Source organism: Ctenopharyngodon idella, chromosome 6 (assembly GCF_019924925.1).
Source record: "Ctenopharyngodon idella isolate HZGC_01 chromosome 6, HZGC01, whole genome shotgun sequence".
Lineage (NCBI taxonomy): Eukaryota > Metazoa > Chordata > Actinopteri > Cypriniformes > Xenocyprididae > Ctenopharyngodon > Ctenopharyngodon idella.
In genome coordinates this window covers 996,649-1,068,737 of record NC_067225.1, presented here as the reverse complement: position 1 = coordinate 1,068,737, position 72,089 = coordinate 996,649, and the positions used below count along the sequence as shown (strand labels likewise).

The window sequence follows — 72,089 nt, the reverse complement described above, 5'->3', positions numbered from 1 at the left end:
TGTTTTGGATGAGACTAGCTTATTAAACTCGTACATTGTTCGGTTCTGGCTGTAGAGCCCATGCAGCAGGGCAACTGGGTGACTGTGAGATTAGAACTTCAAACAGGTTATCCCCACTCAGTGATGCACCCACTGAGAATCCTGTTGAAAGTACCCTAGTTATTGGCGATTCTATTACACGGAATGTGAAAATAGAGACACCAACCACCATAGTCACATGTTTGCCGGAAACCAGAGCACCTGACATCATCAGTCGGAGATCACTAAAATTAATATTAAAGAGGTGTGTGAACTTGCAAGTACGATGCTAGACACTTGCTCTGGCCCTCCTGTTCATGGAAGTGATGAGATACTTAGCAGACTGTCCTCACTCAATGGCTGGCTGTCCACATAATAATATAGGGTTCATAGACAATTGGAAATGTTTTTTGGGCAGACCTGACATGTTGAAAAGAGATGGTATCCATCCCTCCTGGGATGGTGCCACTCTTCTCTCTAGTAATATGGCATATAGTCTTAGAGCTGAAACATGACAAACTCGAACCCAGGTCAAGAAGCAGACAGACTGGCTAAACCGACCATCTGCTAGCTGTCTTACATCACAGAAGTCAGATAAATCCCGACACATAGAGACTCTTTCATCTAGATATCATCACATAGAGACTGTGTCTGTTCCCCGATTTAGTAAATACAAAAAACTCCCAAGCTTATTTATGGGTAAAAATTTATTTGATGTTCAAAAAATTTAAATACAGATATAATACAGATGAACAAATGATAAAGCTTGGGTTGCTGAATATTAGATCCTTTTCTTCAAAAGCACTTATTGTAAATTATATGGTCACAGATTATAAACTAGATGTGCTGTGTTTGACAGAAACCTGGCAAAAACCAGATGATTACATTACTTTAAATGAGTCCACCCCTCAAGAGTACTGTTATAAACACGAGCCTAGTCTGAAAGGCAATGGGTGTTGCTGTAATTTATAGTAATATCTTCAGTATTGCTAAGAATTCTTTCAAATATAATTCCTTCGAATTGATGGTGCTTTATGTAATGTTATGTAGTGTACGTGATAAATCCCATTTGACATTTGTGCTGGCTACTGTATACAGGCCACCAGGGCACCAAACAGACTTTATCAAAGAATTTGCTGATTTTCTATCGGAGTTAGTACTGGCTGCAGATAAAGTTCTAATTGTTGGTGATTTTAATATCCATGTAGATAATGAAAAAGACGCATTAGGATTGGCATTTACAGACATTTTAAACTCTATTGAGTTACACAACATGTGTCAGGACCCACTCATTGTCGAAATAATACTTTCTATCTAATATTGTCACATGGAATTGATATTGATGCCGTTGAAATTCTGCAGCAGAGTGATGACATCTCAGATCATTATCTAGTCTTGTGTATACTACATTTAGCCATGGCTGCAAAACCACCTCCCTATAACAAATATGGTAGAACTATCACTTCTACCACTAAAAATTGCTTTTTAAATAATCTTCTGGATCAGTTTCATCTGATTACCATTACAGATAGCTTGAAAGAACTTGATTTTGCAAAAGAAAGTATTGACTCTCTTTTCTCCAGCATATTAGACACAGTTGATCCTTTGTGCTTAAAGAAGATTAAGGAAAATAGTCCAACGTCTTGGTACAATGAGCACACTTGGGCCCTTAAGAGAGCAGCCAGAAAAATGGAGTGCAGCTGGAAGAAAACAAAACTAGACTTTTTTTCTCATTTTGTGGAAGGAAAGCATTTTTGTGTACAGAAAGGCCTTACAAATTGTGAGATCTGCTTATTTTAGAAGAAAACCAACACAACCCTAGGTATTTATTTGATACAGTGGCAAAATTAACGAGAAATAAAGCTTCAACTTTTGCACAGCAGTAATGACTTTATTAACTTCTTTACTTGCAAAATTGATAATATTAGAGAGAAAATTATAACCATGCAGCCATCTACTACAGTATCGCATCAGTATTTTAGGTCTATAATAGTGTCCCTAAGGGAAAAATTGTAGTGTCCCTGAGGAAAAATTTCATTCATTCATTGCTATAGGAAAGGAAGAATTTTCTAAACTCGTTAAATCATCAAAATCAACAACATGTATTTTAGACATTATACCGACTAAGTTTGAAAGAGATGCTTACAGAGGTCATAGATCTTCTTCTTAATATCATTAATTCATCTTTGTCACTAGGATACGTGTCAAAAACTTTAAGCTGGCTATTATTAAACCTCTTATTAAAAAACCATAACTTGATTCTTGTCATGTAATGATATGTATAGCAAGTGCGACTTATGGACAAGAGAAAATTCCAAAAACACAGTATTTAGTATTTAATAAATCCACAGGAGGTAACACAGGAGAAAGGCAAAACCAGACACAAACATATATGTTACACATCGACGAGATCCGACCAAGAACTGAAAGACACAGGGAGAATATATACTAGAACAAATGAGGAGTGATTAACAGGGCACAGGTGAATGACATTACTAATTAGACAGAATGGGGAGAAACTAGGTCACCAGGACAGAACCAAAAACACACAAGACAGAGGATACATGTGACAATTCTAGAGAATTAGTCAATTAAAGGCCGATCTCGAATCTATCTTTTCTGTCAAAAACTATGTTCCTTTTTAGAAAGAAATGGTATCTGCAAGGATTTCCAGTCTGGATTTAGATCGTACCATAGTACTGAGACTGCTCTCATTAGAGTTACAAATTATTTGCTCTTATCATCAGTTCGTGGTTGTATCTCCCTTAGTGTCACTGGATCTTAGTGCTGCATTTGACACTATCGACCACAACATTCTTTTGAATAGACTGGAAAATTATGTTGGCATTAGTGGAACTGCATCGGCAATGGTTCAAATCATACTTATCTGACTGTTATCAGTTTGTAGCAGTGAATGAAGAGATGTCATACCAATCACAAGCTCAGTGTGGAGTACCGCAAGGCTCAGTACTAGGACAATTGCTTTTCATCCTGCACATGCTACCATTGGGAGATATCATTAGGAAGCATGCCGTTAGTTCCCTTTCGAGGGAACTCGCACTGCGTCCCAAAGGGGGCGCTATGGGAACGCCGCCAGCGTGAATGCATCTGATGCACATGTGTCAACTAGTCCAATGGCGAGAGTGAACATCACCGGTGGGTGACGTCACGACCAGGAAAGGATAAATACACATCCAGAAAGACCGGCTTCAGCTTTTGTGCCTCAGCAAAGTGCTTTGTGTGTATCTCGCTTTTGCCGAGGTGACGAGTAGATTTCGAGTCTGCAAATAGCAATAAAGATTCTAGAGGCTCTGATCTCGTGTTTGCTGAGGCAACGCGCAGATTAGGGTGTGCAGACGGCAGTTATAAATATTCAACCTATCATTCAGACCGTGTACACTTGTCTGGTGGTTCATGGATGCATTTAATTTGAGGAATTAAATGTTAATATTGCCTGGTTTTTAAAAGCTATATGTCTGCACTAATAACTCTTTATTTTAGCCTTTCATCCAGACCGTTTTTACCTATCTGGTTGATATGTGGCTGCATTTAATTTTGAGAGATTAAATGAAATTTGATGTGTGTATGGCCTATATGCCTATATATATATATATATATATACATGCTATATTTACCATTTCTTTCAGACCGTATTAACTTGTCTGATAGATCTTTTGCTGCATTTCATTTTGAGGAATTAAATGGACAGTTGGCTGTAATTTAATTTTGAGAAATTAAAATAATACAGATTTATCTGACTTTAAGTAGTTAGATTCATGTATTAGTTCAGCCTTTCATGTAGATCCTGATACCAGTGGTGTTAGGCTTCTTAATGCAGCCCCCTGCGGGGTGGAGCGGTATACACCTCAGTATATGGTGCCCGTGCCACTTCGTTGCCCTCAGGGGACCGTTCTGCCAACCCCATCAGTCTCGGTGCTTTGGGGCGCAGCGGTTTCCAGCAAGCTTCTGATTCAGCGCTCACACAACGTTGTGTCAGGCTCGCACACTCTGAATGAAATCTAAAGGCAGCCCCACACGAGATAGAGCGGTGTACACCTCAGTATATGGTGCCCGCCCCACTTCATTGTCCTTAGGGGGCCGTTCTGCCAACCCTAGCAAGCTTGGTGCTTCAGGGCGCAGCGGTTTCCAGCAAGCTAGGATTCAGCGTTCACATGACGCTGCATCAGGTTCGCACCCTCTGAGGAGGGTTGAAAAACAGTCAAATGGGTTGTTTCCTGCCAGTGTGTTTCAGGTCACCAAAGTGGCTGCTCTAAGTATACCAGAGACCAGCCTTGAGAGGCTGATTCCCTTTGGTGGATTTTCTGGCAGAGTTGGGGCTTCTGCCAAATTTATCTCAATGGGCAGGCTCTGGTAATGGAACAGAAAGTAAACTCTTTTGCGAAAGGAGCTATAAAACGGGTTCCTCCTCCCAGCAGAGAGTTAGGGTTTTTACGGCCGCTACTATTTTGTTCCAAAAGAGGATGGAGGGTTGGGTCCTATATTAGATCTTAATCATTTGAATCATTCAGTCAGGAGACTTAGGTTCAAAATGTTGATGCTAAACCAGATCCGAGGACTGGTTTATCATGATAGTTCTAAAGGAAGCATACTTCCATATTTCCATCCTTCCACAGCATAGGAAGTTCCTCAGGTTTGCTTTCAGGGGCAAAGTATACCAATATTAGGTTCTTCCATTCAGTCTAGCTCTATCACCTCACACGTTCATGAAATGCGTAGATGCAGCTCTGGCCTCGCTCAGGGTGCAGGGCATTCTGAACTGATTAGATGACTGGCTAATATTAGCGCAGTTGGAACAGATGTTCAGTTTGACATCGAGATGTCGTTCTTGCTCATAAAAAATTGGGATTGTGGCTGAACGCAAAGAAGAGTGTGCTTTCTCCATTACAGAGTACCACCTTCCTGGGTGTGGTATTGATTCAGTGACGCCGCGGGCCGTTCTGTCGCCCACTCGTATTGCTGCAATCTTTTCAGTCACACAGGAGATATAACTAGGCCAGTCACTCACTGTAAAACAGTTTTCTAAAAAACACTTCGTATGATCAAGATCACACGGCGGTGTCTCCGTGCCTTGGTTATATGGAAGAAAAGTTGGTTCCTGTCCCAGGGCCCTGTGTTAGGAGCTCAGTGTCATTGAGTCACTCTCATGATAGACGTTTCTCTCACAGGCTGGGGAGTGGTAATAGAAGGCCGCTCAGCTCAAGGGCTGTGGAGGAGTCATCATCTTTCGTGGCACATAAATTGCCTGGAGATGATGGCAGTCTTCAATGCGTTGAAGTTCTTCCTCCCAGACCTGAGAGGTCATCGTGCTGTCTGGACAGACAATACATCGATGGTCTCTTATATAAATCGACAGGGGGGTCGGCGTTCACGCCCACTATGCAAACTGCCGCACCAGATCCTCCTGTGGTCCCTGGGGAAGATGCTCTCCTCGAGAACAATCTTATTCCAGGGACCTAGAATATAGGAGCAGACATCCTGTCAAGACAGGGGCTGAGGCCAGGGGAATGGAGACTTCACCCCAAAGTGGTGAAGCTCATATGGGAGATTTATAGCCACGAGGAAGTGGATCTTTCGCGTCTCAGGATACGACGCACTGTCCACTGTGGTTATCCCTCATGCATCCAGCTCCTCTTGGACTGGATGCCATGGTACAGACATGGCCGAGGCTACGTCTGTACATTTTTCCCCCAATTGTTCTGCTCCCAGGAGTTCTGGACAAAATTCACTGGGAAGGGATAAGTCTACTGCTAGTAGCACCTTACTGGCCAAGTCGGATATGGTTCTTGGACCTTGTGTGTCTCCTCGATGGCTCTCCCTCGGAGATTCCAATCAGGAGAGACCTTCTATCTCAGGCGAAGGGCTTGATTTTTCACCCCGCCCAGAAGTATTGAACCTGTGGGTTTAGCCCCTGAGGGGGCCCAACTCATAGTATCTGGTCTCTCAACCGAGGTTGTGGAGACCATACTTTACTCCAGAACTCCAGCCACAAGGAAACTATAGGCCCTGAAGTGGAAACTTTTCACTTCTCGGTGTGATGTGCTACAGCTAGATCCAGTTAACTGCCCAATTGGTACAGTACTAGAGTTCTTGCAAAGTCATTTTTCATCAGGGCTATCCTCATCCACCCTAAAGGTCTAAGTATCAACTATTTCTGCATACCATGTCCCTGTGGATGGTACAACTGTGGGGTATAACCCTTTGAGGTATCGTTTCCTTCGTGGCACTCTGTGGCTGAGGCCTGCAACATGCACTAGGGTTCCTGCTTGGGAGTTGGCCTTTGTGTTGGAAGGCTTATCTGCAGCTCCATTTGAGCCGCTTGATTCTGTCTCAGAAAAATTTCTGACATTGAAAACTGTTTTCCTCCTTGCCATTTCTTCCCTAAAAAGAGTGGGAGACCTTCAGGTCAAAGTGTTCCTTTACCCTACCGGGTTATATACCTAAGGTTCTGACCAATATTCCACGGCCTATAGTGCTGCAAGCTTTCTGTCCTCTGTTCTCAAATCCAGACAAGGAAAAGTTGAATCTTGTGTGTCCAGTGTGAGCACTGGACACCTAATATCCACAGAGCCGCCCTGTGTAGAACGTCAGATCAACTATTTGTTTGTTTTGGACCGCACAATTAGGGGTCTCCCTGCGTCCATACAAATGGTTAGCAAGTGGATAGTGGAGACTATATCACTTGCTTATGAGGTCTCTGGTCAGCAGTATCCACTGTCTGTCAGAGCTCATTCTACTAGGAGTATGGCGACCTCCAAGGCCTTGTTGTTGGGGGTTTCCTCAAGGAGGTCTGTGATGCGGCGGGCTGATCCTCGCCACTCATGTTGTGAGATGATATATCTCGACCTGGATGCAGCTCCAGGCTCATCAGTGCTCTCGTCTTAGTGTAGCTGACGCTATGATAGGTCAGCTGTGGGTTACGTATGACATTACTGATTTTCAAAAGGTTAATGTTTATTTTTCATGATCTTATAATTTAAATATGTATTTCTATGTATGTGAGTTAATTTCATAATTTTGTTGGTATTGTACATTTATTATTGTTGAACTCTCAGTTGTCTACCAGCTGAATGTCATGTGACTCTTCCTGATTTACTTAACGTGGAAGTATTAGCGCCAACGGTATGGCGATACATGAATTCAGACACACATGTTAGTGCTGACCATTCTACTGCTGGTTACCAGGCAAACATGGTAAAAATGTTAATATTTTGTGTGTTGGCCCTCTTTATTATGTTTTTTAGGGGCCTCCGCTCCTTGAGCTTCGGGTTGTTTCTCCCTCATGCGTTGGCCCTTTGGCCATCTTGGGGTTTTGTATTTTTATCAGCCTCCTCTTGTTAGAATCGCTAGGTTCAAACCACTGCCCCGCTGAGTGCTAGTGTTTTTCTGTAATAAGAATTTTTCTCCTGTGAAAGCCTCAGTGATATCATGTGCAGAGGTCGGCCCTGCTCTGGGGCCGCCTCTGTCCCGACCTAGGCAGACGTTGTCAGCCTGTTCTGACTATTTCAGCAGTAGGTGTTGGCTGCTGTTTGTTAGCCTCCCTTGCTAGTCACTCAGTTCATGTTTGCCTCCCCTCTCATCAGGGTTGCTTCTTGTCGGGGGCCCGCCTTCTGCATTAGGCTAACAATGCGAGTAGTAGGCCCTGCGGCCTCCTCTTCTTTATTTCTTACTCCATTGCTACTGTATTTTAGCAATGTTTGTGTATGTGGTTACCATGGTGTTTAGCATTAGCTCAGTGACAAGCAGTGAGCATTTGTTATTAGCCTCCCTGTGGTCGCTGTATGCATTGCAGGCTTCCTCTCACTTTCGAGAGTGCTTTTTGCTGAATTTTCTGCTTTCTGAGCTTGGTAGTCTCATTGCGAGTGGCCCTTTGATTGTTTCAAGTGTTTATTTAAAGCCGGCCTCCTTTGGTTCTTTTCTGTGGAGGCCGCTATTTATATGGAGCTAGCACCTTTGAGTCTCTTTGGATCCTTTGGATCTTTCTTTCTATTTCAAGCTCTATGCCCCATGCATGCTTTACACCTACATTGCTTGGGTTGAATGCATTTTCTCCCTCACTGATTCTGGAAATTCGCTCCCCTAGAGCTTTAGCATTGGCAACTCTGGCCCGTGGCTGTGTTCCTGGGAGTAGTAGGCCCTGCTTGAGGCCTCCTCGCCATTCTGGTAGCGTTATGTTGTGCTCCCCTCATTGGGCAATATGCTGAGCACATGGCTCGTATTTGCTATGCAAACAAGTGTCCCAAGCCTGCAATTCTATTCTCACGTCTAAGTGGTTGGCTCCGCGGAGAACAGAGTTCCCTTTCGAAAGGGAATGTCTCAGGTTACGCATGTAACCATGGTTCCCTGAGAACAGGGAACGAGACACTGCGTCTCCCTGCCATGCTTCTGGGCTACCTGCTACAGTCACTTCAGACAATTAGCGGATGTTATTTTCCTAGGTGCCCTTTATGTACTGTCTGGTCACACTAGTATGACGTCATAGGCTGCCACCGGCCAATAGGATTGGCGTGATTCCACTTTCACTTCAGACACCTGTCACGCGAGGGCGTTTCCCCATACGCGTTCTAGGACGCAGTGTCTCATTCCCTGTTCTCAGGGAAGCATGGTTACATGCGTAACCTGAGATGTTTTGACTAAACAGCCCTTTTTAATAATACAAATGATATATAATTTTTCTTTCCGTTTACTTCTCATCTATATGTTTATGCTGTGTTTTGTGGAATATGAAGTACTTTTTTACCTATTTACTGCAAAATTTCTCAACTATACCATTAGCATGCACATGAAATATTACATTTTTATGAAAAAAACAAACAAACAAACAAACAAACACATTTTAATGATGATTAAAATTAAATATTAGTTGTTTCTGGATATTGATCTAGGTGTTACAGGCAGAATTCTGCCATGTGCTGATTAGAGAAAAATCTGTAGGAAATACAGTTTTAGAAAAAAAAAAAAAAATTACCATATACATCCAGCAGAGGCCCATAGAGATGCATTTGTCTTGAATTTCTTCCATTTGTACACAGTCTTTCTGGCTGTGGATTTGTGGAGTCCAAGCTCTTTAGAGATCGTTTTATAGCCTTTTCCAGTCTGATGAGCAAGCAACGACTCTTTTACTGAGGTCCTCAGAAATCTCCTTTGTCTGTGCCATGATACACGTCCACAAACACGTGTTGTGAAGTTCAGATTCTGCTAGATCCCTGTTCTTTAAATATAATGGCACAAACTGACACCTGATTGTCATTCCATTTGAAAACATCTCAGAACAGGTGGTGCCTAATTTCCCCTTCAAATTAAATGTTAATCCTAGAGCTTCATATACTTTTGCCACTCATAGATATGTAATATTGGATAATTTTTCTGAATAAATAAATGTCCAAGTGTAATATTGTCTCATTTGTTTGATGTGTTTCTTTATTTGTCTATATTTAGGACTTGTGTGAATATCTGATGAATGTTTTGGGTCATATTTATGCAGAAATATAGAAAAAATTCTAAAAGTTTCACAAACTTCCAAGCACCATATATCAGTGATGAACAGTGGTATTTTAAAATGAGGAGACAAAGTCCTCAAATTTATTTTATATGCTGTATATCAAATGTAAATTTATGTCCATTATTCTTATTCCATTATTTTCCTGGTTAAATAAATAATACATAAAAAAGAGAGACCAAATACAATTCTATTTTGCATTTTTTGCAATAACTAGGCCTATGTAATGTTCTATTTATTAAAGCCAAGTATAAATTTAATCAAGTTAGTGTTTTTATGTATTTTTACATTTATTCCAAAATGATAACTAAAAAACAGTAACAATTTAAACTATATATCTGCTAGCAGCGATTCAGGGCCAAGCCTCTGAAGGGGCTGCAGTGCAATGCAAAGCATGAAAGTGCAAAAAGAGCAGAAATCATATGAACATGAAAAACAACCGGTTAAAACTAAACTCAGAATGAACAAAAACACATTTATTTCTAAACAAGGAGGAAGAAAGTTAAGTACAATGCTTACCCAGATAATAAAAGAATCAAACTGACACAACATAACACAATTTCAAAATGTTGACCTAGACTGGACTTAAACCTGTGACCTCTGGGGATTATCACTCATCTTGTTGAGCTACTGGAAAGTTATTATTGCTTGCAGATTCTGAATTTGTACACAAATGCACTGTTTTGTATTGAAAATAAGATCTTTCTTAAAAAGGTTCAATGTCTGAAACACAAGATAATCTTACACCATTCAAGGACACAATATCTCTTGCAGTCTTGGTGTTGTCCACACAGGATTCGAACCCACAACCTGAAAAGTTTGGGACATGTCACTTTACATGTTGTGCCACTCAATTGACACAAAATACCTAGTTTGCCAAAGAGAGAGCTTTAAGAGTGAAAATGAACACACAAAAGCATAACTTAGCATGTTACTGAGATTAGCATGCTAAGCTAACTTAACGCTAATGTCGTTTATGGTTAATCTGATAGCTGAGAGACACATTTGAAGGAATGGCAACCGATTATAATTTTTTGACAAATTGTTCAAAAGTTATGAGCAAAAATAGCCATTTTTCAGACCTCATGTCCTGTAAGTGGCGCTGTTCCCAAATTTGTCATGGACCTTTAGATCATGGATCCACTGAAGTGTAACAATTTTAGTTTCGATTGCTCAAGGTTTGGCCAAGATACAGCCTCTGAAAAAATTTTGGGTCGACCTTGTTAAGTTAACATCACTTTTGAACAATGAGGAATAAAAAATATCTGTTCAGTCATTTCCGTGCGGCTCAGTCCAAAGATGATCTGAGCTAATTTTCGTAAGAATTGGGCAAAATTTGAAGGTGGAGTAGTGAAAAAAAAAAAAAACTGTACTTTTCAAAATGGCCACTACTGTACTGGGTGGAGTCTTAATGTAGGATGTTTAATGTGATCAACATAAAGAGAGGAATCGGGTGAACTAAATTAAATTTTTCTAGAACAAAGGGTTCAAAAGTTAAAACCTTTAGAAAAGTGAATTTTTTAACTGGTGGTGATGCTATAGAGTTGGTCCTAGAGACTCCAAAATTGGTCAAATCACTATTCATTATCATTTCTATGATTGTGCCAAATTTAATAATTTTCTCATATTCCGGTCATAGGGCAGCCATAGACTCCCATTCGGGAAGAAAAATAAGAGTGCGGAAAACGTCTTGGTTACGTATGTAACCCTCGTTCCATGAAGGAGGGAACAGAGACGTCTCATCGGAGAGACAGCATCTCTCAGCTGCGCTGTCCCGCACCGTGGGTATAAATTAGCAGCAGGTGCAAGCACATATCAGGTTTTCGCTGAGGAGCCACTTATGCAGAGAAATGAACACTGCCCACTTCAATAAATTTAGATAACACTGGGAAACGTACCCTTCCATAGGAAAGGGACACTGTGGAAGCCACATCCTGCAAGAGGTCTAGTGGAGTATACACATATTGACTAACCCAGTAGGGCAATCTACATACGGAGGTCTCTGAGTGTCTCTCACCCAGTTTGGGAGGATGCGCACAGCAGAGATGGCAGAGCAGACTCTGCTAAGGGAAAGACACGGGGCTTCCGTTCAGGAGATTACCGTGGACAATACACATATGGGATCCCCTCAGGGTCGCACACATATGGACAACCAGCCTAGAACTGGTTCTCAAGGATACATCAGACGTAGGCCTGGCGCGAGACTCTCCGCCACGTCCGGCTGTTGAAGGGCGATCAGAGGACTCAACAGGGTCTAGCTCATAGGGATTCTCTGGAGAATAAGCACATGTATTAGCACAGCAAGCCGACACTAAGCCGGGGCCTCTCCATGTCTCTGACCGGTTGAGATGAGAACACAGGAGGAGACCGGCTCGACACGAAGGCTATAGAATCTAGCGAACGTGTTAGGTGTCGCCCAGCCCACAGCTCTATAAATATCTGTCAGTGAAGTGCCACGTGCCAGCGCCCAGGAGGATACAACACTTCTAGTAGAGTGAGCTCGCAGCCTGAGTGCCTTGTGCTTGGTGAGCCAAGGCGATGGCATCCACTATCCAGTGGGCCATCCTCTGCTTGGAGACAGCCTGCTGGCCTCTGTAACAGACAAAGAGCTGGTCTGAGGTCCTAAAGCATTGTGTCTGGTCCACATACATTTGTAATGCACGGACGGGACAGAGCAAAGCTAGGGCTGGGTCTGCCTCCTCCAGGGGCAGCGCTTGCAGGTTCACTACCTGGTCTTTGAAAGGAGTGGTAGGAACCGTGGGCACATAGCCAGGCCGGGGTCTCAGTACCACGTGGGTGTAACCCGGCCCGAACTATAGGCATGATTCGTCGACCGAAAATGCCTGCAGGTCCCCTACCCTCTTGATGGAGGCCAATGCAACCAGAAGCAAAGACTTCATGGTTAGAATCTTTAGATCAACTGACTGCAAAGGCTCAAAGGGGACAACCTGAACTGCTCTGAGCACCAGAATGAGGTCCCAAGAGGGTATGGAGGGAGGTCAAGGAGGATTTAACTGTCTTGCCCCCCTAAGGAACCTGACGACCAGGTCGTGCTTCCCAACCAACTTGCCTCCTATGGGGTCGTGATTAGCAGAAATTGCAGCAGCATAGACTTTGAGGGTGGAGGGAGACAGCCTTCGCTGCATCCCATGCTGCAGGAAGGAAAGCACAACCCTGATCGAACTTCTTGGCGAGAAGAACACCACTCAACGAATAGGTTCCACTTCAGAGCATAAACTTGTCTCGTAGATGGTGCTCGTGCTGAAGCGATGGTGTTAAGTACCTCTTGGGGTAAGTCACCTAGAACCTCCGAGTCTCGTCCAGGGGCCAGACATGGAGTTTCCAGAGGTCTGGGCGTGGGTGCCACAGGGTGCCCCGTCTCTGAGAAAGCAGATCCTACCTCAAAGGAATAGGCCAAGGAGGGGCTGTTATGAGGAGCAACAGTTCTGGTCTCCAGGTCCGGTTGGGCCCATAGGACGCAACTAGCAAGACCTCTTCCTCCCTGACCTTGCACAAAGTCTGTACGAGTAGGCTCACTGGGGGAAACGCATATTTGCGTAGGCCCCAGGGCTAGCTGTGTGCCAGTGCATCCATGCCGAGTGTTCCCCCTGTCAAGGAATAAAAAAAAAAAAAGAAAAAATAAGCTGCTATATAAAAGTCAGAAAGTCAAAAAAAAAAAAAAAGGAATAAAACAACTGGCAGTGGTTGGTTTCTGGAGAGGCATACAGATCTATCTGTGCAACTCTGAAACGACACCAAATCAAATTGTTGAATAAAGTCATTATTTTTGTTTGTTTTTTGCACACAAAAAGTATTCCCGTCGCTTCATAACATTACGGTTGAACCACTGTAGTCACATGGACAATTTTAACGATGTCTTTACTATCTTTCTGGGCCTTGAAAGTGATAATTGTGTTGCAGTCTATCGGAGACCAGAAAACTCTCAGATTTTATCAAAAATATCTTAATTTGTGTTCCGAAGATGAACAAAGGTCTTACGGGTTTGGAACGACATAACAACATTCATTTTGGGTGAACTAACCCTTTAAAGCAGAAGCTCTGCTCTTTCTTTTGATATATTGAATGTTTACATATTCATACAACAAAATATTCTGGGGGTCATGGAAGTTTTGTGATAATCCTGGCACTGTCAAGTTTTTTTTTTTTTTTTTTTTTTTTAGAAAATGCTGGTGGGGAAAGAGTTAAATGTATAACCATTGATTACATACTTGTAGAATACTGGTGCTTTTCTTCATAATTTATAATTTCTGAGTTAAGGGAAGAAAAGAAAGGCTTTTAAACTGCATTTGGTCCCACTTTATATTAAGTGGCCTTAACTACTATGTACTTACATCAAAAAATAAGTACAATGTACTTATTGGGTTCATATTGAATTGCAAAACACTTTTGCTGCTATTGAGGTGGGATACGGGTAAGGTTAGGGAAAGCTTTGGTGGTATGGGTAGGTTTAAGGGTAGGGATAAGGTGTAAGGAATGGATCAACAGTGTAATTATAAACGTAATTACAGAAATTAATTACAGATGTAATTACATGCAGGTGTTTTTAAAATATAAGTACAACATAAAAACATGTATGTACACAATAAGTGCATTGTATCAAATGATTAATTTAAATGTAAGTACATAGTAGTTAAGGCCACTTAATATAAAGTGGGACCCTGCATTTAATTGCTTGTCATCCAGGTTAGTATGGTGTTAGTCCAACTGATACACAGCTTTTATCCAAATATCCAGGGCATTGATTCATACAGGAGTAATAATGTGTTTCTTTCATTTGTGTAGTCTTTAATGCATTTTTGTTGTTGTTGTTTGTTTGTTTTTCATGCTGACAAAGCTGAAATATCTTCAGTATGCAATATTCTGCTCTTCTCTTCATCTCATCTATATCAGCAGCAGTTGGTGAGTTATTACTCTCATTGATAAATTTATCTTTTAGCATTTCTCATGTGTTTACAAAAAAATCTTGAAATCAATCACAGTTACTTTTCTAGACCTAAAGCTAAAAAAATGAAGATTCTAATTCTGCCATTATTAAACCTGTTTTTATGGTATTTAAGTTATACATTTTATGTAGATATAAAATTAATGCATTTGCTTGTGTTTTTGCTAATTTACTGGGTTAAAACAACCTTTTGTCAGTTACATTATACTGTGCTTGACTTGGCATAGTAACACTGTATAACAATGTTCAGTTAAAAGTCATTTTTAAGTTATTAGTTAATGATGAACTAAACAATTACAAAACATGACTATACATTCATAAATGATTAATAAGTGATATGCTAACATTTTATGAATGTTTGGTTAAATCACTTATAAGCCATTTATAAGTTATTTGTTAATGATAAATTAATCATTTACAAAACATGACTATACATTCATAAACGATTAAAAAGTGGTATGCTAACAATTTACAAATGTGTTTTAAGTTATGTTAAAAATATTTGTAAAATGAAATAATCAAACAAATCATTAGTATATGGTTATTAAGTTATTAGTTGTTATATTAGTAATGATGAGGACTCAGAGAGCTTATGTGGATCCATGTGCAACGTGTTTATTGAATCAGCAGGCAGCAAGCAGCATAGAAAATCAGCCAGGGTCAGTAACCAGGGTAAACAGTCCAAACGAGGCAAACAAATCCAAAATATTAGACAACTGGGAAATCCTCAAAAGAGTCCAAGACTGATACACAGATAAATCCAACACAAGGAACAAATGCACAGAATTGTACCCAAGAGGAATAACAAAACTTTGCAACTCAAGAGTGTGCAAGCTGAGCTATATATAGCAAGACTGATGAGCATGATGCAGTTCAGGTGAGTTGTGACCCAGAAGTTAGTACTCAGGCAACGGCTCTTTCCTGTACCCAGGTGGTACTTCAGATGGAGTTACCGGTATGACAGTGAAATTTTGAAACAGTGCCTCTGCAGTCTCAAGGGCCGAGGGTAGCTTTTTGAGCGGCACTAGACGACAGACTTTCGAGAATCGACAGATAATGACAAGTATAGTAGTGTTCCCTTGAGATGGAGGGAGACCGGTTAGGAAGTCCACGCCTAAATGAGACCTGTAAGCCTGCAGATACAGAAAAGAGGTCTTTACTTTAGCATATATAACACAATTCTTCACAAGGCTGTCAAATCAGATGCAAGGGAGGGCCACCAAAACTTGTTTCTCACCCCCTGCATAGTGCGACTATATGTACCCACTGCATGACTCAGTTGTGAAGATCCTGGGGAACATAAATACGTCCTTCTGGGCTAGTAGGATGGGTGGGTTCAGCCTGATGTGCTTGAGAAATTTCACTGAAGATGTTCCAACGAACTGGTGTTACCAAAAGAGATGGGGCTAGGATGGTAGTAGGGGCTTCAGAGCATGAAGAACCAGAATACATGCAAGAGAGTGCATCAGCCTCGACATTCTTGGACCTGGGGTGGTAGGTTACTAAGTGAACTTAATCATGTCCTTGAAAATCTCATTCATAAATGACTGGAACACATTAGGGGCAGTAGCTTTGGCTTTGCTGAAGACCACACACCAGTCATAGTACTCAACGGGGACATTGGGTGGTAATTCTTCTAACGAGTCGTGGAGCTTAGTAAAACAACAAGTGGTCAGCACAGATTTAAGGAAAGAAATGATACAGGAGGTGCTCCATTTTAAAATGTTTCCTCATTTTTAGGAGATTACCGGGGCAGGAGTGGCAAGCCAGGAGAAGCCCAAGATTAGTAGTTGCTGTGTTTGTGACATATTGTTGCAGGCTCTTCTTATGCAGTATCCCTATTTGAAGCTGTACAGATTTAGTCACTTCTTGTACCGAGCCTGCCCCCCCGGCGGACACACATCTACCGCTGTAACACACAAAGGAGGAATACAAGGAGCAGTATCAATGGACAGTTTTTGAACCAAAGACACATCAATAAAATTTCCAGCTTATCCAGAATCAATGAGAGTAGCCATTTGATTCCCCTTGTAAGCGATAACAGCAAAAATCGTAAGACAACAGTTAGAAACTGAACTCGCCAGGGAATGACCGCCAGCTGAAGAGCCGGGGCAATTTGGGCAGGTGGAGAGAAAATTGCCAGCTTCACCACAGTAAATGCATAACCCCATACAAAAATTGGTGCCGAGGAACGTCTGGGGTAGCTGAGCAAAATACAGAGAACACTAAAGCAAAAACCCTCTATACCAGGGGTCTCAAATTCAAATTGGCTGGGGGCCGTTGCTGTGATTGACACCTCATAGGAGGGCCATTTTAACATTGAAGCACAAGAAAGCGCAAAATTTCTGAAAATGTACTTTCCTTTGCATTACATCTTATTTACTTCAAATTTCATTACTAAAATATTTTGTCTCTATCATTGTTACACTATATATTACTTACTATATTTAGCAAGACTGATGAGCATAATGAGGTTCAGGTGAGTTGTGACCCGGAAGTCAGGTTCACTCCTGTGGTAAACGGGTGGTACTTCAGACAGAGGTACCGGTATGACAATATTATTAATCACTTATAAATCATTGAAATATTTATGTTGTCGTTAGGGTTCAGAAAGAAGAGGATTCAATTTGCAGGGTAATACACAGTTTATTAGGAAAACAGGAGATCAAGGGGTAACGAAATAGCAGCAAAGGCTAGACTGGATAATGTCCACAGTCAATAACAGCCTCAGGAAAAGGAAAAAATTAAATCAAACTGGTTAAAATTAAAAGTCAAAATAAAGCTGGAAAATCTAGTCACAGCAAAAGAAAAACAACATAGAAATAACTTGGAATTAGGCAAAAAAATCAAACTGAAGAAAATAAGGCTTGACTAGAAAACTAGGAATGCACAAAAAACAAGACGTGAACAACAAGACGCATTAACACGATCTGGCACGGAACAAAAAACACGAAGGGAATATAAAGAGAAGCTAATGAGGAGTAACATGTGAGATTAATAATGAGCTAACAGGGTAACAAGAGGGCGGGGCAACAATTGACAGTTGCTCGCATGGCACAAACATAACAACACGTGCCGAAGCACATGGCGAACGAACACAAACAGCACACGCCGAAACGCGTGAGCAGACAAACAAGACAGCTATGCGCTCCGGACAAACAGCGGTACAAACACAAACACATGCAGATGAAACCGCCGTCCTGACAGTTGTTGTAAAATCTTTGTATAATTATTTCAATAAACAATGGTTAATCATGAACAAATGATGAACAAACCATTAGTAAATCAACATTTATAAATGACTTAGAGCCATGTTATGTTATGTTATGTTATGTTTTGTTAAGACCTTTCACACATCAACACAGACTTGGTATAATTTGGACTCTGTGCAGACTGGCACATCAGGGCTTTCCGTGGAGCAAAATTTGGGAGCAGACGTCCTGTTAAGGCAGGGGCTGAGGCCCGGGGGATGGAGATTCTACCCAGATCTGTTGCCATCACAAGAGATGATCCACTGTCGGCTCTGGTTCTCCCTTACGCATCCAGCTCTGCAGGGCTGAAAGCCATGGTGCAGACTTAGCTGAGGTTTTGTCTGTATACATTTTTCCCCAATTGCTCAGCTCCCATAAGTTCTAGAGAGAGGAGGGCTGACCCTTGAGGGGATCGGTTCCTAGGTCTCTCAACTTGTGGAGGTTGTGGAGATCAGCCTCAACTCTAGAGCTCCCCCCACGAGGAATCTTTATACCATAAGCCAAAGTTCACTTTTGTTGTTAGTTGGACCCAGTCAACTGCCCAGTGGCTTCAGTGCTGGAGTTTCTTCAAGATCGTCTCTCTGCCAGTCTTCCCCCATCCACACTTAAAGTCTGTGTGACGACCAGTTGCCTTCCAAGCACCAGTAAGTGGTGGACCTCTGAGGGAGCATTACTTGGTAATTGATTCCTTCGTGGCATTATGAGGGTGAGGCCTGCAGCTCAGGTTAGAGACCTGTAGGCATGTGACGTATCAAATTTTCATGTTGCGATTAATTGCTGAAGCTTTTATCATGGTATACGGTATTATCACGATAATGAAATAAGTTGCAAAAAAAAGTGTTGTCGTAGTATAACAGGTTTAAGAACTCTTTTTGTAATAACAAAAAGAACCCTGAATGTTTAAATACAATAATACAATACACAAAAAACTATATAAAGTAAAATTTTCAAACAGATTAAAGTGCAAAAGAATTAGGCTATAAAGAACAACAGGTAACACTTTACAATAAGGTCTCATTATTTAATGCATTAACTAAGATTGAGCAATAGCTACATTTGTTACAGAAAGTATTATGCCCTTCTCAGGGAACAAGGGTTACAGTCATAACCTGAGACGTTTTTGGTGAGCAAAGCATATGCAACGTCTTGTCAGGCTGCAGCATGTTTGCATACCACGTTTTTGCTGCAAGCCTACCAGGCAGATCTGCTAGGAGATCTGGATGAGGGTGGGGGTATTGGCCCTGACGCAGTCACAGAGTTGCATAGGGCCATAGATCTTTCCCTCTGGGCCACCAAGGAGACCGCCAAACCCATTGGCCATGCTATGGCAGCCCCGGTGGCCACGGAGAGGCACTTATGGTTAAATATTAGTGCTATTAAGGAGAAAGATAAGAATTTTCTCATGGATGCCCCGCTAGCGCCTTCTGGCCTTTCGACAACACTGTCACACAGTCGTCAAGAGGTTCCAGGAGGCCAGTAAGCAAGCAGCGGAGTTCCAGAAACTCCTCCCCCATCATTCTCAGGTGTCAAGGGGTTGCATCCCCAAACATCAAAAGCCAGCTCCTCCTACCATGCCACCCAAAAGCTTCCCGAGCTCCCCCCTAGAGAGAAGGGGGCTCGGGGAGGCACTCTCAACTGCAGCCTTCGAGGGGTAAGACGGATCTAAGGAACGTCATTATCGCCACAAAGGCTGCAGGAAAGAGGTCCAGAAGCCAGTGGCGCCCAACCTCTGAGGGCAGTCCCCTCCGGGGGGAAGTGCTCAACACCATTATATGGTGCCCAGTTCCCCTCTGTGCCCTCATGTGGCCATTCTGCCAAACCAGCCACCTTGTATGCTTTGGGGCGCAATTGTCTCTGGAGAGCCCATATCTCAGTGTCCGTACAGATATGTAGCAGTGCTGGGATACTTGCCCCCTGTGCAGAGGGTCTCAGAGCGACCAGTTCGGTTGTTCCCTGCCAGTTTGCTGCTTCAGGGCATTGAAGTGGTTACTCGAAAAACACCTGAGGCCAGTCTCGAGAGACTGGTTTCCTTAGTAGATTATCTGGCAGCGTGGATGCTTCTGCCAAATATATCTCGCTGGGTCCTGCGCACAGTCAAAAACAGTTACACTAGATTTATGGGGGTCCTGCCCACAGTGGTAGGCCCCGTGCAGGCTCTGCTCATGGAACAAGAGGTAAAACCTTTATTGGGGAAGGGGGGAAGCAGCTTCACAGTGATAACAGGAAAATAATTTTGGCTGCACAGCAGCTCTAGAAGAAAATGGTGTCATCGTCCAGCTTAATTAAGTTCAGTATTGATTCATTCCATCGTAAAAATCATTAGTTATTAATTTGGTTCATTTATCTATACAGCAGCTCAGGAGAAAACAGTGATGTCATCGTCCAGCTCAGTTCAATTCGCATAGAATGGTGTCAATGCAGGCAGATCAAAAACATTGTTGAAGTCAAGTCAAGTCACCTTTATTTACAAACCAGATTCCAAAAAAGTTGGGACACTGTACAAATTGTGAATAAAAAAGGAATGCAATAATTTACAAATCTCATAAACTTATATTTTATTCACAATAGAATATACATAACATATCAAATGTTGAAAGTGAGACATTTTGAAATGGGTTTGTATATAGCGCTTTTTACAATGCAGATTGTGTCAAAGCAGCTTCACAGTGATAACTGGTATATAATTTTGGCTGCACAGAAGCTCTTAAAGAAAATGGTGTCAATGCAGGCAGATCAAAGCACTGTTGAATATCAAATGTCAAGTGTTGAATATCAAGTGTTGCCAACTAAGCAAGCCAGAAGCAAAAGCGTCAAGGAACCCAAACTCCATCAGGTGACAAAAATGGAGAAAAAAAACCTTGGGAGAAACCAGGCTCAGTCGAGGGGCCAGTTCTCCTCTAGCCAACACAGACAGTGCATGATTATGATTCAGGCAGCATTAGGGGTCATAAGTCAGATTGGGATCGGAACAATAAAAATATTTAATCCAGTTCCATCTGGTTATTTAGATATATTTTTAAGATGGAAGAATGCGGTTTTACAGTGTCACAGACATGCCAGGCTCCACAGTCACCCAATCACATCGCACTCCCTCTCCTGAATACTGACAAGCCTCACCTGACGCCCATCCACACTCATCACCACTGCCACATAAAAGACACACCAGTTCACTCAGTCACTGTCCGGTCTCGTTGACACTAACCTGTGTTCACTTACCTCCTGGACTCTGCATTACCTTTAATAAACCTGTTAATCCGTACCTGTGTCTCCGCTCCCTTCTGTATGTAACATACAGATGCTAGAAACGTGGCTTTCAAATGAAAGATTGGTATTAAAAAGCACACCCAAGTTCCTAACTGACGCTGAAGACTTGACAGAACATCCATCAAGTGTTAGACAGTATTATAGGTTATTACGTGCAGAGGTTTTTGGTCCAATAATTAGAATTTCTGTTCCCTTTCAGTCGGTCACATTCGATGTACGTCAGTAGTGACCGACGAATTGGGATATCGCTAGAGAGCCCTATCAGCTTCGAGTGAACTACAACAGGCCAATGAAGTTGGTGTGCGATATTTGCATAATGCGCACCGCCCCCGCCAGGTGGTATAAATAGGGGAGCAGATGCCATCGCACTCTGCCTTTCCCTTCGGAGCCAACCTGTGTGTTCCTGCTATTAGTCTGAGAGTGACTTCACAAGCTTTGAAGAGTTTTTGTTCTACAGTGCTGGCTTTATGGCACCTTACAGCGAGGCTGCGAGCTTTCCCAGAGTGAGCTTCTCGAGCTGTTATACATCTCTCAACTGCTGTTTTCACAGCATTATTTGCCCCGTTTGGTTTGTGTTTTGGGCCGGTTCCTCTGTGTCTGTGACTCAGGGAGTGAAAAGTGTACCTACAGTCACATCACGGCTGTTCCCTGTGTGCTTTGGCACAAAGAACGAGAGCTTCTAAAAGAGCTTCACAGACAGACACTGCATCTCTTTCAAGATGTCATTCTGTCTGTGCATTTCTGGAGGCGGTCGTTTCCTATCCTCACTGATGGCCACAATCACTTTCTCTCATGTCTGCTTAGCGTGCTGAGACTGTGTTTGTGGGTGGTTCATATTCTCTTGTAAAACAAAAAAAGAGAGCATGCCCAAGTCGGCGCGTTGTTCGTCTTGCCTTTCTCGTAAGGGCTTGAGCATTCAGCACGCTGTGTGCCGTCGAGCTGCTGGCTGACAGCGCGCGTTGCCATGGCAACCCAGCGTGTTGTTCAGTGCTCTAGATGCGTAGTCGAGACTTGAGTGCCTCAAATGAGGTGGAGTCCCCTCACCTATTCCCCAACCTAGTTTCTCTTTCTGAATCAGAAAAGTACTACTTTTGCTGAATAAGCCAGTGTGACCAGAGGATCTCAGTGGGGCAATACCCGCCGAGCCAATCTCCGTGGGCCCCCCACTCCTCTAATGCATCGCAAACATGTTGTGACTGTGTTCGTGGGTGGTTTATGTTTGGTAACAACATGGCCACGTCGTTCAGTTAGACGGCCACGTTCACTGTCCCACATGGCTGGTAGCTTCTGGGTGGATTGCTGGTCCTTCTCATGGGGGACCTAGCGTCTTAGTCAGGGCTCCAGCAGAGGATCAGATGTCGACTGCTACATTGGAGAGAGGGTTGTTGGGCTCTGGACATGAAGATGAGGCTGAGCGTCCCACGGTTGTGATGTGCTCATGCTGAATCAGATTCAGAGTTAACGACCATGCTTTCCCGGGCCCCTGGGGGCGTGGTGCGACGCGTACTCGCCTTGCCCCGCCCCCTGTCTTTAGCCCGGACGTGCATGAAAAACTTGGCAGTTTGGAAGCCTTTTTTGGTGCCAAATATGGAACGCCAAAAGGGTCATAATCTGCATTAAAAGTTTTTTCTCTCTCACTACCCTCTGTGGTGGGGTGGCAGTGCTACGGGCACACCACCTCTGCCCTGCATGGGTCTTGGCCCCCGGCAAGTCTGTGGAAGGCCAAAGCACTCATTGCATATGGATAGTTCTGAGTCGGGGTTGAGCTACGCATGATGTAAGTCATAGCGCAGGCCCCTGGCCAGACAATGTCCACCATGGTGGTCCGTAAACACCCCTGGCTAGACTTGCAGAGGTGTGTCGTCGTCTAAGTACGCTTTCTCGATGCTCTCATCTCACAAGCTGGCCTAGAATCCAGCCCGCAGCCAAGCCAGTTGGCTAGCGAGAAGTGGTCCTGGAGAAACGGGTGACCTGAAGCTGAGGTAAACAGTTCTTCGGGAGACGATGCCCGCATCGCTCCCTCTCCGGAGGAGGGCCGGATGGAGAATTTTGGTTTGTTTCGCCACTGGCTCTCCGGAGTCCTGCGGTACCCATGAAGTAGAACTGTTTTCTAACCCTCCAGGTCCCAAGAGGGCACGGCTGGCAGTGCGCGAGGCCCCGCCTCGCCACTCTCAGCCCCCTCTCACTTCGCCAGCAGGTCCCAGTGTGTTGGTCGAGGCCGCCTCCCTTGTGCCGTCTCCCATTCACACTGCCACCTTGCAGAGTCTGACCCCACTACGGGCCGCTATGCTGTCCGAGTCGGGTCCCAGCACTCTACCTCGCTGCCCCACGCCCGGTACGTCTGTGGTGCATTTGGTCCCGCTGGCTCGGTGTCTGGAAGCCTGGCTAGCACTTTCCAGCCCGTCCCACTGGCTCATTCGTACCATCAGACCCGGCTCTGCGATTCAGTTCGCCCGGCGTCCCCCGGTGTCCAGGGGTGTGGCCATTACACTCGTGTGTCCCTGGACAATGCACCTGTTTTCCGGGCAGAGATTGCTGTCCTCCTGGCGAAGGATGCAGTCGAGCCGGTCCCTCCAGGCTATATGGAGTCAGGGTTCTCCAGTCCCTACTTCATTGTACCCAAGAAGGGCGGTGGGCTACGGCCAATCCTGGATCTGCGTGTCCTGAATCGGTCCCTTCACAGGCTGCTGTTGAAAATGCTTACGCAGAAGCGCATTTTCGAATGCATCCGTCCCCAGGATTGGTTTGCAGCGATCGACCTGAAGGACGCGTACTTTCATGTCTCGATTCTGCCTCGTCACAGACCCCTTCTACGGTTTGCGTTCGAGGGTCGGGCATATCAGTACAAAGTCCTACCCTTCGGGCTGGCCCTGTCGCCCCGCGTCTTTACGAAGGTTGCGGAGGCGGCCAAGGAACAGGGCGTTTGCATCCTCAACTACCTCGACGACTGGCTCATCCTGGCCAGCTTGCGGGAGCAGTTGTGCGAACACAGGGACATGGTGTTAGCTCACCTCGGCCGGTTGGGTCTTCGGGTCAACTGGGACAAGAGCAAACTCTCCCCCGGGCAGAGGATCTCTAATCTCGGTATGGAACTGGATTCGGTCGCCTGGACCATGCGCCTCATCGAGGAGCGCGTCCAGTCAGTGTTGACCTGCCTGAGTACGCTCAAGCGCAGGACAGCGGCCCCACTGAAACTCTTTCAGAGGCTCCTGGGGCATATGGCATCTGTAGCCGCAGTCACGCCACTCGGATTGCTTCATATGAGGCCGCTTCAACACTGGCTCCGCGGCCGGGGTCCCGAGATGGGCGTGGCAGCGCGGTACGTTCCGTGTCCCCGTGACACCGAACTGCCGTCGCACCCTCACCAAGTGGTCGGACCCTTCATTCCTGCAGGCTGGAGTTCCCCTCGAACAAGTGTCCAGGCATGCTGTGGTCCACACAGATGCCTCTGCCACGGGGTGGGGGGCCACGTACAATGGGCATGCAGCGTCGGGTCTGTGGATGGGGCCCCAACTGCATTGGCATATCAATTGCCTCGAGTTGCTAGCAGTACGTCTTGCACTGGGCCGCTTCCAGGAGCTGTTGACAGACAAGCACGTACTGGTCCGCTCGGACAGCACTGCGGCCGTTGCGTACATCAACCATCAGGGTGGTCTACGCTCCCGCCGCATGTCGCAACTTGCCCGCCATCTCTTGCTATGGAGTCAGAAGCATCTGAGGTCGCTTTGTGCCATTCATGTCCCAGGCGTGCTCAACCGTGCAGCCGATGAGCTCTCACGGCAGCCTCCGCTTCCGGGCGAATGGAGACTTCATCCCCAGGTGGTCCAGCTGATCTGGCAGCGCTTCGGCGAGGCACAGATAGTTCTGTTTGCCTCCCTAGAGACTGCCAACTGCCAGTGGTTCTATTCCCTGACCGGCGGCACGCTCGGCACGGATGCCCTGGCACTCAGCTGGCCCCGGGGCCTACGCAAATATGCGTTTCCCCCAGTGAGCCTTCTCGCACAGCTCCTGTGCAAAGTCAGGGAGGACGAGGAGCAGGTCTTGTTAGTGGCTCCATACTGGCCCACTCGGACCTGGTTCTCGGACCTCACGCTCCTCGCGACAGCACCTCCCTGGCCCATTCCTCTGAGGAAGGACCTCCTGACTCAGAGACGGGGCACCCTCTGGCACCCGCGTCCCGACCTGTGGAAACTCCATGTGTGGTCCCTGGACGGGACGCGGAGGTTCTGAGTGATCTCCCGCAAGCGGTCGCAGACACTATCACTTCCGCTAGAGCTCCTTCTACGAGGAACCTCTATGCGTTGAAATGGAACCTGTTCGTCGAATGGTGCTCCTCTCACCGAGAGGACCCCCGATCATGTTCGGTCAGAGCCGTGCTTTTCTTTCTGCAAGAGGGCCTGGAGCGAAGGCTGTCTCCCTCCACCCTCAAGGTGTACGTTGCCGCTATCGCCGCACATCACTATGCAGTTGATGGTAAATCGCTAGGGAAGCACAATCTGATCATCAGGTTCTTGAGGGGGGCGAGGAGACTGAATCCTCCCCAGCCCTCTCTGTACCCTCTTGGGATCTGACCCTGGTTCTTACATCTCTCTGGGGTCGTCCCTTTGAGCCTTTGCAATCAGCTGAGTTAAAAGTACTGTCCCTAAAGACCGTCCTCCTGGTTGCATTGGCCTCGCTCAAGAGGGTAGGGGACCTGCACGCATTTTCGGTTGACGAATCGTGCCTGGAATTCGGGCCCGGTGACTCTCACGTTATCCTGAGACCCCGGCCTGGATATGTGCCCAAGGTTCCTACCACTCCCTTTCGAGATCAGGTAGCCCTAGCTTTGCTCTGTCCCGTCCGCGCTCTGCGCCTGTACGTGGACAGAACGCGAAGCTTCAGGACCTCAGATCAGCTCTTTGTCTGTTACGGAGGCCAGCAGAAGGGAAAGGCTGTCTCCAAGCAGAGGATGGCCCACTGGATAGTGGACGCCATCGCCCTGGCGTATGAATCCCAGGGCGTGCCTTGCCCGCTCGGGTTGAGAGCCCACTCCACCAGAGGAGTGGCCTCTTCCTGGGCGCTGGCGCACGGTGCCTCGCTGACAGATATCTGTAGAGCTGCGGGCTGGGCGACACCTAACACGTTCGCTAGATTCTATAGCCTTCGTGTAGAACCGGTATCTTCCCGTGTACTCGCTTCCACCAGCCGGTAGACGCGGAGAGCCCGTTCTAGTGTCGGCTTGCAATGCCACTCCCGCCCCCTGGGCCGGATACGTGCATCCTTTTTACTCCAGTTGAGTTCCCCACTTGGCGAACCCTGTCGAGTTCCTCCGCCTCCCCCTTCGGCTCGGACATTGCGGAGTGTCTGATGCCAGGCCAAACCGCCGTCACCGACGTTGACGTTTGGCTGGGTTCCACATGTCGTGACCCCTCAACGTGAGTGGTCCCATGTGTGTATTTGTCCACGGTCAACTCCCCATGGTGAGCCCGTGTCTTTCCCTTAGCAGAGCCAGCTTTGCTGTCACCTGTCAGATGAGTCTCCCCCTACCCAGGTGGAGCCATCCCAGGGACTCCATATGCGTACTGCCCACGGCCAGTCCATATGTGTACTCTCCACGTAATTTTCTCCCCTACGGGTGGGTAGTGGTCTCCGCAGCGTCCCCTACGGGTTCGCTTCCCCAGTGTAGTCTAGTTTACTTAGTGGGTATATCGGAACAGCAGTAGACTCTCTCGGCGTAAGCTCGCCCCCTTCCCCGTCCCACTAGTGCGCCGGGTGGCTAGAGCTTGCACTGGGCACTGGAAGGGGTTCATACTGTGGCGCTTTATTTGGGATCCCAATTCGTCGGTCACTATTGACGTACGTCGAACGTGGCTGACTGAAAGGGAACTTCTCGGTTACGTATGTAACCCTCGTTCCCTGAAGGAGGGAACGGAGACGTACGTCTGTAGTGACCGACGAATTGGGATCCCAAATAAAGTGCCACAGTATGAACCCCGTCCCGTCGCCACAGTTGCTGTACCCTCGCTGTAGTGCGGACTAGGTTGTCTCCTCAGCGAAAAACAGAGTGCGATGGCATCTGCTCCCCTATTTATACCACCTGGCAGGGGCGGTGCGCATTATGCAAATATCGCACGCCAACTTCATTGGAATGTTGTAGTTCACTCGAAGCTGATAGGGCTCTCTAGCGATATCCCAATTTGTCGGTCACTACTGACGTACGTCTCCATTCCCTCCTTCAGGGAACGAGGGTTACATATGTAACCGAGACGTTTTTTTTTTTTCTCTTTTCAGAATTAAGTAGTAGAAAATTGCTAGTTATCCAATTTTTTATATCAGCTATGCATTCCGTTAATTTTGTGAACTTGTAAGATTCATCAGGGCGCGAAGAAATATAGAGCTGAGTATCATCAGCATAACAGTGAAAACTAATGCCATGCTTCCTCCAGATATCTCCTAAGGGTAGCATGTACAAGGTGAACAGCAACGGTCCTAGTACTGAGCCTTGCGGTACTCCATACTGAACTTGTAATCGATTTGACATCTCTTCGTTTACTACTACAAACTGATAACGGGGACCCTTTCTAGGCTGCTTTCCAAAAAACACACACATATACATAGAGTGTACAGTAAAACAATGACGTCATGAGCAATCCAGTCATTTATATAGATCAGTGGTATAAACTCGCTGTCTGAGAGAAGAGAGAGATAAAGCGCAGCTGGTATTGGTGTACCAATACTGCGGAAAAGTGGTATTGAATGACCTTTTCAAATATTTCAGCAAAGATATGCATTGAAAAATGTATATTTTTGACAACACTATTAAGAAACCTAAAAGATTCATGGCTTTTGAAAAAAACATTCAGTGCTGGAGTCCTAGGGTACATTTACATGACAATGATGTACTAAAAACAGGAAAAAATTTTCTTTGTACAGCTGACAACGTTATCAAATAGATCCCCGTTCACACGGATCTGTGAAAATGATTCAAAATGCTGTATTATGCATGCCAGGCCAGTAGTTGGAGATGTCACTTTATAAAGAAATACTACGCGCCTGTGCACATGCGCATTCTTTACAGAGCACTCGAAAGTGCATGCCTATAGACTAAACATGAAATGCACATGTGCATGCCGTCACTGTTTTTACAAATTCATGTTTTTGTAGTTTACACGAATATAATAAAGGAATTGTTTTAAAAAACTTGCACTTTTAAACCAGTTTTCAAAAGTTTGCATTTTCAGGCCCTCAAAACGCCATTGTTGTGTAAATGAACAACCAAAATGCATAAAAAAGTTTTCCGTTTTTAGTTTAGGCCATGTAAACGGCCCCCTAGAAGCCACCCCCTCGCTCCACCCCTGGTCACATGTAATCGCTCAATCAGTGTATCAACTGCAGAAAGGCGTCAATAAAGCAGCTTGTAAACAATTTCACATAACGTCACATCTCAGAAAAGCCATTCAGTGTCCAAAAACTTGATAGTCAGCTATTTTGCTATATTATGTATATTGCATAATCATTGTATTTTTCCTTAAAGGATTAGTTCACTTCTGAATTCAAATTTCATGATAATTTACTCACTCCCATGTCATCCAAGATGTTCATGTCTTTCTTTCTTCAGTCGAAAAGAAATTAAGGTTTTTGAGGAAAACAGTCCAGGGTTTTTCTCTGTATAGTGGACTTCAGTGGGGTTCATTGGGTTGAAGGTCTAAATTGCAGTTTCTGTGCAGCTTCAAAGCATTATACACGATCCCAGATGAGGAATAAGGGTCTTATTTAGCAAAACGATCGGTCATTTTCTAAAAAAAATAATAAAAAATCATATAAGTTTTAATCACAAATGATCGTCTTTCACTAGCTCTCTTCCTCCTCTTCTTCTTGTAGAATTTCGGCAGTGTAGATGCTGTTAAGTGTATTACTGCCCTCCACAGGTCAAAGTTTGAACTAAATTGTCATATACAATATGCTAGTGCAAGTATATAAGAATTAGTTCAAACTTTGACTACAAGAAAACAATTCTACAAGAAGAATGTTTGAATAAATTTGTGTTTGAATAAATTTGTTTAATGACAAACACTATTTAAATGTTTATATATATATATATATATATATAAAACAAACAGAAACATAATTATATTATTAAAATGTATTATTATATAATGTTATTATAAAACTTTCTTATGTGTAATTTAAATGTAAGTAAACTACAAATTTTAACCTTTAATATTATAATGATGTACCAACTGGGGTTCCCTGGGTTTCTTTGAGGAAATTTGCCATGTAGTCTACTGTACCTGATAGGCCCCAAATTAATTGATATCGAATCAAATTGAATCGAATTGTAAGCTTGTGAATCTAAGTCTAATCAAATCGTGAAATTTTTGTTAATGCCCAGCCCTAGTGTCAATTTATTTTATTTTTTTACTTGAAGCAAATGTTGTCTTTTCCATTTATGTTTTGTCAGAGTGCACCAGAATGCTTTGTTTACATGTCTCAAAAAAAAAAAAAAAAAAAATTATATATTTAAAAAATGCAGTTTGTACATAATTTATAAAGAAGATCTACAAATGATATGTAACATGTTGACGTGTGATGAATAGTTTACACTTTAGATTAGAGTATGCAGGAAGCTTCGTAAATTACATATTCATGCATTTACACATCATCTAAAAACGTTGTAGTATGTACTGCAATATAAGTGCTGACTGGGAAGGGTATAGACAGCTGTCTTTTCTGACACAAATGGAGTCTTTAACCGCTGTGCACCTGCATGTGAGCTTCAGTGAAAGGTACAAATGATGAGTGAAGGGACTTAACATTACTTACCACTGACTGAAAGTCATTTATAAATGTGTGTTCACATAAATTACAATTCTTAAAAATATTTCTTTAGCATACATGCATGTTTGTGCTTTTGGACAGCTTACAACTTCACAATTCATTAATAAATTATAAACATAACATAAATATTTAAAAGATGACGATTAAGGTGATTAATAATATAACAGCTAAAAACTTAATGTTACAACATATTTGTAAATCATTAGCATATCATAATAATTTATGAATGTATAGTCATGTTTTGTAAATGATTAGTTCATCATTAACTAATAACTTATAAATTACTTATAACTGAATTACAAAACAAAATGTTAGTATATCACTTATTAATCATTTATGAACATATTGTCATGTTTTGTAAATGATTAGTTAACCATTACCTAATAACTTATAAATGACTTATATCTTAATATTATTATAACATTACCCTGTCTTTCTCTTATGCAGGCATGGTTAGTGTACTAGTTACCAAACCTGTCATATCCCACTGCCACCAAGCCATCACCCTGCACTGCAATGTGTCTCTATCTGATGGAAAGGACCGTGAATTCCAGGTTACTCATCTAAGCTGGATTAAAGAATCAAATAAAACTATATGCTCGGAAAGCAATACAGCAATCAGTTTCTTCCCCTGCCAATATATGGCAAACAAACAACTGGTAGTAACTATTGCCTACCCAAAACCAGATGACATTGGACGCTATATCTGCAAACTCCGATCCTCCCATGGACATACAAGTGCTGATACCAATGTGACACTGGGTATGTAGCCTGAAATTTTATAAAAGGGAGTGGTTAATCAACTTTTTTATTCCTTCAACAAATCCTTCATCATGACTGTTCTAAGAACATGATGGTATACTGTATGTCCATGCAAAATTGAGGGAATAGTTTTTTTTTTTTTTTTTTTAAATATTGTATGTGTTGCTTTTCTTCAGAGCTATGGGAATTTTCAGCCAACCCCCATTATCCTTGTTTATATCCTTAAAGAAGCATTTTAGCATCACAAGTCAACATTTATCAATTTCTCTTTCTTCCCTCAGAGTGTCCTCAAATGACTGTCCAGATACATGAAGATGGGAAAAGGGTGACCTGCAAGGTTGAGAGGTCAAACCATGATGGGCGCATCCACTGGTTTCATGGAACAGTCAATCTAACAAGTCAATCAACTCAGGACATTCAATCTGCCACTAATGGATCATATACTTTGATTAGTTCTCTCAATGACACTTCAAACCGGAAAACGTATAATTGTTCATACTGGGTACCTCAAATTGAGCAATATATAACAAGCAAGAACATTGTTATGGAACATAACATACAATCTAACACACAGTCTTCCAGTAGTGACAGAAGGACTGGTCTGGTCTTCTGTTTGTGTCTCCTATGGATGCTTATTCAGCAATAATGGCAGCAATAACTGCAAAAAGCTCATTTCGAACTTTAGGTGACACATTACACACATTATTATACGCTCAAATTTACACATCAAATACAACTATTCCATGTTCAAAGACTTGGCCTAGTCACAATGAGATAATAACCTGAGGATAACCTGAAACAGAACCTTTAGGGCTTGGGTTAAAAAAAAAAATCCAGTAACACTTTTTTTTAGGGTCTTTTAACTAGTGGCGTATTAGCATGTGGCGTATTATATATATACTGTTACTATGAGTAATTTACATTTCTAATGAATGATTAATGAATGATTGTATAATTTTCAGTTACATGGATGAGCTGGCAGCAAGTGGGTGGTGAATCAAGGGAGACAACGCTGATGACTTCCCTAATGCTATCAAGTTTGTGATTGGGAAGGGGCTGGATTCAAAATGTAAAGTGAATGAAAAGGGAACATGTATTATTCCACACTAGCACTTAGTCTCACACATTTGATTTGGTCATGGTCCATGGTTTTTTCATGCATAGCAAAAAGTCATGCAACTATGCATAAATAGTCTGTATTTTCATTCACAACACCCTCTAACTTCAACTGATACCTTGTGAGTTAATCTCTAATCATTCAGATGGACAGAAAAAAACAACAACAACAGAAAAAAAAAACAAAAAAAAAACAGAAAGCCAAAAGCTGAACTCCAGGCCATGTTAACAGACCTTATGAAACGGAGCCAGTCAGAAAAGTACATTAAAAACAAGGAGCTATATGGTAGAGAGGGCGCACTGTTTTTTTTTTTCAAAGATCAGTATTTAAGAAAAAGGAAAATAACTGCACTACATGCCTGTCGGAAGCAGGTAAATAAGGCAAAATGTACTCGTGATGAATTACATTTGTAAACGAAAAACAGAAGTAAAAGGGGAAAGGGCAAAAATAAAAAGTTGCAATACAACCCTATTCCAGTGTTTATTAAAGACTAAAAATTTTCACAAATTCAATTCTTTGGCATCTGCCATTCATAAATCGCATATAAAAAAAGAAGCAAAACAGCTGATATGACAATGGAATCTATATATATATATATATATATATATATATATATATATATATTAACGTTAACACTTTACAATAAGGTTCATTAGTTAACATTAGTTAACTACATTAGTTAACATGAACTAATAATGAACTGCACTTACACAGCATTTATTAATCTTTGTTAATGTTAATTTCAACATTTAGTAATACATTATTAAAATCTTGTTAACATTAGTTAATGCACTGTGAACTAACATGAACAAACAATGACCAAGTGTATTTTCATTAACTAACGTTAATGAAGAGTAGTAAATACAGTAACAAATGTATTGCTCATGGATAGTTCATGTTAGTTAATACATTAACTAATGTTTAACTAATGAACCTTTTTGTAAAGTGTTACCAAATTAACTACTTGTTGTTTATTGCTCATTGTATTGGGTCTCTCTTAAAAAAGGTGTCATAAGTATGTACAGTATGTGTATCTATAACTACTAAGCAGATCAAAATGAACCATGAAATTCTTTGTAATGTCCTTATTTTTCTTGTACTGCTGAACAGTGTACATCAAAAAACAAGCATTTGAAACAATGAAAGTAGAAAATAAAGTGGGAGGAAACCTTACTCATCTGTGGAGTATTTTGATTTCAGCACTCTCATTTTCTCATTGAAGGGGGCGGTCACGCTGCACTTTTCGATCCATTGACTTCCATTCATACACATGCAAATGCGTCAGACTGGAAACGCAAGCTCATGCGAAAAATTTGGCATTCCGCTGCGTTCAAAAGTTCAAGTTTGGTGAACTCTGGCCTGCAAATTTGCATTACATGAAGACGTGTGACCTGTAGAAAATCGATACGTCATGGCATGACTCCTTGGCTGAAATAAAAGACCAATATTTTTTGCAGTAAAGTCGAGAAGATTGCATATTTTCACATTTTGAATGTATTACTATTTGAATATATTACATTCAAAGTGGAAAACATTGGTCAAAAACATGCATTTACACACAAACTGACCACCAACCTCAACTTTCAGACATCTTTCTTTTTTTAGCTTAAACCCTAGTCCGGATTTTAAACCAATAAATACTGTGTGAAGTCAATAAATGCTCAGCTGAAGAAAGCTTGGGGTTTGCCAGGGAAATGGAAGTGTCAGATCAGCTTTGGGATGTACATGGATAACAGAAAATTATGGTTTAATTAAAAAAGTGGATGGAACGAATAACATCGAAGCACTGTATGTAGCTTTGTCTGTCCTTTTTCCCTGTTTACTTTCTTGTATATTAGACAAAATTAGCACAACAGCACAATTCCAACTAAAGATGACATTTTAATAAAGTTAAACTATACTGACACAGCTTTGAAACATTACACAACAAAGATTTAAATGCAGAAGAAAATCAAAATGGTCTACACATAAACCAAAAGTTTTAAAATATGTCAATTGCTTTCAGTTAAAACTGCTCAAAAATGCATTTTAGTCTGGGACTATGGGCTTAAGCCTTGTCTTGGAAACCAGGGGTCAGTTTTCTATCAGGTCAACTATATATAATCAGCTATATTATTATGGGTTTATATTATTTTCATGCTATAAGGAGACCAAATCAAACAGGAAGATGAAATACTAGCATTGGTTGGAAGGAGAGTTCAACATCAAAGACTTAAAAGAAAAAACTTCTAATTTCAGTCAGAGTTCCGTTCGTTTTTTAGAACTTTCTCTTTCAACAAGTCCAGTATGACCTGCCTTTCTTGACTCTCCAGCTCAAACCGTCGTTCCCGCTCTTTTCTCTCTGCTCCGAGACGCTCTCGATCCAGGGAAATCTTACTTCTCTGGATATCTAGCTCCTCTCTTCTCAGTGCCATCTCTTCCTCTCGCAGACTCTGCTCTGCTTCAAAGCGTTTTTCTAGAAAGCTCAGGATCTCTGAATAGGTTTGGCAGCAGCACTGACATGGCCGTTTGGCTGTAGGAGCTGTGAGCTCAGCCTCCTCCTGCTCTTCAGGGTCTGGGCTTGCTACCACTGTTAAGAATTGCACAGATGTGTTTAAATTAGAAGCAATAAAAGCTAACAATCTGCACGCTTTATGTTGTTTAATGATCTATGTGGTTATAATTATTTCTGAACTAAAAGCTCCATACCAGCAGGTGGAGCTGTTGTTACTGACATCACAGAGGATTTGTCAGGCTCAGGTGATGATAATTCCTCCAGTGCTCTCTTCCTGAGCTCTTCATCCTGGTATTTACTTTCCCCACTCGCCAGAAGATTCTTCTCGGCTTCCAGCTCCAGCACTTCATGCAATAGGTCTTCTTTCTGTGCATACAGGCGCTCTGTACCAAACCTGAACACCAAAAACTCATAACTAATAACTTTGGTATGCACAAAAGCCACTATAATTAAACCTGAATACTTTTTTCTTAAAATGTTATAAGCATTTCAATTAACCTTCTGGTAATTCCTGACCCCAGCTTTTAAAAGCACTTTTCAAACTGAAAAGCACAGAAAAGCTAACTGACCAATGTAAAGCCTGGTTTATACTCGTGGAGTCCGCACATGCTACAAAAAATGAAGTCATCGCGATGTAGGCGGTCATGTGAGTTGAGTGTGCGAGAGCCCATTTTGTGTGGTGGTGTGCGCAGCATTTTTTCTAATTTTGTGCACGGCTCCACTTTCGAAGTTGCATGAAGATACAGGTGATTTTGGCCGAGCAGATAAATCTGTACAAACATCTATTCCGACACCCAGGTTGAGGTTGTCTAAATTAATTGCTTGCATTTACAAAACGAGCCTACAATAGCAGAAATAAGCCTTTTTGATAAAAATAAATATTCATGTTTAATAAAAATGTTCAGATTAAATGAAAATGTTTAATGAAATAAGAAAATATTTCAGAGATTGTTGTTTAATTTAGTTTTATACATATGTTCTTATATACATATATTTTGTATAATGTCACAAGTAATAATCTCAAGGTTTACTGTGTTTTACATGATTCTTTGGTTCTTTTGTAGCGTGGGCTTGGTAAAGTGTAATAAAAACAAACATCATCAGGTGTACCTTACTTCTTCTCACCACTGCTTCCTGATGGTTTAGAGGAAAATTACTTTGAGTCGCCCCCTGTCATTTCAAAGAATAGTACAATGCCTCGCACAGTCAGCGGAGGCTCGTAGTGCGGGAGCCAGCCGAAAGTACAAACAAGGCTTCATACTGTAATGCCTTGAAATATAGTTAATGACAACATTCATAACTATCTCACAGTTAAAGATGCACTAAGTAATTTTGTTTCACTTTGTACTTTTTGTTTTTTCACTGTCTGAAACAGGTGTATTTTGGACTTACTTGACACTTGCAACATTAAGCAAAAGCAAATGTCTTCATTTACCAATGTCATTTTAGAAAAATCCTGTTTAACATCCATGTTGCTCCACAACCAATTGTCCAAAAACTGATCTCAACATGGCAGAATAAAATGTACATAAAATTATGTAGAATAAAATAGCTTTTTCAAGGCCACTGATATAACTGGAATCTTCATCACATCTGAGAAAGTACTCACATTAAAGAGTAAAGTAGCCTACTATTCACTTATTTCAAATATATAAATAATTTGAATAAATAATTTAATATATTTAAAAAGTACTTAGTGCACCTTCAAGGCAGGTAAACAAGTGAAATTGGCCTCTCCTAACCTGCGCAGACTTGCAAAGTCCTGTTTTTTATAATAATCGAGTAGTAGCATAGTCCTCTCCCTGCATCTGCGTCCATCCACCTCAAAATTCTCGTCCTGTAGGGTAGCAGTAATAATTTCACCCACCCTTGCCCAGATCCGGCCTGACTCTTTAGAAGTGAAGGGGTTCTGTGCTATCACCTCACGTAGGAGCAGGATGTCATGACGTGCTGAAAATCGCACCTGACGTTTACGAGGATTAGAAGAAGGTCCTGCAAGAGAGAAACCTGCAAATGGACAGAAAAATGTGAGAGATACATGCATTAATATACCTTAGTAACACTGTTACAGTGAGAATAAAATTTTAAAATGTTGTGCATGTCCGTACATTTCTTTTCTTGTGGTGCACTCAAGTCATGTCAAAAAGATCTCATTTACAAGTTGAACGCACATGAACGCCACCACAAAGTCGTAAGTATGAGTGGGATGCTCTGGATTTTCTTGAAAAGGAAATTTCACATTTTGTGAAAATGTGGTGGAATCCCACAATATTTATAGGTATTTAGCAGTGATATTGTCAGCCTTTTTTATTTACAAAATATAATAGCATTATAATATAACAATAATATATAACGATAGAGTTTACAGTGGCTTCATAAATTAATTAAAAACATTAAAAAGCAAAATACCTGATGCACATCTTTGTTCTTCATTTTCTAGAAGTAGAGTTCAAAAACCTTGCTGCATTTTTGTGTAGTTAATTAAGAGAAGGTTTACCGCCATCTTGCTCCGACGAAAGTGATTTGAACGCACCTGACGTAGTACACACGACTTCCCAACTCGTAAAATACGAACTTCCCAGGAGGACTTTAATGCACTATTTGTCCAATAGTATGGTACACACTTTTATTAGTAAAGGAACACAACTGTAATTACACTGTCTATGCGTTATTCTTTGTGCATTACTTTTTCGAGTTTTGACCATTATTTTGACTTTCGTGTTACGTTTAAAGAGACAAATATATTGTTTTCTATAGCAAATCATTATGGTGCTTTACTGACTACGGACACACTCCCAACAGTGCAGCCCAGGCTTTTACAGCTCATTCATGGCATGACGTCGCTTAGCATCGCAGTGCAATGCAATCTCCGCGCTACAGAGAATCTGAAGAGATTCTAATGATTCTAGATTCAAGAATAGAATCAATGCATTCTAATCTATTCATACGTTGAATAGAATAGATTCAATAGATTCTAGACTCAAGAATACAATCAATAGATTCCATTCTATTCAAAGGTTGCGGTCGGCAGGTCTTACCGCGTTCCATGTCTTCCCGTCTGTATGTGTGTCAGCTGATACGCAAAAACTGCTGAGGTCACTGTACACGTCCGCTCACCAGTACAGGTTCCATTCTGACGTGTACCTCAACTTCTCGGGAAATCTGGCATAACTGGAAGAGAAGGGAATGCAGGTGCACCGTTCATCCTCAAGAGGGCAGAAGATGATCAAATTAAGTGATTTGGCTCAACTCCTCTTCCTAGCACCACATCTAAAACGCAGACAAGTTAACTTACCTGCTAAATTAAAATTGTAGTTTATATTTATGACATTTCCATTAATGACACCATCTCACTAACCAGCATACAATTTTCTAGTGGTTTTAGATTATCTTATTTAGTATGAAATATGAAAATTGTAGCCCATATAACAAGCCTATATGAACCAAAATACACAGATCCTGGTTCAGCCAGTTCTTAAACATTTTCCTGATTCAAATATTTTAATTTTAAAGCTGCTGTGCAGTCAGCAAATTTCCTTTGGCACAGATCTGGCCCAAATAAAGTTTAAATGTGGACCAGATTAGCATGTGCTTGACAACTAAAATTTGGTCCACTTCTTTTTAGTCACTGTGCCCCTAGTGACCCAAATAATAAAAAACAGGTGTTGCCCATATGCGAACCTTATATGTAATTCTTGTATGGTTCAGTTAAAGTGCTGACAGTCCATGTGGCTTATAGACCTTTTTTATTATTATTTAAAATGACCATCACAAAATCAATTCACAGTAATTTTCTTTATTATTTTATTAAATATAGCATTTTAAACAACAGAAGTGTGCTGATATTGGTAGTGATATTGGAAGTGTTAAATTTACAGAATTTAAATAATTACTACGTTTAGTAGCCTATATCTTACCAATCTTTTTTTTTTTTTTTTTTTTTTTTTACTCACAGTCAGACAGGAAAAGGGAGAGAAAAAATAATTTCATTATATAATTTCTATCATACATCAGATGTTATTTTGAATATCAAAACAAGCACATAATACTACTGACTGCAAATCAACATTACATACAATCTGTGATTCTACCACCAGACATAGTGCTGCTAGCCATTTTACATTAAGAAAACATTAGCTAAATTGCTTTCCTCAATGTTCGAATTGCAAAGTAGAAGGCTATTTTTAGACATAAAATATTTCATAATCCTTAGGGTGTTTCTGTTTGAATAATTTCCTGAATGTATAAAAAAAAGTGCTGGTAAACTCCCTGACTTTTTTTTTTTTGCTGTTGGCAGATCCTTTGGTCATCACAGATCTATCTATCTATCTATCTATCTATCTATCTATCTATCTATCTATCTATCTATCTGTCTGTCTGTCATTAACATTCAAATTTAATTTATTCTTTACAAGTACATATGAATGTGAATTGCAAATCCTAATACATAACAGATGAAACTTGACGAAAAGTAATTTGCAAAACAGATATAGAAGCTTCAGAACTGAAGAGACAACACTCAATATAGAGCTTTTTCATAGGGCCAAGCTTTCGCGATTTGGTGGCTTTGGGTTGCTTTGAGAATCATTCATATGGCATTTCATTAGTTATTATTAACCCTTTAGTCTTAACCCTGACCCTTCTTAAATATAGTTAGATTTTTTACTTTTAGTTAAATGTTTTACTTAAAAGAACTGAAGAACAGAAGATCACTGCATTTGACACTCAAATTCTCTGCCTCTTTACTAATAACAGAAGATGGAGCACAGTGAAATTTCAACCGATTAATAATTTATTTATTCATTTTTAATAGACACATAATACAAGTGAAGCTCTGTTCACTTAACAATTTGAATGATTCTCACTAAATTATTAAATGTCTGAAGCTCAATTATGCCCAGCTTCACCCCTTTTTGCCTTTTTGCTCCATGGACAAATGACTGGAATTATCTTGTCAGACAGATGCAGTCAGATGTTATGATTAAATGTATGTCCTTGTGCTGGTGCTATAAGTTATATTTTATATAACTGACTGTTTTAAGTCAGTTATATAAAAATGGAGATTGGTCTAATTTGATACTAAAAAGTAAGACCGATTGCCCCTTGACTAACTGCTTAGTTGGTCATGCTAGTACTTAAGACACAGTCTTAACATAAATAGCAATGTTTATGCAACTGGCCCCTGGACATCTTTTCTTCTGGCTAAATAAACAAGAAATAATAATAATAATAATAATAATGATGATGATGATAACATCATAAAAATAATAATACTTTTGTGACAATATCTTTATCTGAAATTATGTGTGTTTTATTTTGTGTAACAGACTTCATATTCATATTACACCTTTTTTAAATCTTTATCTGAAATTATGTTTTATTTTGTGTAATAGGCTTCATATTCATATTACACCTTTTTTGTAGAATGTGATTGTTGAATGTGTGCTTGTGTGTGTCTGGAATCTGAGTGTAAAGGCACAGCTTGGGAAGGCTTGATAGGTAACACAGGAATTTTCATGCTCTCTCTCTCTCTCTCTCTCTCTCTCTCTCTCTCTCTCTCTCTCTCTCTCTTTGTCACTCCTCCCTTCAGCTCTTCACCTCCCTCCTTCTCATCCACGCGTTCCATATCTGAGGTCATTAGAAATCCAGAAGTTCCAAGCACAGACAACATCTGTGTTAGAGGGTAGACAAAGACCTGAGCAGTTGGAAGACAAGGAACAGAAAAGCAGAAAGAGAGGGGGAAGACAGTGACAGCAGATATATTCATCGAGCAATTGCCAGTCGTGAAATCATCCTGCCTGCTCAGGGGAATGAGGGGCACAGGGTGAGAGGGGGGCGGATGCACACTCTCTACTCTCTTGCCCTGCGTTTCTGTTGCCCCCTCCGCCAACTTCGTCGCTCCTCTCCACCACCACAACCTCTCATTCCACCGTCTTTGCCTGCTTCAGGCGCAAATACCCCGTGGTGTGTCTGTGGCATGGAGAAAGAGAGGGAGGATGAAGAGACCGAGGGGAGGGAGAGACCAGAGCCGCTGACGGATGTGGAGCGAGGCATCATTCAGGACACCTGGGCGCGTGTTTACGAGACCTGTGAGGATGTGGGCGTCACAATACTGATCAGGTGCAGTAATTTGCGAATGTACCATTAGAGGTCTTGTTTTATTGTCTTTTCACAGTGTTAAAGTCTTAGTAATCTTTTATATGTTATGTTAATATCATGAAAGTTTTTGGAATTGTGAAGTTCAAAGTTATCAAAATCAGTATTTCTCAAAAGCACCAAAGACATTCTTCCAGTTCTTTCAATATGCACTTTAAATTTCCTATTTGGCCACATTTTTTCTCACATTTTTCTTTTCTGCCATTAGATGTGCTTCTTGTACATTTGCAAATGACAGCTTGTACAGCTGCACAGTGGGCAGAGAAAAATACTGGCAAGCAGATTGTATATGGTGGTTATTCTAGCACACAGGGAGAAGCCACTGGTATACAAATACACAGACACACAGTAAATGCATACAGGTGAAAAAAATGGGAACAATCATAATTTACATGATTTTACATTAAACATTTGAAAAGAACGATAGATAATATCTTCCTAAAATGTGATCCTTTTTTGTATATTTTTTGCTCTTACAGCTGGCATTCCCAAATTAGGTTTGATAATGGACGAATGCCAAGGGAAGATGTTCCATGACATCTTTTTCCACATGCTTTTTCTCTTTGTCAAAGCTTCTCCAACATGCACACTATAGAGCAAATCCATCTTTACAGCAGCTCCTATTTTTAACACTACTATTTTTAACACACTATTCTTAACACAAATATAGTTTAGCAGGTATAAATACCTTCTCCAGTATTTCCTAACCCCTGCAATACCTTTGTATGGTTTTGATGATAATTCAGTAGATTCTGTCAGAATGCTGTGCGTGTTAGTTTAGAACAAACTCCAGCGGCACATTTAACGGTGGTATGCAGTACTCACAATTCCTTGTGAGTTTAAAGTGTCGTATTGCATAAACTGAAATAAACCAAAAATATCTATTAAAATTAAATAAACTCATAATTAAAAATGTATTATATAAAACAGTTGACTAGATTAACTAGTTTATGCATTTTAGCTATGTTTTTTTGTAGTCTCTTCACACACATAAGCAAACATAAATCAGTTTTAAGTAGGCAAAGCCTACAGGTCTCATTAAAATAGAATGCTTTAGGTTGCCAGGACAACTGTCAGGGATAATTTTGTGATTTTAGGTTATTAGACTGTGACTGTGGGGGGAGGGGGTTTTCAGGTATACCTTACGTTATGGTGACAAAATATCCCCAAAGATGGCAATATCTGAAACCCTTGTCCTTGTGGGGACATTTTTTAGTCCCCATGGGGAAAAAAAGCTTGAAAATCACACTAAGTGCTGGTTTTTGAAAATGTAAAAATGCAGAAAGTATTCTGATGAGGTGGTTTAGGGACAAGACAAGGTTAGGGAATAGAATGTACAGTTTTTACAGTATAAAAATCATTATGCCTATGGAAAGTCCCCATAAAACATGAAACCCAATGTGTGTGTTGCTTATCTGTGGATACCCAGTAGTGACACTCTCTGATGTCTCTCACTCTCCTGTTGGCCACATAGAAATTGTTTTCTTTGGCACCTTCTGTGTGCATCTTTCAGCTCCCTCTGTTATAATACAAGAAACATATGAGATTACACTTAAAATTTTAACACTCTATTTTAAATTAAATACATTTATAATTAACATTTATGTATATTTAACTCATTTTATTCTATATAATTTAATCCTCATTACTCACACTGTTTAGGCTATTCTTTCAATCTCTGAAATCACTTCTTCTTGAAAGCATTTTAAAAAGAAAGGGGAATTACCTATTTTGTAAAATTTGCTTAATTCTATATGAAAAGACAATTTTCACATACTTTTACGTACCTTTTTAAATGTATTAATTAATATTATTATTTATTAATATTAAAGGGGTTATGTTTTTATATTTTATGTTTCTCGAGGTTAGTTTATAAAGTTTGCAATGCTTTTTTTTTTTTTTTCTTTATACCAAAAAAGGGTCCAATATTTGTAAAAATGATCATTTCCCATCCTCATTTTCACTCTGTGGAAAACACTCAATTTCAAGGGGCGTTACCTCTTGCAGAAACTAAAGTAAACACTCACTGCTGTGATTGGCTAACTTCATTGCACCATGTCCACGCTTTCCATTACAGCATGTCATGTGTTTTGATACTCGAGATGGCAAGCACTGTGATCGAGCCATATATGTTTAAGTCAGTGTCAGATCCCAAGGCAGGAATTGAAACAAAAATGGTCTGTGAACATCATAACTGTGTAAAAAACAATTAAACCATGAAGCATTACAGATCTTGTTTAGTACTGGCTCATACCATAAATGACTGTGCATCCAGGAGGAGCTTTAAACAAATCATTTTATTTGGATTATATATTAAAAAAAAAAATTATGTTAAAACTTAAAGTTTTCAATTATGATTTTAAGCCATGTTATTCTGATCATTTTTCATAGGAACATGTTTTATTTTTGTTCTCATTCATTCAAACCATTTTCTAAATTTATTCCACTTACTCGGGCTTTGATCTGTGACTCTTAAATGATTCTTTTGATATCTTGGTAACAATTTACATTAATGTTCGCATGTACCTTGATGGAAAGTGGGCATGTGAATCATTTATAGTTTGTGAATTAACAATGGCTCACTATTTGGCAAGTAATAGATAAAAGTCACCCTTTATGCATGTTGTTATAACTATCAGTGATTTATAGTGCATTTGGATATGAGTTATTAGTCATCATTGAATCTCTTTATAAACGCTTAACAAAGGGAACATTAACATAAAGTGTTATGCATTGATGCATTTCAGCTGCTGTTCAGCTGAAGTCGGTTCAGTGTTGATTCAGTTCTGTTGTAAAGATCATCAAGTATTAAATTAGTTAATTGAATCTATTACCTGTTCTGCAGAAAACAGTGATGTCATTGTCTAGCTCTGTTCAGTTCTCAACAACAGCATCAGTACAGTTAGATCAATAATATTTTTGAATATTAGGTGTCCCCAACTAAGCAAGCCATAGATGACAGTGGCAAGGAATCCAAACTCCACCAGGTGACAGAATGGAGAAAAAATCCTTGGGAGAAACCAGACTCAGTCAGGCCACAGAAGAGAACTGGATCACAGTGTGATTATGATTCAGGTTGCATCACAAGTCAGAATTCTGATTGGGATCAGCAGCATTCAAATATTCATCCAGTTACTTTTGATTGAAGATCGGATTCATCACACCGGTATGGAGCTGAAGCTGGCCATAGTGTCTGTGCAGAGGACCTGTCTGGTTTTCAAGTAAGAAAAGTGTTGCCTACTACTCAACAAGGAGGAAGGCAGCAAAAACAGCTTTTTAACAGCTACAATTCTCAGTATTTTGACATGGTAGCACAGTTTGTGCTCATATCTTTCATACTAAATATGCAGCTTGCATGAACCATGTTAAATTTCATTGAACAGTAGCATTGGTTATACTTGAGCACATAATGGTTGGGCTCAACGTCTGTGTTTCTAGGAGAGTGAAGTGACAGCTGCGGAGGTTACGCATGGCCAGCTATGAGCTGCCACACATTTTCATCTCCAGTCAAGGGATCCAGGATGCATTTTAGTGTTTCGGCCAAAGGCTAAAGCTAATAAATGAGCAAACTGCCTCCAGTTTGTCTTAGTGGCATAAAAGAACATCCAGAGAAGTGAAAAGAGGTCAACATGAAGAGAGCAGTACACTGTGGAATTCTAAGAAAAGGAATACTAGGTTAATAGATTTATTCACAGAAAGAGCATTAGTTGCAGCAGGACTCATAACAACCTCAAACCAAGTTAAAGACATAACACATGCACAGTGATGCTATGCAGTGATGTGTGTTTCTAATGAGGTTCTAAATCTCGTGCCATCAGCCTCTTCTTTAAAAGAAACCTAGAGAAGCTGGTCTTAGAACTGTCATTAAAACTGGTTACTAGGACAACCACAGGGAATATATAATCCCCTCCATTGAAGTAATGCTGGAGGTGTTAACAACACAGTATATCCATCACACCAAGACTATGTTTTTCCCGAAACAGTAAGAATTAACAAATTAATACTCAGCAATATTGTAGAATGTGTATCAATGCAACATTAATCATAAATACAACAAATCATTTCAAAACATAACCCTGTTATGTTGCGGGCCAATTTGAACCATTCTGATTTTTGATTTGAATGAAATGCCAGTCAACCTATGTTTTCTTTTTTTCAGTAACACTTTATAGTAAGTATAGGCTACAGTAATAAAGTACACTCTTAAGAAAAATGGTTCTAAACTGTACCAAATTAGGGTTCTTCAGTTTGTAACAGTTTGTAACAAACAACCCAATTTTGTTGCTAAATAGAACGTCTAGGTTACTAACAGAGTTGGGCAAGTTACTTCCAAAATGTATACATTATATATTACTAGTTACTGTCATTTGAAAGTAATTAGTTACATTACAATATTACTGTCTCTGAATTGTAATGCGTTACACTACTTTTGTGTTACTTTTGAGTTACTTTCACCAAAATAACCACAGAAGTATGACGGCATAAAATGCTAAAATGTAGTTTATTGCTGCGCATTATACATCCATTGGAGGGCGATGTGGTAAAGCATAATGACTGTAGGCCAGTTATCCTCAAGGGGGCTTGGAGATAACTTAAAATTAATTTAAATACATTAAAATAATTCATTAATTGTATTATTAATACGTTAAATTAAATATTAACAAACACCACCTCTCTGCGTATTCTGCGATTGTTTCGGAGCAGCCTACACCATTTCTCATCGCGCTGTGTGAAATACAGACGGCTTAAAACACCCAACCGCATCAGTAACGTATACTTGCCAGTATACGCAAACTACATCTCTCATTTGGATAAAGAAAACCAGTGTTGCTAAACTTTTGATGGATGACGATTGTAATGAAGGTAAAGACGATTACAGTGACATAGGCTACTGAGTCGTACATGCGTGAGCCCGTTATTACTGATGCACAAACAAACCATGTACGTGCGCTCACGGCTCACTGATACTTCTGCATCTGTTGCTTGGTCTTGCCTGCGCTCTCGTCTGGCGCATTCTCTCTCTTCTCCGACCGTGAAGTTCTTTCTGTTATCTTAGTGTTAGCGTGGCACCGGTCCAGGTGTTTTTTCAAGTGCTGTTTCTAGAAAGTTCCCTCAGTGCCGCACATAGATTGCAATATTTCACTTGACTATATCTTGTCCTTTCTCTGAAAATAATGGGATTAGTTATGTCTATCTCACAAATGTAGAATCCGTCTCTGCGGTCATCTCAACCATCGAATTCCAGCAGCAGGAAATAGACATACTATTTTACCCGCAGATTTTTTTTCTCTGGTGCTGGAATGTCTTGTGGTATTGGTAAAAAATAAAACTAACACCACTTAATTTTGTAATATCCATATTTTATTAGTAATGCATTATATTACTGCGTTACAGCAAAAAGTAATATATTACTGTAATATAATTACTTTTGTAATGCGTTACTCCCAACACTGGTTACTAATGTAACTCCGTTCTCTGAATGAGGGAACGGAGACGTTACGCTGGACTGACGACATGGGTCTCGCCTGGGAGCCCAATCACCTCCAAGTGGTAACAAAATGATTTGGAAAATGAACATTGGCTAATAAGATTTGCATGCCAAGTCACAGCTACCCAGATATACATGTATAAATAGGACCGGCATACTCACTTCATTCATGTCTTGCTGAGGAGCTTGTGGTAGGGGGACGTAATGTCTCCCTTCTCTCATCCAGGGAACAGGGGTTACATTAGTAACCTAGACGTTCCCATTCATTCAGACATGTTCAAAGTTACATTATGCCACAGCCACGGAACCATGTTATGAATAATGGAGACACAGATGCTGGAAAGCCATCGCATTCCCTCAACTGCCGTCACACTGTCATTACCTTCCCAGAGCCCCATGTAAGCCCAAAAGACAGTCCTCCATACTGAGAGGGTGGTAATGGTAATGTGTAACGTGGTAACCAGTTACACATATAGACTGACCCAGGGGGCAGTGCTACATATGGAAATTCTATGCGGTAGGTCCTACCTAGCCAGGGAGGAGCTACTACCGGTGCAGAGACAGGGCAGAGCAGAGCCGCCCAGGGAAAGACATTAGTTTACCATCAGGGAAACCGTGTCATGGACAATACACATATGGGATTACCAAGTAGGGAATCACATCGTATGGACATCTAGCCCAGTACAAGGGCTGACCTGCCTGGCATGCACACAAGTACTGGGCCTGGCGTCAGATGCCTCCACCACCTCTGACTGGCGAAAGATACCGGAGGAACTCGATCCAGGGTTTGCTGAGTGGGGAACTCATCTGAAGAGCAAGTAGGCACTTGTATCCCCCTGTTAGAAGGGAATGGCGCTTCATGTGAGACACAGAGCCAGCCCTCCCGCACATTACCTGTTTGTGCCCAACACATGGGAAGAAACCGGCTCCACTCGGAGATTGTAGAATCATACGAATGTGTTAGGTGTCGCCCAGCCCGCAGCTCTACATGTGTCTGCCAGAGAGGCACCATGTGCCAATACCCCAGAGGAGGCAACACCCCGAGTTGAGTAGGCCCTCACTCCGAAGGGACATGGCTCGCCTTGGGTCTGGTACACCAAGGCGATGGCATCCACTATTCAGTGGGCCAACCACTGTTTGGCGACAGCCTTTCTCTTCTGCTGGCCTCCAAAGCAGACAAAGAGCTGATCTGAGCTTCTAAAGCTCTGCATGTGGTCCACGTAAACATGCAGTGCACGAATGGGACACAGCAATGTGAGGCTGGGTTTGCCTCCTCCAGGGAGAAAATGAACTTTAACTTAATAAATACTTATCACACATGAGACATATGCCTAAAGACATGTTGAAATGGCAGGTTTTAAATAATGTAAGTCAAATGGAAAACAAATATTCTCTGTTTATGTAATCTGTTTAAAAAGAGAGAGACGTCAGTCGTTCACAAGTAACCTCATTATCCGCTAATGCGGCCACGCCTATGGAGAGCATGCACTTTTTAAAGGCAAATTCTGAGGCAATCCATTCAACAGAGTCAACGACCGCATCAACTCAAATAAACGCATCAAGCTTAGTCAGATTCACGTACATCATTTTGAGACGAGGTGAGGAATAATTCTGTAAGAATTTACCTCAGAGGAAGAGCGTGACTTTCAATTTCATTTCAAGGATCAACTTGATCAAGCCGATGATTGTGAATGGTAAGTGTTTTTTATTCTTAATTCTAATCACAATATAGGGTCTGTGAATATTAAACTGCAAAAAGACTTTTTAAATATAAATGTTTACATACATGTTCTGTGTGTCTCTTTGTGAATGAATGGGGCAGATGCATCGTTTCGTTTAGGCTACTACACATAACTTACATTAAAATGTCATAGAGGTAATATGAATGTTTAGACAAGATTTCTTTGGCCTGTTTTGGACAGATTATGAAGTGTTTACTGTGAAATAGCCTAGTGCCACCTCAGTGAAGCTTTTGTTCGCAATGAATGATGAAAATTCAGCTTTGCATCACAGAAATAAATTATATTTTAAAGTGTATTCAAATAGAAAACAGAAAAATTTTAAATTGTAATAATATTTCACAATATTGCTGTTTTTTCTGTATTTTTGATCAAATAAATGCAGGCTTGATGAGCATGAGACTTTTTTCAAAAATCATGTTTTCTGTTAAGAGTGGACATTATATTAATGTTAATACAATAGTTGATATGATCCTGTTATCAGCATGCTCACAGAGGGTTTTTTCTTTTATCTCACAGATTTGAGGATCATAGTGACCAGATATTGGCCCACATTGAACATTCTGCATGAATATGATGGTGAGATCACTGACTGGAAGCAGAAAAGTTTTTTTTTTTTTTTTTTTTTTTCTCCAGTGCATAGAAACACCAAACACCTTGGAATGTCAGTTAAGTGATGCTCACTTATATCTTTGAATAGGATTTATATCCAGGTGTAACTGTCTACTCAAAATGTGTCTTTGGCTCTCATTTATATTGTTAACAGAGCTGGGTAGATTACTTATGTAATTTGTAATCATTAACTGATTACAATTCATAACAAAAATTGTAATCAGTAATATAATCTCTTAGATTACACATTTTTGGTAATGTAATCTGACTACTTTTGGATTACATTTAGATTACTTTTGTGCTAACCCTTATTTGATGTCACATATATTGTAGGATAATCTTGTACTATTTTGAAAGATACAAAGAAAAAATATATCCCAAAAAATATATTCTATTCACCAACAAAAGCCTCAACAGATTATTTTTAAAGTGCAATGTATGGATAGTTAATACTTACCAAAATACGAACACTAATGTACCTGTTAGTGTTTGCTGATAGTAACACTGAATAAAACAAAATCACATCTTATGATTTTAAAACATATTTACTTAAAATTAAGTAAATTTAGAAAACAGCAACATTACAAAAAAAATATTGAAAAACATGAAATTCACAGCAATATCACTGCTACACCAAATATTTCATCTGTATTTCATATATTATTATTATTATATTATTTCATATATATATATATATATATATATATTTCATTTCCCCCTTACTGCCAGAAAAACTCGAAGAATCATGAACGTACTGTATATAAGCAGCAGGTTTATTATAAAAAAAATATAAACGTTAAAAAAATTAAAAATTAGGAGAATCAATGAAATCAACTAAACTTACCGCCATTGTGTAAATAATATGTAATCATGTAATCCATAAAAAAGTAGCTGTAGTCTGATTACAAATATTTTAAAAAGTAGTTCACACTAATTACAAGTACTTGATTTTTGGAATCTGATTACGTAATCCAGATTACATGTGATCCGTTACTACCCAGCTCTGATTGTTAACTATGTTCTAAACAAACTACAAAATAAACTTTGTCCTCATGTTCCTTTTTATAGTTCCCTCTCACAGACCTGACTGTAAGTCTCATTAAGTGGCTCATTATGCGGGTCATTGTCTCCTTTGTAAGCAAATTAGCTCAAAAGAAATTATTAATTAATTTATAGGGAACTTTAAAAGAGTCACTTATTTCACGACTAAGCAACTAAATCATTCAAGCGTTAATTTGCATGGGCCGTAACTATAAGCTCTGTAGCGGATATGAATATACAACTATCATGAAAACACTATTTATTAGCAAGGCAACATAGATCGGCAGTTTAAAATATTAAATTCGTAAACACATAACACAAGACACTGCTCTTTAAAAATATAAATGAGACTTGAATTGAGAATTGATTATTCTAACACAAACTAATATCTAACACAAACACATGCACACACACACTCACACAAGTTGCAGAAAGGAAGTAGAGGTGTACCGATACTAAATTTCTCTGCCGATACCGATAGCCGATTATTCAGAATAATATCGGCCGATGCCGATGCTGATACCGATAGTTTGGTTTTTCTTAAGGAAAAAAAATCTCTCCCAAATAATGTTGCAAACTATACAGGGAACCCTCTCATTTGGTACACTACAATATGGTAACACTTTAGAATAACTCACGCTATGAAGCATTAGTTAAGCATTAGTAAATAGTTAGTTCATCATTTATAAAGCATTAATAGACATTAGTAAGCAGTTTATAAATACACTTATAAATGCTTTGTTCTTGATTTATAAGCATATCTATAATGTGTTTAATAAATGTATTTTCATACTTTATTAATGATCAATTTATTATTTCTAAATTAAGTATTACATTATTTACAAACCAGTTATTTAGGAGTTGTCAGTGGTTCATAAGATCATTTATAAAGTGTAAGTAAATGATTAATAAACAATTTAAATGTACATTTATGCATCTTATCATTTAGACATATAGTAATAGTTACTCAGTGTGTTAATAAATGCTTTATTAATACATATTCCTACTGTAATTCATGATTAATTCAGGTAGTTATAAAACATTTAGTAGTTGTCAGTTAACTATTTTTGTGAGCTCATCTAAAGTGAGGACTATTCATGCGAATATGTATTAATAAAGCATTTATTAACACACTGAGTAACTATTACTATATGTCTAAATGATAAGATGCATAAATGTACGTTTAAATAGTTTATTAATAATTTACTTACACTTTATAAATGATCTTATGAACCACTGACAACTCCTAAATAACTGGTTTGTAAATAATGTAATACTTTATTTAGAAATGATAAATTGATCATTAATAAAGTATGAAAATACAATTATTAGACACATTATAGATATGCTTATAAATCAAGAACAAAGCATTTATAGGTGTATTTATAAACTGCTTATTAATGTCTATTAATGATTTATAAATGATGAATTGACTGTTTACTAATGCTTAACTAATGCTTCATAGTGTGCAGTTATTATAAAGTGTTACCCAATATTAGAGCTTACAATTAACAACAGAAGTTTTATATTCAGCTGTTGTTTATTTTCAGTTGTATATACATTCTGGTAAGTTGTACTAGGCTATATCTTTCAACATACCTTTGATATTCATGCATGTTTTTCGAGATATAACTTGTATTGAAGAGGAAGAAAAGACTCGCGCTCCGCGCTCCGCGCTGCCGCCTGAACTGAGGCATTACAGCGATCTGACACGTCACATTTAAGAGTGTCAAAACGCCATTTATTGTTTGAATTGTATGATAAAATGGACAGAATTTGAAAACTGAAACTTTAATACTTATCAGAAGTAACAAAGCACAAAGCCTTTTGTGATTATTGGACGGGAGGTGCTACAAATAATATTTGATGTAGCAAAAATAAAAACGCAGACCTGGCAACCCTGGCTTGAAATATGGGTGATTCATAGGGTCAAAAAGAGCCTGCTTTAACGTCACTATTTTTAAACTGTTAATGCGTTAAAATTCAACACAAAAGCTGGTTTGCCAACCACCAAGAAGAAGAGGAAGAAATTCAACACAAGAGCAATTTTCTTTACACACAGTATGTATGAGTTGCAGTCTGAACACGTTTTTCCGCACCCTTTTGATTGACAGGATATAACTGATAACCCTGATCATCGGCTGTTAGTGATAATAATAGCTTTTATTGGCCGATACCGATTGTTGGCCGATACATCGGTGCATCTCTAAAAGGAAGTGATGAAGAAATGAGTTTTAAGAGAGTGAAATGATGAAATCAAGTTCCTAGCAATACATGCACTTCATAAGACCTGATCTGAACGAACCATCAATCATTAATTTAACCCTTCTATCGCTTCTCAGGCGGGGTTATTAGACTTTATATCAATGCACCAGTTCAGCTAGAATCTGGAGGTACTTGCATTTGTGCCTTTAAGTGGTCATTCCTTGTAACCGTAATTGGCTTGGAGAAAGGTGTTTCCCAGGTTCCTTGGTTTGCTGGAGGTCTTTTCGGGTCCGGATTGATGTCATGGGAAGCCAATCACGTTCTGGTGTGCTGGCGGAAGAATGGAGTCTCCCTTGTGGCTGAAGTTTGAAGTTTTGAGGCGGGCAAAGACTGTAGAGTAATTGATTAATCTTTGCAGCAAAACTTGACTTAGAAACACGAGACTCTCAATTGAAAAGAAAGTAAACTAAGTAAAAGAAAGGAAAGTAAGTTAGTGAAACGAGAGTAGTTGGATGGCTTGAATGAAGCAGTTTGTTTCATCTGATCTTGATCTGCCTTGTCTTGTCTTCATCGCCTGCTCTACTCGTCTTTTTTTTCTTTTGTCTGTCTCATCTAAATTGTCTTCATGTACTGAATTTTTAAACTGAGGTGTTTGTCCAACCTCTTTGAGGAGTTCTGCCCAATTAGGTATCGTCTTTGTTTCAAAGGTGGCTTTTCTTCTCCCTCATAAATTACATGTTATCACCTGGTCTCTTATCTTTCCTGCTATAAGCAGTACACAGAGTATAGTTTAGACATGATATCTATAAAAAGAATAAGATACATTTTACAAACCCGATTCCAAAAAAGTACGAACACTGTACAAATTGTGAATAAAAAAGGAATGCAATAATTTACAAATCTCATAAACTTATATTTTATTCAAATAGAATATAGATAACATATCAAATGTTGAAAGTGAGCCATTTTGAAATGACATGCCAAATATTGGCTCATTTTGGATTTCATGAGAGCTACACATTCCAAAAAAGTTGGGACAGGTAGCAATAAGAGGCTGGAAAAGTTAAATGTACATATAAGGAACAGCTGGAGGACCAATTTGCAACTTATTAGGTCAATTGGCAACATGATTGGGTATAAAAAAAGAGCCTCTCAGAGTGGCAGTGTCTCTCAGAAGTCAAGATGGGCAGAGGATCACCAATTCCCCCAATGCTGCGGCAAAAAATAGTGGAGCAATATCAGAAAGGAGTTTCTCAGAGAAAAATTGCAAAGAGTTTGAAGTTATCATCATCTACAGTGCATAATATCATCCAAAGATTCAGAGAATCTGGAACAATCTCTTTGCATAAGGGTCAAGGCAGGAAAACCATACTGGATGCCCGTGATCTTCAGGCCCTTAGACGACACTGCATCACATACAGGAATGCTACTGTAATGGAAATCACAACATGGGCTCAGGAATACTTCCAGAAAACATTATCGGTGAACACAATCCACCGTGCCATTCGCCGTTGCCGGCTAAAACTCTATAGGTCAAAAAAGAAGCCATATCTAAACATGATCCAGAAGCGCAGGCGTTTTCTCTGGGCCAAGGCTCATTTAAAAAGGACTGCGGCAAAGTGGAAAACTGTTCTGTGGTCAGACGAATCAAAATTTGAAGTTCTTTTTGGAAAACTGGGACGCCATGTCATCCGGACTAAAGAGGACAAGGACAACCCAAGTTGTTATCAGCGCTCAGTTCAGAAGCCTGCATCTCTGATGATATGGGGTTGCATGAGTGCGTGTGGCATGGGCAGCTTACACATCTGGAAAGGCACCATCAATGCTGAAAGGTATATCCAAGTTCTAGAATAACATATGCTCCCATCCAGACGTCGTCTCTTTCAGGGAAGACCTTGCATTTTCCAACATGACAATGCCAGACCACATATTGCATCAATTACAACATCATGGCTGCGTAGAAGAAGGATCCGGGTACTGAAATGGCCAGCCTGCAGTCCAGATCTTTCACCCATAGAAAACATTTGGCGCATCATAAAGAGGAAGATGCGACAAAGATGACCTAAGACAGTTGAGCAACTAGAAGCCTGTATTAGACAAGAATGGGACAACATTCCTATTCCTAAACTTGAGCAACTTGTCTCCTCAGTCCCCAGACGTTTGCAGACTGTTATAAAAAGAAGAGGGGATGCCACACAGTGGTAAACATGGCCTTGTCCCAACTTTTTTGAGATGTGTTGATGCCATGAAATTTAAAATCAACTTATTTTTCCCTTAAAATGATACATTTTCTCAGTTTAAACATTTGATATGTCATCTATGTTGTATTCTGAATAAAATATTGAAATTTGAAACTTCCACATCATTGCATTCCTTTTTTATTCACAATTTGTAGTGTCCCAACTTTTTTGGAATCAGGTTTGTACACAGATTTCATTCAAGCCAACATTTAAGTTATGAACAGAGATTTACAGTCATACCAAACAAGGCACACTTTCAATCAACCATTCAAAAGTTATAAATTACATGAATTGTTGGTGATCTGAGCATAACAGTCACAAGTATAGGTTTTAGACATAATATAGAATTACGCAGTTGAACGATGTTTGATTACAAGTACGTTTAGAATTGTTTTTGGAACAATTTGATGCAGTTTATATATAAAAGAGACTTTGTGGGATTTTCTGTGGATTTCAACTCTGTGTCACTCAGAGGTCAGAAGAAGAAGGCCTGGTTTATCTCTCTGTCTTGGGGATCAAACATACTCTGGTGTTATCTTCTTGCGGCTCAAGTTATGTTATCTTTTCGACCATTAGTCTTTTTATAACGTTCTTCTTTAGCTAAGCTCTTTCTTTGAAGCTTGCAAGGCAATAAAGCACTTAGATGGGGGTTTTGTAGACTGAATGGAGCCGCAAATGACAGATTCTCTGATTTGGGTCCTGCATGTTGATTTGGGATCTGGAGTGTTAAGATGAGTTGTGTATGGAATTATGTTTAAAGACAACACCACCATGATTGGCCACTGTTCTGGTGCAGGGCATTAAATAATCTGAGTACTAAGAGTTTAAGTTCATTTTCTCAATATAGTTTGTCACATTGAATATAATTTAGTTCAATTTTTGGGACTGTTATTTTAATTTGTTTTCGGTATGTTGATGCTTTGATCAAATTATGTGATTAAATTTAGTTTAGTTTGTTTTCTTCTCTTTTAAATTGTTTTAAGTTGAGACTGGTTTACCCTTCATTTTCTGGTGACATCATTTGTGGTAAAAATGATGTGACCCTTCATGCATGGATCTCTCTGGCTCACATTCAATTTTAAGGTGGCTTTCGGACATTAGACATGGTGCATCAATCCTAATATCATGACCTTGACCCCTATGGGGTAGACAGGCATTCTACCTTATAAAAAGAAGAAGGAAAGGAGGAGGTAAAACAAAACAAAGCAGTTGAGTGTCTACTAGAATGGCTTAAAACTACTGTTGTGCAGCTAAGGTGTCATGTACCATAACTTAATGAGAGGTGTTCTACCTGTTAGATGGATAGTTACATGTTTCTTATGGTGAATGTAGCTAAGTCAATGTTAAGCTTGTTCCTGAAGCTAGTTTCTACCTGTGGGAAGAACATGTTTGTTGAATGTTTTCCATGGTAGATTAATGTAATGGTTTTGATGGGCTTAGATGAAGATTGGCTCTTTGCATCTTTGACTTGGGACAAGGGATAATCTGATGGGAGTCAGTCCAGTAAGGCAGGAAGTTCTTTCGCAGAAAGTGGGAGGTAGTTTGACATGGCTGCGTGGAGCTGTGGTGCAAAACTTTGTCTCCTACGTTGTATTCCTCTTGTAATGCCTTCTGGTTGTGACAGACTTCTGTGCTTGCTGTGGTTACTGTTGCACAAGCATGGTTCTTGAGTTTGGAGCTCACTTGGTGGTTTCTTGGTGAGTAATGGGTAACCAGGATGGTGTTATCTGGTACTTCTGGGTTTTCATCGGGGGTTGGTTGTGAGAGACCCCTTTGTTCTGTTGTAGAACAGGTGATCGTCGTCTCTATTAGGAAGGTGTGTCAGATGATCACTGACCTTCCGTTCCATCTCTAGTCATAACGAGGATGACTCATCGTTGTGTTCATCCATGTTTACCTTGTTTTCGATGAACACTTTTAGTTGCCTCATCAGTTGTTCCATGTCTTCTGAGGTAAAACTGTCTTGTTCTTGGGCATAATCAGTGCTGTGCTTAACTGAGTAGTGCCGAGGTGGGTTTCGTCGTCGATTACCCACATTGGATACTTCCATAGAGATCCAACGCAACTACCACTTTCAAGGTCCAAAAAGGTAGGAAAGTCATCATTAAAGTACTTCACGTGACTCCAGTGGTTTAACCTCAATTTTATGAAGCAACGTGAGTGCTTTGTTTGCACCAAAAAAAACAAAAAACAAAACACAATTTACCAATTTATTTACAACATAAAATTAACCAAAGCATGTTCACGCAACAGTGTCAGCTCTTGCATAAACACACAACACATGCTTCGTGGTGCTCTCGTGAATGCATGTTGCAGATCAGTATTTTCGTAAATAAAGTGGTAAATTATGTTCTCTTTTTTTGTGCAAAATACATTCTTTTACATTAAAACTAGCACTTTGAACTAAAGTAAACAAACAGATTCAGTGCGCATCCTGCGGGTTAACAGGTTTTAAGCAAACGCTGTTAATACACATTTATTTAACAAAACAAAACCATAAACATTTTAATGCTATAAAAATGTGCAAACAGAGAAATAGACAGCATATGCTGGCTATTTTAGACAGTTCACATTAGAAAGTAGTCTAAGGCTAATAATAAACAGCACTTTAACATGATCTCTAACTTAAAGGCAAGGTAGGTGATTTGCTTCAAAAACATTTTTTATTATGCTGGTTGAAAGTCTTGAAAGAATCCCGATAGCAATCCCTAAGTTAAGTGGTCTAAATGTATTTATATGTGTTTATATTGTCTGTGAAAGGACCATAAAATGTTCATCCAATCATATCCTTTGGTCCAAGGGATACGATACAATGTCCTACCTGCCTGTGAATGTATGTTTTTACATACTCTTGCACACCCTGTTCACGCAGACATCTTACGTCATCATTTATGTGTTTCAATGGCAACGCTATTAAATGAATCTGCAGTCAGGTGGTACAGATCAGTGCTCTTTAAGTTGTTTGCATTCATTATTATTGTAGAGTTATGTGCTTTGAGACATGAGGTAGTTTAACGCCATCTCTCGTGACGCTTTTGTTTGCTCCCTGCTGTTAGCATTCCCTTATGCTTTGACCTTATGCTTTCAAAGCTAGCTCGCCATTGCTAGCCTCTCCAAAAATTACAGACCCTACGTTTAAGCAAATGCTTTTAATACAGATGTAAGAGAGATTAGTATTATCTGGGGATCTCTAGTCATTTGTAATAATTGCGGAGGTTGTCTGTGATCTTAATCCCGTGCAAATCAGCCATGTCTGTAATTTGTAAAGTAAAAATTCTCCCGCAAATGACCTACCCTATTCCGCTGAACACCGAGGTCCCGTGATAATATTAGTCTTGTGCGAATTGGCATATCTGTAATTTGGCTGATTTTTTTTCAAGATTTTTGTTTCCTGTGCACCTTTTTATCCATCTTTCACAAAGAATGGAGGCAGCATGGAGTGTTTTGATAGTATTTTGGGTGCTGGGTCATATCGCTATACCAGAGATGTTCATGAATCTTTCATCTGGAGTCCGAGTCAAGTCTGATGTCTTTAAGCTGGAGTCCGAGTCAAGTCTGAAGTCTTTATCACTGGAGTCTGAGTCAAGTCTGGAGTCTTTTGTCACGAGTCCGAGTCGAGTCTTGAGTCATTAAAAAAAAAAAAAAAATTCTCATATTCAAATCCTATTTTTTTTTTTTTTATCCTAGTTGTGTTGTATACCTGGACAAAACAATATGATTTTTTTCTATCATCTGTTTTGTTTGAAATTAAGGTCCTACAGTTTAAGGGATAATGTACATCCAGCTTGTTACTTGATAATCCATTACAAAGTACAAAACAATCGTCCTGGCAACACGAGTATTTTCAATACAGTCATTTTCAATACAGTTGCTAAGTGGACACAATATGGCACCAGTGAGTCACGGTTTATTATACAGCTTCGTTGTTATTGACGACAGTCATTATCGGAAAATATCAAACCTCAGAATGTTTAAGTCAATAGAAAACTGTACGCATGCTGATTGCGATACGTTAAAATATGAGCTTTAAGTAATAAATGGATTAACATCTCTTTCTATCTCTCTTATGGACACTCTTAAGAAAGAGAAAAGCTGCATATACTACGAAAAGATTGATAAAACGCAGTGCTAGGTTTAAAGGCTAGAATTTTGTTCATATTTTAACAGGCTGGCAATTCAAAGGAGCCATGCAGCTACACTACAGTATAATAGCTAGCTGTGTGAGTTAATGTGACTAACCTTTGTGGGTGCGATGTCTCATAAAATTTGATGTTGTCGTTCCGATGTCTTTAATTGTTTTCCTGCATTCTGTGCATCTATCCGATCTGACCCAAATGAAAGAACATAAGGGGCGGTGGCTCCCGTCATGTTTCATATGAGACTCTTATGACATTTTGGAGTTTACGCACAATACATGGACATACGTAATAAAATTCTGTGACAAAGGTCCGATCTACCACGACACATAATATGTGACGCAGACATTATAAAATCATTCAAACACAACACAAATTCTTTATTTATTATATCAGTAGTTAAGGGTAAGACTTGAGTTGATTTTTAAAATATTCACGAGTCTTTTGTGTCGAGTCGAGTCAAGTCGAAAGTCATTTCAGGTCGAGTCCGTGTCAAGTCTGAAGTCTATTAAAATGTGACTCGAGTGCGACTCGAGTCCGAGTCACTAACTCGAGTGCCCATCTCTGCGCTATACACCATACAACTATACAATTTGCAGAAAGAGAAAGCCATCAGAGCAAAAACAAAAAGAAAGATTAGATGGATGACATGTAGCTATAGCAGCATGCAGTAAGGAACATTCTTCTGTTTATGTTATATCATGCATGCACCTATAACGACAAGGCATTTCCAAGCAATAGCCTATCCAAAATAGTGCACAATCAAGCAAGGGGGTTCACATCATAATTCGAGGTTACAGTGTTACAAATAAATCAAGCGTAAAGCTTGAACTATTAGATTGTAACCTGGTGAAATGTAAATGACATAAAATCACAAGTAAAATCAGAGGCTTATCGCTTATCCCATGAGAATGCTCCACACGAAATTCAGATGGGGGGGGGGTAATTTCTAAATCACACGAGTTCCCCAGCTAATACTAATCCCATGTGAATAGGTCTTTAGTTAACAAAACAAAATCATGCACATTCTAATGTGAGTAAAAGGAAATGATCCAACCGCATGCCTCTGCTCAGCCATGGGCTGCGTCCGAAATCGCCTACTCTCTACTTATTTTGAATAAGTAATTACTTCACAACTGCTAAAAAGTATTTTCTATATACTATGAATGTGTGTAGTATAATTGTAATTCAGATGTATTAAATCCGCCATGCTGTCATTATCACGTACCAGCGTCAGTTACGTTGCTTCACTTCCATTCACAAATCCTCTCCTGTGGCCTCATGAAATAAAAAAGTGTCCATCGTATGCACTCTTCAGAATCTTGCCTGAAGTAGTAGGTCATCCGGGTACTTTTTGCCTACTTTTTTATAAGTACTGTGAATACAGACATACAGTACTTCTTTTGTACTGTTTTTCGTCTACTACATAGTAGGGAAGTATGCGATTTCAGATGCAGCAATGGTGCCTTGATCTGTTGTGATCTGTCTCTCAAGCTGATGATGTCACTTGGAGGGAGGCATGGCCAGGCCAACTGAACACGCCCCAGTTTCTTGACCCCACCCCCATGTCAAAACAATGCCATGAAGTGAAACGCACAGAAAAGTGAAACGCAAAGTGAAAACGGTATAGCAAACTCACATTTGACTGAAACGCAGAATAAAAGGAGCATTGTAAATTAATTAGTAGGTGTGCCCATGGAAAATATATGTTGCAAAATCATACAATGTGATGCAGGCCAAAGTAACAAAATGCATTTTTTAGCTAAATATACCAGGACAACAAATAATTGTTTTGCATCTTTTTTAAACAGACTGTTCACATTAAGATTCAACAAACAAAAAGCTGGGGTCATATTGAAATGTAGTCCAAGAAGGTCTTCCATTACACTACGTATTTTCTTCCAGTATGGCAAAATTTTGTCAAAATTCCCAAAACAATGAATGAATATACCTTTATCGGTAACACTTTAGTATAGGGAACACATATTCACTATTAACTACAACTTTTCCCTCAATAAACTCCTAATTTACTGCTTATTAATAGTTAGTAAGGTAGCTGTTAAGTTTAGGTATTGGGTAGGATTAAGAACGTAGAATAAGGTCATGCAGAATAAGGCATTAATATGTGCTTAATAATTACTAATAAACAGCTCATATTCTAGTAATATGCATGTCAATAAGCAACTAGTTAAAAGACCCTAAAATAAAGTGTTACCCCTTTATCTATTTTACGATTGAAGCACAGGCCTGTTGCATTGATAAACATCTTCTAAATACACATCAGTGTAAAATATAACCTATTAAAGAATCTGAAACTGAGCTCATGGATCCCAAGGGAGATACATTTAGGGTACACATTATCACATACAACAGCTCAGTCATTCACTTCAATGGTTTGATCAGTGTCCTTCTTCCAGACAGCCTTCAGTCCTGGCAAGGCAAAGGTGAATTTGCTAGACAAGATGTCATATGTCCTTGATATTGATCCCTTTAAGCAGATTGGATTCAGTAAAAGGTCTTCAGTCTCTATTATATCCATTCTTAACTCTCCGTTGTCTATCTTTAGCTTTAAAAAGTGTCGCAAATTAAGGTATTTGTAAAAATTTGACTTTGGAACTTTATATTGCTCCACAATCTGTTGTAAAGACTTTAGAGTGCCCTCTGAATATAGACAAGATATTTGAGAGATTCCCAGTTTCAGCCATGCCAAAAGCCCAATATTTTGGAACTCTTTGCAAATATTAACATTCTGTACATTTTTGTATGTTACTGCTAAATATCTAATGTTTATGTAGCTAAAAGCAAGTTGGATTTTCAGTCATGGTTTAACAGGATACTGCCAGGCACAAAGCTGACAATTTCAACGCCTACTGTATAACTGAAAACAGACCAGCAATTTGTCATTTATGTCAGATTTTTACTCTTGAATATTATATTACAGTATGTTCATCATCAATGCTGAGGCCCTTAAACCAACAGAGCTAAAGCACTATACTGACTGGTTGTGTTTGAACACTCTTTCTCTCTCTCTCTCTCTCTCTCTCTCTCTCTCTCTTTCTCTCTCTCTCTCTCTCTCTCTCTTCCTGTCTGTCTGTGCACCTGCCTCTCATTTTCCCTGCTGTGACTTAATGACATCCTTCTCATCACAGCCACTTCAGCTCTGCACTGCAGTCTTACACCATGCTGCCATTCATTGCCCAAAATCTCTCTATCCTTTTAGCTATCTTCATTGCTCCTTCCTAGTCTTCCCGTCTATCATTTTTCATAATTTGCATTTATTGGCTTGTGTCTATCTAATTTATGCAGCTTGTGCTCTCTGGAATCCAAAGGCATAAATACTCTATTTTTTTCTCAGCTGCAAAGTGTACCCATGGGCAAAATGTTAATGAAGAGTGATGGCTCTGGTTAACATGGGCCTTAGAACATTTCTAGTGTCTTGTAATAAACTGATGATAAAAATGATAAAAAAACATGTCTTAGCTTCTGAGGCCAGTATGAATTTAAAAATGTTATCACTACTACAAATACTAATAAATAATATTTGTTATATTCTACATATAATTAAAACACAAAACATACAGCGTAATATGTAAAGAAACTGGGTCATTCCGTGTCAACTCAACCAAAGGTCCCCGGCTGAAATTTTTGATTTTGTTAATATTTTTTTCTGTACAAAGACAAACATAAATAGTAATGAAAGCAAAAATATTAAATGTAACAGATGTATATTTACTGAATAATTCACTATTTTGTAGAAGGGGGTCAAAATGTCCATTTTCACCTGAGATGAAGCCAATTTACAGGGTTTAAAAAATGTCTTTACAAAGCTGGCAGCATCATTATTTTATTTTTACACAGAGATCGGTAGGTCTATTAGTAAAATCCATAAAATTAGTAAATAAAAAAAGTACCTTTTTTTTTGCCTCAAGTTTGCATGCCTGTGTCACAGATTCAGTCACCACACCAGTCCTGCCATCTACACCAGATCCGCCCACTCGTTCACAATCACCAGAATACTGATCACCTGCACCTGCACACCATCATCAAGTCACCCTACTTAAGCTCACATCGTCTGGTCTCGTCTATATCAAGACTACACAGACTCACCTTGTATCCTTACCTGCTACTTACCTGCCATCCTGTTCCCGATCCTGTCTTCGTCTTCTGCCTGTCATCCTGTTCGTTGTTTGTCGGATCCTCCAGTCACCTTCAACACCAGCTTTCTTCCTGCAACATACAAAGACCTCAGTATCTTCAGTTAAGTTCACCAGTAATTTCCAGTGACCTGCATTGCACTGTCAATTCTGCTGTACCTGCAAATCTGCAAATAAACTTAAGTTGTTACTTATTTCATCTGGCTTCATCTGTGTCTGACAGAAGACCAGACTGATACAACGATGCAGGCTGCTGCAGGCACTAGTGGAGATCGCCAGCTAATTTCTTTGCCGATCTCGTCACTGCAATCCGTCAGTCACTTCCCTCAACACGTCTCCTTCACCAGCTGCCTCTGCATGTCCCACAGCCCGACCAGAGACCTTCACCGGCGAGGCGGAGGATTGCAACGGGTTTCTACTGCAGTGTTCCTTGTATTATAACATGCAGCCTTACCTCTTCTCCTCTGAGAGAGCGCATGTGGCGTTTATGATCAGCCTCCTCTCCAGTCGAGCTTTACAATGGGCTCAATCTCTCTGGCAATCAAACGCTCTGGTTACCAACTCATCTGCCTTCACTGCTCATTTCAAGGAGGTTTCCAACAGACAGACAGTTTCAACGCTATCCATTCACGATCAGCTGTACAACATTTGTCAAGTCTGCTTATGCCTTATATTTCCGCACCCTGGCTACCTCCAGCGGATGAAATGAAACTGCTCTTCTCACCGCTTTTCATCAAGGGCTGAATTCTGAAATCTGACATTTAATGGTGATTTGATAATGTCATTGAACTTGAAACCATCCATAAAACGATCAGAGTGTCACAACGTCTCTCCGCCTGTGCTGCTTCACAACTCGCTCTGCATCCTCCACCTGCCGTAACACCTGTCGCTATTCCAGCACCTGAAGCACCTTGACCTGCTATCTGGGGCTACTCTGCCAAAAGGTAGAGTTTATCCATTGTCCATCCTGGAACAGAAGGCCATGGAGGCATTCCAACAGGAATTTAATCAATTTAATCAACGTCCCCTGCTGCTTCGAGCTTCTTTTTTTGTGGCCAAAAAGGATGGAGACTTGCGCCAACTTTTACCGGCGCTTTATCAAGAACTACAGTCTACTCAGTTCTCCACTTACATCCCTCCTGAGAAACCAGCCCAAGTCTCTGTCCTGGACACCATCTGCCACCAATGCATTTGAAAGCATCTAGAAAGCCTTTATCTTTGCTCCAGTCCTTCACCATCCTGATCATGAGTTACCTTTCGTCATAGAGGTGGATGACCTCTACAACTGAAGTCGGAGCAGTATTGCCTCAGCTGCAGGATGACTCCCAATGCCTCCATCCATGTGCCTTCTACTCCAAGAAGCTGTCTCCGGTGGAGCAGAATTATGATATCGGCAATCATGAGCTGCTGGCCATAAAGCTTACCTTGGAAGAATGAAGACACTGGCTGGAGGGAGCCACCCATCAGTTCGAGGTCATTACAGATCATAGAAACCTGGAATACTTACGTGAAGCCAAACATCTTAACCCCCGCCACGCTCAATGGGCTCTGTTCTTCAGAAGGTTTGACTTCATTGTTACGCACCGACCTGGTCACAAGAATGTTAAAGCTGATGCACTTTCATGATTGTATCATCCCGATCCTGTACCTCAGTCTCCTGAGACCATCCTCCCTTCAGCCATGGTAGTCAGTCCCATACAATGTCCAAGACAATGGTCTATCGACGATCAAATCCGAGAAGCCACCATCACTGAACCTGCTCTGCCAGGAGGTCCTGAGGGGCGAACCTACATTCCTACCATCTGTCGCCTGTCCCTCATGGACTCACACGTCTCTGGGCTCTGGACACCCAGGTAGTCAGCGACCCCTCTCACTCCTTTACCAACGCTGCTGGTGGCCAATGCTAATGTCTCCTGATTCGTCAAGGGTTGCTCAGTCTGTGCCATCACCAACACCCCCCCATCAACTACCTGCTGGAAAACTGGTCCCACAACCAATACCACAACGTCCCTGGTCTCACCTCGGTATAGATTTCATGACTGACCTACCTCCATCAGATTCTCACACCTGTGTCTTAGTCGTGGTGGATAGATTCTCAAAATCCTGCAAACTCATCCCCATGAAAGGTCTGCCTACAGCCTTCAAAGCAGCAGAAGCTTTATTCCAACACGTCTTCCGCCACTTCGGTCTGCAAGAGGACATAGTCTCTGACCAAGGACCACAATTCATCTCCCGAGTCTGGCAAGCCTTCTTCAAGCCTTTTTCAATCTCCTTGGCATCTCCATCAATTTATCCTCTGGTTACCATCCTCAGACCAACGGCCAGACTGAGCGCAAGATCCAAGAGATCGGGAGGTACCTGAGGTCATACTGGGTGGAGTACGCCCAGAATTCCCTCTGACAGTCCACCACTGGGCTTACTCCGTTCTAGTGTGTGCTGGGATTCCAACCACCATTGCTCCTATGGTCCAGCGAGCCATCTGAGGTTCCAGCTGTTAACCACTGGTTCCAGCAGAGCGAGAGGGTATGGGACTCAGCTCATGTACATTTTCAGAGGGCAGTGCGAAGACATAAGAATCAAGCTGATGCCCACAGATCCGACACTCCCTGTTATCTACTTGGACAAAACGTGTAATAATAATAATTTGTTACATTTATATAGCGCTTTTCTGGGTACTCAAAGCGCTTTCACCACCAATGTGCAGCATCCAACTGGATGATGTGACAGTAGCCACATTGCACCAGAACGCCCACCACACACCAGCTTATTGGTGGAGAGGAGACAGAATGATGAAGCCAATCAGTATATGGGGATGATTAGGAGTCCATGATGGACAGAGGCCAATGGGCAAATTTGGCCAGGATGTCAGGGTTACACCCCTACACTTTTCGAAGGACATCCTGGGATTTTTAACGACCACAGAAAGTCAGGACCTCAGTTTAACATCTCATCTGAAGGACAGTGCTTTTTGACAGTATAGTGTCCTAATCACTATACTGGGGCCTTAGGACCTACACAGACCACAGGGTGAGCACCCCCTGCTGGCCTCAATAACACCTCTTCCAGCAGCAACCTAGTTTTTCCCAGGAGGTCTCCCATCCAGGTACTAACCAGGCTCAGCCCTGATTAGCTTCAGTGGACAACCAGTCTTTAGCTACAGGGTGATATGGCTGCTGGTTGGTATGGTTGTCCACCCGGGACATTCGCCTTTGCCTGCCCTGCCACAAGCTGAGTCCCCTCTACATGGGTCCCTTCACTTTGCAGAGGCAGCTCAACAAGGTCACCTATCGACTCAACCTTCCCTCACAGTATCGTATCTCACATTCATTCCATGTATCCCTACTGAAACCTTTCACTGAACCTTTGTCTCCCCTCACAGGATCTGGTGGCAATGGTGTACCTCCTCCTCCTGACATCGATGGTAGATGGAATCTTCATCAGGTCCAGGCAATCCTCAACTCGTGACAACGGGGAAACATCCTGGAGTACTTGGTCAACTGGGAGGGATACAGCCCTGAAGAACACTCTTGGGTAAGTCAAAACGACATCCTCAACCCATTGCTCCTTACCCAATTCCACCGAGACCACTCGGACTATCCTGCTCCCAGAGGCCGTGGTCGTCCCCGTCATCACTAATTCCGGTCGTCAGGAGCCGCCCGTGGAGTAGGGGGTACTGTCACGGTTTCAGTCACCACACCTGTCCTGCCATCTACACCAGATCTGCCCACTCGTTCACAAACACCAGAATACTGATCACCTGCACCTGCACGCCATCATCAAGTCACCCTACTTAAGCTCACTGTTCACTCCACCACATCGTCTGGTATCGTCTATGTCAAGACTACACAGACTCCCCTTGTATCCTTAACTGCTATTTACCTGCCATCCTGTTCCCGATCCTGTCTTCATCTTCTGCCTGTCATCCTGTTCGTTGTTCATCGGATCCTCCAGTCACCTTCACCGCCAGCTTCCTTCCTGCAACATACAAAGACCTCAGTACCTTCAGTTAAATCTGCAAATAAACTTAAGTTGTTACTTACCTCATCTGCCTTCATCTGTGTCTGACAGCCTGTAACTCAAGAAGTATTAAAGATATCTTAATATCCTTTCGGATTCTGGTTCCTAAACTTTCCTTTTGGCAACTTCATTTTAAAGACCCTCAATGGTTCCCAGAGATATGGAGATCTTAATGCGGCTACATGAGTAAATCAGTAAATTGTACACATTTTAGTGGTCAAAAACAAAAATGTGGATCACTTTGCATACAGCTGATACTTTTTTTTTTTTTCTTCTTCTTCTTTTTTTTTTTTCCTTTTAAAGAAGAATATCTAAAGAACAAATAATGTTAAAACTAGAAATGCATCTCTTTTTTTTTTTTTTTTCTATCAGCTCAATTGCATAGAACATACCTGTCTGAGTGCAATAAATATTCCTTTTCCAAAGTCTGCATGCATGTAACTCTGAAAGTATTCAAGATATCTTAATATGGTAACACTTTATTTTAGGGTCTTTTAACTAGTTGCTTATTAGCATGCATATTACTAGAATATTGGCTGTTTATTAATAATTATTAAGCACATATTAATGCCTTATTCTGCATGACCTTATTCTACATTCATAATCCTACCCAATACCTAAACTTAACAACTACCTTACTAACTATTAATAAGCAGTAAATTAGGGGCTTATTGAGGAAAAAGTCATGTTCCCTATACTAAAGTGTTACCCTTAATGTCCTTCTAGATTCTCATTCTTAATAAACTTTAAGGCCCTATATAGTTAAGTTGAATATAGTTAAACTGTTAAATTTTACCCTTTTTCAATTGTCAATAGCCAAATGTAGGTAAGTTTTTAAACAGCTGATCGTCATTGTGTTTAAAGAAGTTTAAAGAGGTTTACACGTTTTTAATTCAAGAAGCGTTAAACATATCTTAATGTCATTTTTGATTCTTGTTCTTATGAAAATTTTCTTTTGGAATCTTCATTTTTAAGGCTCTATATGGTTCAATCTCATAGATATAGGGATGTCAGTTTAGTAACATGTAGTTATGATACTGCGTATTTTAACTCTTGGTAGCTTTATAAGCTGTTAAAATGAGCAAAATCCCTTTATAATAACTCACACTATGAATCATTAGTTAAGCATTAGTAAATAGTTAATTCATCATTTATAAAGCATTATCCCTACATTAATAGACATTAGTAAGCAGTTTATAAATACAGCTATAAATTCTTGTTCTTGATTTATAAGCATATCTATAATGTGTTTAATATTTGTATTTAATTTAGAAATGATAAATTGATCATTAATAAAGTACTACATTATTTACAAACCAGTTATTTAGGTGTAAGTAAATTATTAATAAACTATTTAAATGTACATTTATACATATTATTTAGGCATAAAGAAATAATTACCCAGTGTTAATAAATGCTTTATTAACACGTATTCCTACTTTAATTCATGATTAATTCAGGTAGTAATTAAACATTTAGTAATGGTAAACATTTAGTGTTACCGATACATTTCTAGTTTCAACATTATTGTTCTTCAGATATTCTCCTTTAAAAGAAAAAAGTATCAGCTGTATGCAAAGTGAAATTTTTGACATTTGGTTTTTGACCACTGAAAATGTGTACAATTTACCAATTTACTCATGGAGCCGCATTAAGATCTCCATATCTCTGGGATTGAACCACTGAGGGCCTTCAAAATGAAGATACCAAAAGAAAAGTTTGTTAAGAACCAGAATCTAAAAAGATATTAAGATATCTTTAATACTTCTTGAGTTACAGGCATGTAAACTTGAGGTAAAAAAAACACAAGAAGTGCTTTTTGCCATTTTTGTACTGTCACTGTTGGCATATAATGAAACAAAGATTGCTAAAGTCAACAGATTTTACTAATAGACCTACCAATCTCTGTGTAAAAATAAAATAATGATGCTGCCATCTTTCTAAAGTTATTTTTACACCCCTGTAAATTGGCTCCAAATCTCAGGTGAAAATTGTCATTTTGACACCCCTCTACAAAATAGTGGATTACTCAGTAAATATACATCTGTGACACTTAATATTTTGGCTTTCGTCACTATTTATGTTTGTCTTTGTACAGAAAAATATTCACAAAATTAAAAATTTCAGCCGGGGAAATTTCCGAAATTTGGTTGATTTGACATGGAATGACCCAACTGTAATAGACACAATATTAAAGCAATTACAGTGCTTTTTTCTTTTATGAAAAAGCCACAGTTTGTGTAACTGGATAAGAGAAATCATACCTTATCATTTGAAATGTTCACTTGGAAGTCTTCTAAACTCTGGCTACAATATTAGATGGTCTTGTTTCTCTGTTTCTCAGATTCTTTGTAAACTTCCCCTCAGCAAAGCAGTACTTCAGTCAGTTCCAGGACATGGAAGATCCAGAAGAGATGGAGAAAAACTCTCAGCTGAGGAAACATGCCCGTCGTGTCATGAATGCCATCAACACAGTTGTGGAGAACCTTCATGACCCAGAGAAGGTTTCGTCTGTGCTGGGACTAGTGGGAAAAGCACATGCCCTCAAATACAAAGTGGAGCCAATGTACTTCAAAGTAAGAAATATAAGATTTAAGATAATGATTTTGCCCACTCACACAAAGTGTTAGGATTGCAGTAGCCAAATGATTAAATATCTAGGATGCTAAAACCACGTTGAGAATTTTATTTTAATAAGGGATGACTCATGAATTAGAGGAGTCATGTTTTATGTTTTATCTCTAGCTGTTACAAACCTTAAGGTTTCAGTAATTGTTCTTTTCATGGCACTTTTTTTTATTGCTGTGAAAACATGCATTTTCTTTTTTAATGTGCAATAAATTGACTACGTTTTGGATACAAACTTCTTCTCTGGATACAAACTTACTTTTCTGGATACAATTACATTTTGCACCTGAGTTTAGATCTTGACAAAGCATTTTATTCACATGTATTTTCAATGGATTAGGGTGTTGAAGTGGCAAAGTTTCATCTGACATGCATTAGTATATGGAATTGTTTCTAAAGATAAATCACTTCCTCCAAGGTCATGAATAAAAATGAAGACACTTTTGCTAATTAATAGACACCTTTACCTATACCAATATGCACTGTAAGCCTGGGGAAAGCTAGATCCCTTACTAAACCAACCTCTTTGTGCTCTCTTTCAATCCCCTTTCAACATTTTACTTTATTTCTTTTTACAACAGATCTTAAGCGGGGTTATTCTGGAAATACTTGCAGAGGATTTTGGAGAGTGCTTTACCCCGGAGGTGCAGAAATCCTGGACCAAACTGATGGCAGCATTATACTGGCATATCACGGGGGCCTATACTGAGGTGGGGTGGGTCAAACTCTCTAGCTCAGCGGTCTGAGCAGGTCTGGAGCATTTGTCCCCACGGCACATGAACATTAGTTGTGAACCATCAGTTTGGCTAGCCAAAGGACTGAATTATGAAGAAAAAATAAATAAATGAAATATAATCGGAAAGAAGTGAGGCTAAATGTTTATCATCATAGGTGTCATTCTCTTTCACCTTATTTTATGCATATTATTTTTAGTATATATAATTCCGACCTTTAAGATGTTGTCTGTGATGTGAGGTGTAATGTTCTTGTGTCTTTTAGGGCTAGTATCTTGTGTTTCAATGTATATCAAAAAACAAATCACAATTGAACACAACACAATTCATTATAATATTGCACCTGAATCACATTACCTACTAAAGCCCAATTATAATGAATAGCATAAACCTGTTGTTCATTTTTCAACTTTATTAAGAGTTCTTGACTCTTTCTCCAAACTGTAACACAAGTCTTGATTTTTTAGTACTTTTCTAATTTTTATTTAACTTAATCTTATTGTTTCTCACATATTAGAGGTATAAATTAATGAAAAAACAGTACAAGAAGTGACCCAGTATTCTTAGATCTGCACTCTAATGCTGTATCAGACCCCAGAAATCATAACTACTAAATTAACTCTATCTTCTCAACACAAAACACAAATTTCATTATTATTATTATTTATTGCTGATCAAAGAAATAGAATAGATAAAAAATGCATATGCATTCAAATGAACTCTCAGTCATACTCACAAATGCACATTCGCACATTTCAAATAGTGGTGCAATAATACACGAATATCTATACCTGACTTCATCTCCAGCAAAACAATCGTCTCTTCCTTCTTCTCTTTACCAGCTTTTCCATCACCTTTCTCCTCCTCCTCTTCCTCCTCTTTGTCTTCACTCTTACAGTTTCTCTCTTTTTCTCTCTTTCTGTATTACCATGACATATTTTTCCATTATCTAGCTAATTCCACCTGCTGGCAGTGAGCCTGTCTCTGCTTGATGGGCTGTGCCAGGTTTCCCTGGATCACACACATTCACAAATGCACACAAACAATGGTCCAGCTGTATAATATTGAAAAATTCACTACAATATATACTAAAACTGACTGCTTTTTCAAAACCTGTTTTTCTGGGCTTGTGCTCAGCATAGTATTTATATATTTCCCAAATTCACACACACACACACACACACACGCACACACACACACACACACACACACACACACACACAAACTAAAATATAAGCTACAGGACCTAAGCATAGGGATCACATATTTAAATTTTAGCCACCTAACATGGATGTTCTGTGGTAAACTTTATATTTTTCTAAGTGTTATAGTTTCTGTATCTAAATTAGTAAGGTGTATTGAGTATCACAATTTTTTTTCTCTCTCTCTCTCTCTCTCTCCTTGTTTTTCTTTTGGTACAATATAATAATCTTGGAGGAGTCATACTACTTCATAAATACAAAATAAATTTAAGATATGAGTATGAATATAATAAATACTATCTACAAGCATGTGATGTGTCATCTATTATTACAAATTATACAGCCTTTGAATTCTGACATTAAGAAGTCTCTCTTTTCTTTGACTTCTGCCACGTGATGAGCTACCTGTCAAGTGATCTTCACTCTTATCTTAGTCTCACTCTGACCAACAAAACACTTCATACATGTCTCAAAATAATCTCGTTACACCATAACACTGCCAATATTTCTCATTCAGAAAACATACATGTCATTCATAACACACTGACCTATAAAACACTAACACAACAAGCAGCATGACATAAATTATCAACTTTGATCTTTAAAGTTTGAATGATTTTTCACATAAATCAGTATTTCATTACAGGATAAGAATAAGATCTTTTCATTTTACTGACTGTATTACTGCACAAAGAATGAATGGATGAGAAATGCAGCGATTTGTTTTATACAGTTTTTTTTTTTTTTTTTTTTTTTTTCAATTGCTAAGAAGCATTGATCAATACTGAAGCCTCATTTTCAAAACTCTTCATACAGTCTGCATTACCAAGATGAATCTTGGGCAAACAGTTCATCTCACCTCAAAAACTCACTCAGACCAACAAAACAATTGATATTTGTCTCAAAATAAGTTCTCTCCACCAATCAATGGCAACAATTATCAATCAGAAAACATACATGTCCTTCATAACACACTGACCTAAAAAACACTAACAATAGGGAGCATTACATAAATTATGAACATTTTTTATTTTATTTTTTGAATGATTTTTCACATAAATTGTTTTTTTTTTTTTCAATTGCTAACATGCTTTTGTCCAGTCTGTAGTCACATTTTCAAAACTCTAAACACAATTAGCACAACATCCGTCTGTTGTGACCATACCATTAAAACAATTCATGTCGTTTTTACACAAAATGCAGTCAATTAATACGTTTCTAAAACGTTTCATTTTCTTTTCATAAAAGCTTACCCTAAACTAAAACCATGGATCTTTCCAATTTTATTTACAAATGCTTAACACAGCATGTCAGAAACGAAGACCTAATGTTCCAATCTTTATATATAGTATAAAATATCTACTTTTGCAGCAACAGCAGCTCTAAAGTATTGAAAAAATATATAAAACAAATATTGAAACAATTGATAAGTATTTTTACCATTTTTTTATTTTTTTTTTTCAACTGCTTGCACACAAAATCCTTACTTGTCACACAATTTCTGAAACCTGACACTCAAACACCAGAACCACAC

General features: G+C 40.0%; 2 protein-coding genes across 13 annotated transcripts; one reads left to right on the top strand and one right to left on the bottom strand.

Annotated features, from left to right (window-relative positions):
- Nucleotides 1-32,175: 32,175 nt before the first annotated feature.
- Nucleotides 32,176-37,347, bottom strand: si:dkey-45d16.4 (uncharacterized). Of its 12 annotated transcripts, XR_007930498.1 has the most exons (6): nt 36,613-37,235; nt 36,312-36,423; nt 36,125-36,210; nt 35,946-36,040; nt 34,398-34,597; nt 32,176-34,278 (listed from the first exon to the last, which is right to left on the bottom strand). XR_007930498.1 is itself a non-coding variant. In XM_051895873.1 (5 exons), exons 1-5 carry the CDS (start codon nt 37,249-37,251, stop codon nt 33,944-33,946), a joined length of 726 nt encoding a protein of 241 aa, XP_051751833.1. In that variant the 5' UTR covers nt 37,252-37,336; the 3' UTR covers nt 32,176-33,943. The 12 variants fall into 12 exon arrangements, 3 of the variants coding, with proteins under 3 accessions (XP_051751833.1, XP_051751831.1, XP_051751834.1); XR_007930495.1 differs by having other exon boundaries at nt 35,946-36,210; XR_007930497.1 differs by lacking the exon at nt 35,946-36,040 and having other exon boundaries at nt 36,071-36,210.
- Nucleotides 37,348-39,788: 2,441 nt separating this feature from the next.
- Nucleotides 39,789-70,864, top strand: cygb2 (cytoglobin 2). Its single transcript, XM_051895876.1, has 3 exons — nt 39,789-40,323; nt 68,336-68,567; nt 69,201-70,864. The coding sequence occupies exons 1-3, from the start codon at nt 40,043-40,045 to the stop codon at nt 69,363-69,365; spliced, it is 678 nt and encodes a 225-aa protein (XP_051751836.1). The 5' UTR covers nt 39,789-40,042; the 3' UTR covers nt 69,366-70,864.
- The last annotated feature ends 1,225 nt before the right edge of the window (nt 70,865-72,089 follow it).

Bases quoted from the DNA above. Each gene is read 5' to 3' on its own strand.
- si:dkey-45d16.4 (XM_051895871.1), bottom strand. The intron at 34,598-35,945 runs GTTAGGAGAGGC...TTTGGTGTTCAG, and splicing joins GACTTTGCAAGTCTGCGCAG to GTTTGGTACAGAGCGCCTGT. The intron at 34,279-34,397 runs GTATGGAGCTTT...AATTCTTAACAG, and splicing joins AACAACAGCTCCACCTGCTG to TGGTAGCAAGCCCAGACCCT.
- cygb2 (XM_051895876.1), top strand. From the start codon at position 40,043: ATGCACACTCTCTACTCTCTTGCCCTGCGTTTCTGTTGCCCCCTCCGC. The intron at 40,324-68,335 runs GTGCAGTAATTT...TCTGTTTCTCAG, and splicing joins GGCGTCACAATACTGATCAG to ATTCTTTGTAAACTTCCCCT. The intron at 68,568-69,200 runs GTAAGAAATATA...TTTTTACAACAG, and splicing joins TGGAGCCAATGTACTTCAAA to ATCTTAAGCGGGGTTATTCT.